At 45.6% G+C, this 72089-nt stretch overlaps 2 long non-coding RNA genes across 2 annotated transcripts; one reads left to right on the forward strand and one right to left on the reverse strand.

Annotated features, from left to right (window-relative positions):
* Positions 1-32686: 32686 nt before the first annotated feature.
* Positions 32687-33372, forward strand: LOC311118917. Its single transcript, XR_014611887.1, has 3 exons — positions 32687-32759; positions 32954-33104; positions 33325-33372. It is a non-coding gene; the product is annotated as an uncharacterized lncRNA (long non-coding RNA).
* An 8585-nt stretch (positions 33373-41957) lies between these two features.
* On the reverse strand, positions 41958-46355 carry LOC311118916. The gene is made up of 3 exons (XR_014611886.1): positions 46279-46355; positions 44070-44152; positions 41958-41987 (listed from the first exon to the last, which is right to left on the reverse strand). It is a non-coding gene; the product is annotated as an uncharacterized lncRNA (long non-coding RNA).
* Between the last annotated feature and the right edge of the window lie 25734 nt (positions 46356-72089).

Here is a 72089-nt window from a genome sequence, read left to right on the forward strand (position 1 = left end):
CCAGGAGTTTGATCTCTGACTTCTATTTAGGACTGGGATCCCTCTGTGGGCCGGGCTTTTCAGAATATCTCTCGATTCTCTTTTAAACATGCTAGAAACATAAAGAACAGCCTAGTAAGAGCAGATGAATATGTTCCCCCTCAGCATTTCCCATCCACCCTCCCCTCAAATCATTGTGAGAACTGTAATGTGATGACCAAGGGGGATTTCTTTCTTCACCCTCATACTGGAAATAAAATGTATGTCCTGGGTAGAATTTCCTGTAAAATAAAATGTGTGGTATATTTCCTGATGTGCCCATGTGGCTATTATTATGTTGGAAAGTCTAAGATAAATTTGAAAGTTGAAAGAGCAACTCCCCTGCAGGGTTGCCAACTAATTTTCAGGGGAAGTTGTTAGAGGCAGGTCGATTTGTTGCTAAAAGTTGCTAAATGACGTTGTGATGTCATTACGTGATGACATCATTACATTTTAGTCATTTAGCAGATGCTCTTATCCAGACCGACTTACAGTTAGTGAGTGCATACATTTTTCGTTATAACATAAAATTGCGTCATTACATAGAATACACAATAACGTTATTCAAATTGACTGGCCATCTTGCCTACAAATATTATTTGACATTTGTTAGTTTAGATTTGTTTGTTTATTATCACATATTTTTATTTGTAAAAGTAATTTGAAACGCAACACATTTATATGATCAGATATTTTTATTTTTAATCACAACACATTGAATTATTGAACAATTACATTTTATTTATTTTCTTATTAACTAGTAAACTTACACATTCTGAACAATTGTCACACTCTGGCTCCGGGACTTGTAGTTGAGCCAGGGTGTATTCGTTTTGTTGGGGTTTTGTTTTGGTTAGGTTGGGTTTAGGGTGTGTTCGTTTCGTTGTGTTCTGTTTGATTGGGTGTATTCTATGTTTGCATGTCTGTGGGTTGTGTTTCTAGGTTGGTTAATGACTCCCAATCGGAGGTAACGAGTGTCAGCTGTCGGCTCGTTATCTCTGATTGGGAGCCATATTTAAGCTGTAGGTTTTCTTGTGTTAGTTGTGGGTTTTTGTTCCAGTGTTCTATGTTTCAGTCGTTTGTACTGTTGGACTTCACTTTCGTCTTTTGTTTTGTAGTTACGTGCTTTCTTTATTAAAGTCATGTTCACTCAACGCGCTGCGCTTTGGTCCATTCCTTTTGAAGACGATCGTGACAGAAAAACCCACCATAAAAGGACCAAGCAGCGTGTCAAGCGGCAACAGGACCTACCTACACAGGATTTATGGACGCCTATCAAGGATTCTTGGACATGGGAGGAGATTTTGAATGGAAAGGGTCCTTGGGCACAACCGGGAGAATATCGCCGCCCTCGGGAAGAGCTGGAGGCAGCTGCAGCCGAGAGGAGGTGGTATGAGGAGGCAGCGCGGAGTCGAGGCTGGAAGCCCGTGGGTACTACCCAAGAATTTCTTGGGGGGGGGCTAAAAGGGAGTGTGGCGAAGTCAGGTAGGAGACCTGCGCCTACTCCCTGGACTTACCGTGGAGAGCGAGAGTACGGGCAGACACCATGTTACGCAGTAGAGCGCATGGTGTCTCCTGTACGCAGGCATAGCCCGGTGCGGTACATTCCAGCTCCTCGTATCGGCCGGGCTAGATTGAGCATTGAGCCGGATGTCATGAAGCCGGCCCAACGCATCAGGCCACCAGAGCGTCTCCTCGGGCCGGCTTACATGGCACCAGCCTTACGCATGGTGTCCCCGGTTCGCCTACATAGCCCGGTGCGGGTTATTCCTCCTTCCTGTACTGGTCGGGCGACGGGGAGCATACAACCAGGTAAGGTTGGGCAGGCTCAGTGCTCAAGGGAGCCAGTACGCCTGCACGGTCCGGTATTTCCGGCGTCACCTCCCCGTTCCAGCCCAGTACCACCTGTGCCTACACCACGCACCAAGCCTCCTGTGTGTCCCCAGAGTCCTGTGCGTCCTGTTGCTTCTCCCCGCACTAGCCCTGAGATGCGTGTCCTCAGCCCGGTACCTCCAGTTCCGGCACCACGCACCAGGCCTACGGTGCGCCCCAGACGGCCAGAGTCTGCCATCTGCCCAACGGGGCCTGAACTGCCCGTCTGCCCAAAGGCGCTTAAGCCGCCCGTCTGCCATGAGCATTCAGAGCCGTCCGCCAGACCGGAGCCGCTAGAGCCTTCTGCCAGACAGGATCAGCCAGAGCCTTCTGCCAGACAGGATCAGCCAGAGCCTTCTGCCAGACAGGATCAGCCAGAGCCTTCTGCCAGACAGGATCAGCCAGAGCCTTCCGCCAGACAGGATCAGCCAGAGCCTTCCGCCAGACAGGATCAGCCAGAGCCTTCCGCCAGCCATGAGCAGCCAGATCCTTCAGCCAGCCATGAGCAGCCAGATCCGTCAGCCAGCCATGAGCAGCCAGATCCGTCGGCCAGCCATGAGCAGCCAGATCCGTCAGCCAGCCATGAGCAGCCAGATCCGTCAGCCAGCCATGAGCAGCCAGATCCGTCAGCCAGCCATGAGCAGCCAGATCCGTCAGCCAGCCATGAGCAGCCAGATCCGTCAGCCAGCCATGAGCAGCCAGATCCGTCAGCCAGCCATGAGCAGCCAGATCCGTCAGCCAGCCATGGGCAGCCAGATCCGTCAGCCAGCCATGAGCAGCCAGATCCGTCAGCCAGCCATGAGCAGCCAGATCCGTCAGCCAGCCATGAGCAGCCAGATCCGTCAGCCAGCCATGAGCCGTCCAGCCAGGATCCGCCAGAGCCGTCCAGCCAGGATCCGCCAGAGCCGTCCAGCCGGGATCCGCCAGAGCCGTCCAGCCGGGATCCGCCAGAGCCGTCCAACCGGGATCCGCCAGAGCCGTCCAGCCGGGATCCGCCAGAGCCGTCCAGCCGGGATCCGCCAGAGCCGTCCAGCCGGGATCCGCCAGAGCCGTCCAGCCGGGATCCGCCAGAGCCGTCCAGCCGGGATCCGCCAGAGCCGTCCAGCCGGGATCCGCCAGAGCCGACCAGCCGGGATCCGCCAGAGCCGTCCAGCCGGGAGCCGCCAAAGCCGTCCAGCCAGTATCCGCCATTCAGCCTGGTACTGCCCCTTAGTCCGGTACTGCCCCTTAGTCCGGTACTGCCCCTTAGTCCGGTGCTGCCCCTTAGTCCGGTGCCGCCCCTTAACCCAGTGGGGTTTAGTTGGGGGGTGGTCATGTGGAGGAGGCTAGGGAAGCGGGTGGTGACTAAGGTGGGGTGGGGACCACGACCAGGGGCAGAACCGCCACCGTGGACAGACGCCCACCCAGACCCTCCCCTAGACTGTATGCTGGTGCGCCCGGAGTGCGCGCCTTTAGGGGGGGGTACTGTCACACTCTGGCTCCGGGACTTGTAGTTGAGCCAGGGTGTATTCGTTTTGTTGGGGTTTTGTTTTGGTTAGGTTGGGTTTAGGGTGTGTTCGTTTCGTTGTGTTCTGTTTGATTGGTTGTATTCTATGTTTGCATGTCTGTGGGTTGTGTTTCTAGGTTGGTTAATGACTCCCAATCGGAGGTATCGAGTGTCAGCTGTCGGCTCGTTATCTCTGATTGGGAGCCATATTTAAGCTGTAGGTTTTCTTGTGTTAGTTGTGGGTTTTTGTTCCAGTGTTCTATGTTTCAGTCGTTTGTACTGTTGGACTTCACTTTCGTCTTTTGTTTTGTAGTTACGTGCTTTCTTTATTAAAGTCATGTTCACTCAACGCGCTGCGCTTTGGTCCATTCCTTTTGAAGACGATCGTGACAACAATTATAGTTTCAAGCAGTGTATTGGTAGTTAGTTAACATGCTACCTGACTGATCAACAATTATAGGTACAAGCTAATAACAAGGTATACAGTGAGGGGAAAAAAGTATTTGATCCCCTGCTGGTTTTGTACGTTTGCCCACTGACAAAGACATGATCAGTCTATAATTGTAATGGTAGGTTTATTTGAACAGTGAGAGACAGAATAACAACAACAAAATCCAGAAAAACGCATGTCAAAAATGTTATAAATTGATTTGCATTTTAATGAGGGAAATAAGTATTTGACCCCCTCTCAATCAGAAAATATCTGCCCCAAGGGGGGCACTTACCCTGCGACTTGAACAGAATTGCTAAAGTGTAAACTGTAGCAATTTATTTCCCTTTATAGTTTATTAGCCTAAGCATGACCTTCATCCACATAATTCCCCCCCCCCCAAATGTAGCTTATTTTTGTCAGCAATTAGACATTGTTCTTAGGGGGGGCGAGTTACCCCATAGGACCCTACCGCCAGTCTCCTCTAGGTACATAGGATGGCTACTTCCCAACCAGAACCCTGGCCTGATGCGAACGTGAGTAGATTACGTTGAAAACAACGGTCGGCCATCTTGGAGACAGTCTCTACCTCTTATACCTCAGTGGTCAGGCGGGCACCATTCTTCAGATAAAGAAAAAATAGCTAAAACTGTGCTGTCAAGACAATAGCTGTTGTGTCCGTTTCAAATGTATTACTACAGTTATGTAATAGCACGTTTCAACTTTCTAATATAGAAAGAACATTTCATAACATGCTAGGTTACAAATACGTCAAGGTATTATCAAGTTTGGTAAAGGTTTTAGCTACGTCTTATTTTTGTGTCAAACCGAGTGAGTGAAGAACGTGATAAAACCGAGTGAGTGAAGAACGTGATAAAAACTATTTTACAAGTCACATAGCTAACTAGAGACTTTGGGTTTGTCTGCGTGATTGAATGTACATCATTTCGTCAATATAATTTAATAAATAATCGATTTATTTGAGCTTTCTGAGTTCGTTTACATCAACATACTTCACTGCAGACAGTACGGATGCATTAGAGAGAGAGAAGTTGACGGTTGCACTACTATTTTGAAGCTGCCTGAATGTAATGTCCAGCAGTTTTCTACGTGTTGTAATCTAGGGTTGGAACCGGTTCTACCGAAAAAGAACGTCAAAATGAACCGGAAACTAAAGTGTTCTATACTTTTCAGCAATAGCAGTTATTTTAAAAGCATTGAATCCAGGTAATAACCTTATTTTACTTTCCTGGCATTGTTCTCCAGTCCTACAAAAATCGCATCAACCCAGGTAACAAGGAACATAACTGAGACATTTGTAACATTCCTGTTGGTGCTGTCATCTTCAGGACAGGAATACCGGCTTACTTAACGGAGGAATAAACACACATGTTCATCGTTGGTGTTTCAACCAGAACGCGGGAAAATGCCCAGTCTTTATTTTCGCACATGCGCAGTTGTACATCTCTCATATGGCATAACTGTACCAGTGTAAGAACACAATTTATAACATATTAGTCTATATGTTAACACCCCCACTTGCTCTTATACTGTACAAGTTGTATTCAACCTAACTATCAACACATTTAGCTTACAGTTATACATCTCACAAATGTCTGTTTACATTCCAAACATATAACCCAAGAATTTTTCATTTTTGAACTTCGTTACAGGTTTAGTCAAAACATCTGCAACCATGTCTGCCGTTGGACAATATTCAATACTTATTTTGCCATCACTGAGCGCAGATCGAATGAAATGATATCTGATGTCAACATGTTTACATCTCTGACGACATACTGGGTTATTTGACAGAGCAATTGCACCTTGGTTATCTTCAAATATTGTTACTGGTGCATATTGGCACTCACTACAGTTATCTGGCCCAATAACTATACAAGGTACAAACTTTCTTGTGTAGTAGCAGCCAGTGCCATGTACTCTGCTTCACATGTAGATAAAGCTACTGTTGGCTGCTTCTTAGACCTCCATGAAATAACGGGTCCACATTTAGTTAATGTCACGATCATCGTTAATAGATGAGGACCAAGGCGCAGCGTTGAAGGCAAACATACTCGTTTATTAGCGAAACGTGATAAAAACAACAAAAGACGGTAACGTGACAGTTCACGGTTAAACACAACCAACTAGAAACAAGAACCCACAAAACACAAAGGAAAACCGACAGTATAAATATGGCTCCCAATCAGAGACAACCAGCAAACAGCTGACACTCGTTGCCTCTGATTGGGAGTCACTCAGGCCAACCTAGACATAGAACAACTAGACACTCAAACACAGCACATAAACACACGGAATCTACACACCCTGACTCAACATATAAAGTCCCCAGAGCCAGAGTGTGACAGTACCCCCCCCAAAGGCGCGGACTGCGACCGCGCCTCAACAAAACCCACACAGGGGAGGGCTGGGTGGGCATTCCTCCTCGGAGGCGGCTCCGGCTCCGGGCTTGACCACCACCCTTCCATAATTCCCCCGTAGCGCCCCTGGTCCGGTCTGACCCCGCTGGCTGGATCTGGACTGGACATCGACGGAGCGGATTGCTTACGCTCCGTTGTGGAGCAGCTGACCGGTACCTGATCAGGCACCAGACTGACGACGCGCACCCCTGGCTTGGCGCGTGAGGCAGGAACGGACCGGACCTGGCTGACGATGCGCCCCCCTGGCTTGGTGCGTGGAGCAGCAACGGACCGGACCGGGCTGACGATACGCACCCCTGGCTTGGTGCGTGGAGCCGGAACGGGCCTCACCGGACTGACGACTCGCACCCTTGGCTTGGTGCGTGGAGCAGGGACAGGCCGGGCTGGACTGGCGACGCACACCGTAGGCTTGGTGCGTGGAGCAGGGACAGGCCGGGCTGGACTGGCGACGCACACCGTAGGCTTGGTGCGTGGAGCAGGAACAGGCCGGACTGGGCTGTCGACGCACACCGTAGGCTTGGTGCGTGGAGCAGGGACAGGCCGGGCTGGGCTGGCGACGCACACCGTAGGCTTGGTGCGTGGAGCAGGAACAGGCCGGGCTGGGCTGGTGATGCACACCGTAGGCTTGGTGCGTGGAGCAGGAACAGGCCGGACCGTACTGGGGACACACACCACTGGCCCTACACCGGGATCTGGAACGGGCCGGACCGGACTGGCAACACACGCCAGTACCTCTCGCCGTGCCTCTACATCCTTCATCCCCTCTTCGACCAGTGGCCCCCTCAACCTGGCGGCCTCCTCTGGCAACCCGCTGGGCCGCTCTATTGCGGCCTCCTGCTGGTCCGACGTCGTGAGCCCCCCCCTAAAAATTTTCTGGGAGTCTCTCTTCCCCGTGGGCCAGGCCTCGATAATTCTCGCCCAACTCTCGCTCCTCTGCTTCCAATCTCCGTCATTCAGCTCCTCATTCGGCTTGACCCAGTCGAAGCTCTGCCTCCACTGTTGCCAAGTCCACCCACTCTGCTCCTCACTAGGCTGCTTGGTCCAGTTCTGGTGGGTTCTTCTGTCACGATCGTCGTTAATAGATGAGGACCAAGGCGCAGCGTTGCAGGCAAACAAACTCGTTTATTAGCGAAACGTGATGAAAACAACAAAAGACGGTAACGTGACAGTTCACGGTTAAACACAACCAACTAGAAACAAGAACCCACAAAACACAAAGGAAAACCGACAGTATAAATATGGCTCCCAATCAGAGACAACCAGCAAACAGCTGACACTCGTTGCCTCTGATTGGGAGTCACTCAGGCCAACCTAGACATAGAACAACTAGACACTCAAACACAGCACATACAGTGGGGAAAATAAGTATTTAGTCAGCCACCAATTGTGCAAGTTCTCCCACTTAAAAAGATGAGAGAGGCCTGTACTTTTCATCATAGGTACACATCATATATGAAAGACAAAATGAGAAAAAAAAATCCAGAAAATCACATTATAGGATTTTTAATGAATTTATTTGCAAATTATGGTGGAAAATAAGTATTTGGTCAATAACAAAAGTTTCTCAATACTTTGTTATATACCCTTTGTTGGCAATGACACAGGTCAAACATTTTCTGTAAGTCTTCACAAGGTTTTCACACACTGTTGCTGGTATTTTGGCCCATTCCTCCATGCAGATCTCCTCTAGAGCAGTGATGTTTTGGGGCTGTCGCTGGGCAACACAGACTTTCAATTCCCTACAAAGATTTTCTATGGGGTTGAGATCTGGAGACTGGCTAGGCCACTCCAGGACCTTGAAATGCTTCTTACGAAGCCACTCCTTCGTTGCCCGGGCGGTGTGTTTGGGATCATTGTCATGCTGAAAGACCCAGCCACGTTTCATCTTCAATGCCCTTGCTGATGGAAGGAGGTTTTCACTCAAAATCTCATGATACATGGCCCCTTTTATTCTTTCCTTTACGCGGATCAGTCGTCCTGGTCCCTTTGCAGAAAAACAGCCCCAAAGCATGAAGTTTCCACCCCCATGCTTCACAGTAGGTATGATGTTCTTTGGATGCAACTCAGCATTCTTTGTCCTCCAAACTTGACGAGTTGAGTTTTTACCAAAAAGTTATATTTTGGTTTCATCTGACCATTTGACATTCTCCCAATCCTCTTCTGGATCATCCAAATGCACTTTAGCAAACTTCAGATGGGCCTGGACATGTACTGGCTTAAGCAGGGGGACACATCTGGCACTGCAGGATTTGAAACCCTGGCAGCGTAGTGTGTCACTAATGGTAGGCTTTGTTACTTTGGTCCCAGCTCTCTGCAGGTCATTCACTAGGTCCCACCGTGTGGTTCTGGGATTTTTGCTCACCGTTCTTGTGATCATTTTGAACCCACGGGGTGAGATCTTGCGTGGAGCCCCAGATCGAGGGAGATTATCAGTGGTCTTGTATGTCTTCCATTTCCTAAAAATTGCTCCCACAGTTGATTTCTTCAAACCAAGCTGCTTACCTATTGCAGATTCAGTCTTCCCAGCCTGGTGCAGGTCTACAATTTTGTTTCTGGTGTCCTTTGACAGCTCTTTGGTCTTGGCCATAGTGGAGTTTGGAGTGTGACTGTTTGAGGTTGTGGACAGGTGTCTTTTATACTGATAACAAGTTCAAACAGGTGCCATTAATACAGGTAACGAGTGGAGGACAGAGGAGCCTCTTAAAGAAGAAGTTACAGGTCTGTGAGAGCCAGAAATCTTGCTTGTTTGTAGGTGACCAAATACTTATTTTCCACCATCAATTGCAAATAAATTCATTAAAAATCCTACAATGTGATTTCCTGGATTTTTTTTCCTCAATTTGTCTGTCATAGTTGACGTGTACCTATGATGAAAATTACAGGCCTCTCTCATCTTTTTAGGTGGGAGAACTTGCACAATTGGTGGCTGACTAAATACTTATTTTCCCCACTGTAAACACACGGAATCTACACACCCTGACTCAACATATAAAGTCCCCAGAGCCAGAGTGTGACAGTTAAACTAAAACAATACCCTGTTATGCTCCGTCTGTCACTTTGATCTGCTGCCCAGTCAGCATCACTATATGCTACGAGGTTGAGTTTTTTCACCCCCTTTTTGTAACACAACTCCTGATTCATTGTCCCCTTCAAGTACCTCAACACATGTTTAGCTGTTATCCAGTGTTGCTCTTTTGGTTCTGATAGGTATTGTGACAGCTTGCTGACAATCCAACTGATATCCGGTCTTGTACATGCCATAACATATATCAAGCTGCCTATCACTTCACGATACCTTTTTGAATCAATAGGTTCACCATCACCATCAAAGTTTTCTTTTTGTTCACATGGTGTTGACCTTGTTTTACAGTCTGACATACCAAACCTTTCCAGTATCTTGGTTATGTACCTTGTTTGGCTCATCTTTATTTTCCCTTCACTTTGTGTAAAATCAATGCCTAGGAAATGTCCAAGCCTCCCAAGATCTTTCATCTTAAATTTTTCACTTAACATTTCTTTTACACTTGTGAGTGAGTCACTATCACTAGCAGCGATAATTAGATCATCGACCCAAATTATCAAAATGATCCTTTCTGTTGCAGTTTGTTTGTTGTAAACACAGTGATCAGCTGGGTTCTGTGTAAAACCATTTTCACTAAGGTGATCATGCAACATTTTGTTCCAGTTCCTTCCTGACTGTTTCAGGCCGTACAGTGACTTGTTCAGTTTGCAGACTAGTTGCTCACCTGTATCTGACCTGACTTCAAAACCCTCTGGTTGCTCCATGTACACTTCACAGTCAATAGGAGCATGTAGATATGCTGTTTTGACATCCCATCTGATGTAACTCTAAGTCATACTGAACTGCTAGCTGCATCAAACAACGTACTGATGTCATATTTGCAGTTGGAGAAAAAGTCTCCTTATAGTCTATTCCTGCCACTTGACTATATCCCTTTGCAACATATCTTGCCTTGTATGTCTCAGTCTCATCTGAATTGTTTTTGACCGCATAGACCCACCTGCCCCCCACTGCATTTTTACCCTCTGGCAGTGTGGTCAATGTGAATGTATCATTTTCCCTAAGGGAATCCATCTCCTCCTTCATAGCAGTAGCCCAAATCTCTGATTTTGGTGAAATCATTGCTTCTTTGAAGGTTTGTGGTGCATTGCACATTAGTCTGTAGCAGTAGTCAACACTAGGTGGTATCTGGTCATCACACTTCACTTTACACTCATAGTCTTTTAAGTACTGGGGCTTCTTCCTCTCTCTGTCTGGATAGCGTGGACTCTGACTATCTGAAGTCTCGATTTGCACATCTTGTGTCTCTTCGGAATTTTGATCTGCCATCTTGGCTTTTGGCATGGGGGATTGAAATCTCTCCCCATGAAGATCATCACTCATTTCCAAATCTGTCTGAGTTTGGCGTTCGACTACACCTTTTGTAACGAACTTGACTAATCTGTTTTTAAGAACTTTTTCAGTGTCTGGGTAGTAGACTAGGTATGCTGGACTATTTTTATCATACCCGACAAAAATACCCTTTTCACATCTTGAGTCCAACTTTTTCTTGTTCTGTCTGTATGCATAGCAAACAGATCCAAATTCTTTCATCTTTGAAAGATCAGGCTTTCTCCCAGTAAACATGTAGTGTGGAGTCTGTCCTACACGCTTATTGTAACACCTATTGCGAATTACTGCAGCAGTCATTACAGCATATGTCCACAATTTCTTTGCTAGGTTGCTCTCAAGTAGCATGCATCTTGCCTTTTCAAACAGTGTTCTCCAATTTCTCTCAGCGGTCCCATTTTGATGGGGTGAGTAAGGGGCTGAAGTTTCATGTCTTATGGCATTCTTACTGAGCAGTGACTGGAACTCTTTGGCTGTGTACTCTGTGCCATTATCTGACCTGACACACTTTATTTTTCCATAAGGGGCCACATCAGCAATAAACTTCTCAGTAGCTTTTACAGTATCACTTTTTGCTTTTAGGAAATACACAAAAACTGCCCCTGAATAATCATCTGTAAATGCTAGAGTATATCTGAACCCATCTTTCGCCTCTGGCTCAATAGGGCCAGCCAAATCAGTGTGCACAAGCTCAAGAGCTGCTTTTGCCTTTTCATCAGGCTCTCTGTTTCTGCTCTGAACAAATTTTCCCTGTGTGCAGATTTCACAGTTGAGGGTAGATTTGTCAATCTTACCTGTGATTTTCATTCCCTCTTGTCACATTTTCTAACTTTGACACATCCTCAAAATTACAGTGGCCAAGAATTTTGTGCCATGTGTGAATATCATAGCACCCATGACATCCATCATCATTTTCATCACTTACAGTGTTAAGATAGTAAAGTCTATCGTACTCCTCGATGTCAAAAGTGGTACCGTTCTTGTGGATGAGCTTGTTACACCCCTGTCGAAAGTTGACTGAAGCTCCGTTGGCTGTCGCTGCTTTAACAGAGAAAATGTCTTGTGGAAACGACGGCACGTACAGCGCCTTCGTCAGCGTTGTTTTCACCCGACGACCCGTGTTGTCTCTCAGGTAAACCTCCGCTGCACCTCTCCTCTCCGCGACACCATTCTTTCTTGTTCCGTCAGCCAGCTCCACGGAATGTTTTTCCGGTTTGAAAGTCTCGTCAAACTCCTTAAACTTCCCGATGTCCGTGACTATATGTGACGTTGCTCCCGTATCAACCATCAGCCCTTTATGTTTCAGTCCACAAACCTGACAGTCACTTATTTTGAATGCAAATGTGTGGCCTTCAGCATCTGTTGCTTGTTTCACATTGTCTCTTTTTTTTCGTCTGCAATTTGCGTCAGTATGAGTGGAGCGCTTGCAAAAACTACACCACTGTCTCCGTTGTCTGTGCTCTCCAGTAACAGCACATTCCCGGGCCTTGTGCCCTTTCTGGCCACAGTTGAAGCAGGTTATCTCGGTCCCTTTATCTCTTCCTCTTGGCCAGCTAACTTTAATGTTACTTGCCTTCATCACGTTGTCGTCAGTGGAAATGGCGCTAAACTTCTCGGTGCTTTCATAGCTCCTCAACTTGGTTTTGAACTTGCCATAAGTTGTCGGCTCGTCACTCTGCGTTATGTGGATGGCAAATGGCTTAAATGATTTGGGCAAACCTTTCAGAATCATTGCAATCAACAGCCCGTCACTTAAAGTCTATTCAGCATTCCTCAGTGCTGTAATAGCCGTCTCAGCACGAATGATATAATCCGTAACACTTTCGTCACTGGCTTTCTGAAGAGAAGTTAGCTCAGTGTAGAGGCTAATCACACGTGGCTTCCCTTTACCTGCATAATGTTCCCTCAATATCTTCAACGCTTTTCTCCCATCATCTGCTGCTTCTCTCATTATCAGGGAAAGACTTTTATCATCCAAAACCTGTATCAATTCGGCGTAGGCTTCTTCATTTTTCTCTCCGTCTTCTTCATCTTCATCCACGCTCAATATGGTGGCCTTTAGCCCTAGCAAACGCAAGTGTCCCAAAAACTTTGTCTCCCATAACTCGTAGTTTTTTTCATCTCCATCGAAACATAATCTATTCCATTGGCTTCCATGTTCCCTCCTGGGCCCATAACCTGTTGGTGCTGTCATCTTCAGGACAGGAATACCGGTTTACTTAACGGAGGAATAAACACACATGTTCATCGTTGGTGTTTCAACCAGAACGCGGGAAAATGCCCTTTCTTTATTTTCGCACATGCGCAGTTGTACATCTCTCATAGGGCATAACTGTACCAGTGTAAGAACACAATTTATAACATATTAGTCTATATGTTAACACAATATATATATATATATTTTTTTACTGTTATACATATGTTGGTAACCAGTTTATAATAGCAATTAGGCAACTGAGGCATTGCATCGTGCCTAACAGACCTTAGCCATGGTATATTGACCATAACATACCTCCTCGGGCCTTATTACATAAATATACATGAGTTCTATCTTGGAAAAGTATTTATTAGCTTACAATTGTACAATTTCTGCTTCCTGCATATAACCACGAAGACGGCCGGAAAGGCCCTAAAGCAAGATCGTAAATGGTGAGCCTGCTGTAGCCTACAGTCCATGGTAAACTGGTGCGCACCAAGTTGTACTATACGTTTTAGTATTCGATTTGGAGAACCTCAAACCCAACTTTTAGAACAATATTACAGTATTATAAAAATGGATTTATGAGTTTGTAATTTGTGAATGTTTTCTGGGGGTGCTCTAAGTTACTATTATATGTGTTTAAAGCCATGAGAAATAGCTGCTACATGCCCTTTAACAGACTCCAGTGCAGTAGCTCTCTAAATCCCTTCTCCGGATGGAGAGTTTTCAGACATTACATTTGTCCACATGTGTAAACTAATATTCCGATGCTCTGTTTTAACGTTGAGAAACGTCAATAATCATCGCTTTCACAACCGTATGCTAATATGCCCCTTAACTTTCATGTCAGCGAGAACTAATCTTTCAAATAAAGATACACTTACTGTAGCAGTTTAACACAGATCCGTACACTGTGTGTGCCTCCAGCTGACAAACTACACTTCCTCCCCAGTTAGCTTACACACAGGTGTTGGGAGCACGCTAGATAGCTAATTAGCACAGGGCCTATGTCTTCCGTCTGTCTCCCGTAAACAAGTGCTGTAACATGGAGATAGGACCATGTGGGAACACTAACCCTATAAAGGTGTGTAGTAATTTAACCTTTTTGTGTTTTGAAAATTATATTTAGCTGATATGAAAGTTTCCAAAAACGTACCGCAAGCGATGCGTGTTAATGTTGAGGCTCTTAACAAAACTCCCCCAGTCAGAAGATACTATCGTCAAGAGGCACTAAAGCAGTTAGCGTCTATGAATGGGGTAGCAGTGCAGGTGCATTAGAGAGAGACAATTTCATGGTTGTTCTACTGTTTTGAAGCTGAATGTAATGTTTATCAGTTTTCTACATGTGTAGCAATATTCAGACACGTTCAGTAGTTTCTACCTTTATCTATAGTTGTTACTATGGTGTGAACGGGAAATACAGTTGGCAGTGGTGTAAAGTAACTAAGTAGTCCTGTGTGGCTCAGTTAGTAGAGCATGGCGCTTGCAACACCAGGGTTGTGGGTTCGATTCCCACTGGGGACCAGTATGAAAAATGTATGTACTCACTACTGTAAGTCACTCTGGATAAGAGTTTCTGCTAAATGACTGAAATGTCAAAGTAAAAAGGCTTTGAAGTACTACTGAAGTCATTTTGGGGGGATTTGTACTTTACTATTTATATTTTCTGTCAACTTTTACTCCACTACATTCCTAAAGAAAAGTTGTACTTTTTACTCCCATACATTTTCCCTGACACCCAAAAGTACTCGTTACATTTCGAATGCTGAGGCAGGACAGCAATATGGTCCAATTCACTCACCTATCAATACCACGCATTGTCACCCCTACTGCCCCTGATCTGGCAGACTCACTAAACACAAATACTGCATTTGTAAATTATGTCTGAGTGTTGGAGTGTGGCCCTGGCCGTCCGTGAATATTATTATTTTTGAGTGAAAAAATACAGTGAAGATAAGGTTATTAAGGAAAATAGCTCATAGTGCTGCCTAAAACAAACTGTAACCTTGTCCTAAATAGTTTTTGAGTCATTTATTCATTTCTGCAGTTGCTTTGTGTAATTTTTGTGCACTTGTCTAATGTGAATGAATGTTGTTTTGTCATTGTTTAGCTACCTGATCTGTTGAAATTAGGTAATTGAACAAGAAGAAATATAATATATTTTTTGAGGATAAAGAAAGTTCCAGAAATGTCAAGACTGTTGTCTGTTTCTCTTTATTACTACAGGCCGACTAGGATTAAGTCTGAGGCCTATAACATCAACAGTGAGGACAAACCCAGCCTGCCTCTCTCCTTCCACACTGAGTCCAAACCTACAGTCACTGGGTCCTGATTGACAGTCGAGTCCAGTTTGCACCGCAGGTACCAGAGATGGCATCAGTGAAGCTGGAAGACTGCAGTCAAACACTGGAGCTGAATGTCAACATTAAAGATGAAGAAAAGGAGGAGAAGATTGGGAAATCTGTTTCTCATGGTAAGAGCAGGTTCATTCCAACTTTCCACTGTGCATGAAAAGTTGCAGTAGAACTGTTTCATGATTAACTGTTTCAATGGGAAGGTAGATGTTATTTCATGCTACTGAGACTTGCATGGATGACACCAGTATAGTCTGTTTTGGAATGGGTGGCCAGTAATAAAGTGGCCCTGAACATCTAAAACTAAGAGCATTGTATTTGGTACAAATAATTTCCTAAGTTCTAGACCTCAGCTGAATCTGGTAATGAATGGTGTGGCTGTTGAACAAGTTGAGGAGACTAAATTACTTGGCATTACCTTAGATTGTAAACTGTCATGGTCAAAACGTATAGCTTCAATGGTTGTAAAGATGGGGAGAGGTCTGTCCGTAATTGATGCTCTGCTTTTTTGACACCACACTCCAAAAATCGAGTTCTGCAGGCTCTAGATTTGTCTAATCTTGATTATTGTCCAGTCGTGTGGTCGAGTGCTGTAAGGAAATACCTAGTTAAGTTATTAAGTATATAGGTTAAAGGTGAAGAACTTTTGTGAAAGAACACAGTTTGAAAGATATGGCATACAGAAGCAAACCGGATGGACATCATGAAAATGATCGGAGAGGTTGAGGAGTAAAAAAACGTAGGCTACGTTGCCTTTTAAAATGTTTTTATGTAATGTTTCATGTTTTGTGTGGACCCCAGGAAGAGTAGCTGCTGCTTTTGCGACAGCTTATGGGGATCCTAATACAATACCAAATTACCCAAATACCAGTATTGCCAGCATGTGTTTTATTAACTGGGCTGTCTGGAGTGATCAGAGAGTAGACTAAAGAAGTGAAGTAGACAAACTGCCAGTAATTAGAACTTCTATGAAATGAGTCTGTGTAGTAACTAGGCTTGGGTGGTATACTGCATACCATGATATTTGGAAAAAGCCACTGGATGGGTTTTCAATACAGCTGAATCTGTTTTCTTGAAGTTTTCTTGATTCATTTGAATATTTGTAGCTACTTTTTGAGTAAATACCTGCAGTCAACTTGTGCAATACATTATGAGATAAAGAACATTACGTCACATTATTATGTAGCTTACGGTAGTCCCCAGTCAACGAGAAGAGACCGGAGCCTGGTGAGTCACTCTCTGTCGTGCAGCATGCGCCAGGTGATCTAATTACAGTATGGAATTCACAACTAAATATTTGCCAGCTAGATATCTTAACTATTAAGTTAACAGTTTACAATGTGCTAAATGCTCTGCAGTTGTCCATTTGGTTTGCTAATTTAGTAGTTAGTTAGCTGTGTAGCTAAGTGGTTAGCTTCTAATTACAGTATGGAATTCACAACTAAATGGGCCCCCTCCCAGAGGTTTCTACTCACTTCATCTGTTGACATGACCTCGAGCCGGATTCCTTGCTCCTCCCTAGTTCCGCAACTGGCCTGCCTTATCAGGAACTGAAACTAGACTGTTGCCCTTTGCCTCCCTCCTTAAGAACAGAATATTTCTGCACTTCCCCTTGTCTCCCTCAGTAACTTTCTATACACCAAGTTCCTATCCATCCTTCATTGACCCCAACATATACAGTGCCTTCGGAAAGTATTCAGACTCCTTTACTTTTTCCATATTTTGTTGTGTTACAGCCTTATTCTAAAATTGATTGAATTGTTTTTTTCCCCTCATCAATCTACACACAGTACCCCATAATGACAGCAAAAACAGGTTTTTAGACATTTTAGCTAGATAAGAAAAAATTGAAATATCACATTTACATAAGTATTCAGACCCTTTACTCAGTACTTTGTTGAAGCACCTTTGACAGGGATTACATCATTGAATCTTCTTGGGTATGACGCTACAAACTTGGCACATCTGTATTTAGAGAGTTTCTCCCATTCTTCTCTGCAGATCCTCTCAAGCTCTGTCAGGTTGGATGGGGAGCGCTGCTACACAGCTATTTTCAGGTTTCTCCAGAGATGTTCAATTGGGTTCAAGTCCGGGCTCTGGCTGGGCCACTCAAGGACATTCAGAGACTTGTACCGAAGCCACTCCTGCGTTGTCTTGGCTGTGTGCTTAGTGTCGTCCTGTTGGAAGGTGAACCTTCGTCCCAGTCTGAGGTCCTGAGCGCTCGGGAGCAGGTTTTCATCAAGGATCTCTCTCTGTACTATGCTCAGTTAATCTTTGCCTCGATCCTAACTAGTCTACCAGTCCCTAACGCTGAAAAACATCCCCACAGCATGATGCTGCCACCACCATGCTTTACCATAGGGATGGTGCCAGGTTTCCTCCAGACGGGGCGCTTGGCATTCAGGCCAAAGAGTTCAATCTTGGTTTCATCAGACCAGAGAATCTTATTTCTCATGGTCTGAGAGTGTTTAGGTGCCTTTTGGCAAACTCCAAGCGGGCAGTCATGTGTCTTTTTCTGAAGAGTGGCTTCCGTCTGGCCACTCTACCATACAGGCCTGATTGCTGGAGTGCTGCAGAGATTGTTGTCCTTCTGGAAGGTTCTCCCATCTCCAGAGGATCTCCAGAGCTCTGTCAGTGACCATCGTGGTCTTGGCCACCTCCCTGACCAAGGCCCTTCTCCCCCGATTGCTCAATTTGGCCGGGCGGCCAGGTCTAGAAAGAGTCTTGGTAGTTCCAAACTTCTTCCATTTACGAATGATGGAGGCCACTGTGTTCTTGGGGACCTTCAATGCTGCATATGTTTTTTGGTACCCTTTCCCAGATCTGTGCCGTGACACAATCCTGTCTCGGAACTCTATGGACAACTCCTTCGACCTCATGGCTTGGTTCTCTGACATGCACTGTCAACTGTGGGACCTTATATAAACAGGTGTGTGCCTTTCCAAATCATGTCCAATCAATAGAATTTACCACAGATTGACTCCAATCAAGTTGTAGAAACATCTCAAGGTTGATGAATGGAAACAGGTTGCACCTGAGCTCAATTTCGAGTCTCATAGCAAAGGGTCTGAATACTGTAAATAGGGTAGTTCTGTTTTATTTGTAACATAATAGTAACATTTTCTAATAACCTGTTTTCACCTCGTCATTATGGGGTATGGTGTGTAGATTGCTGAGGATTATAAAAATAAAAATAAATCCATTTTAGAAAAAGGCTGCAACGTAACAAAATGTGGAAAAAGTCAAGGGGGTCTGAATACTTTCTGAATGCACTTGTTAGCATTTGATGTTATTCTACAATAACACAGACCCCAAAGCAAATCAGGGGGAGAAAAATATATTTATTAAAAGAGAACCAATCATTGTTATGCTGGAAAGTAGATGGTAGATGTTTATTCTTCCCTGTCCTCAGTGTTTTCTCCACTGAACAAAGAGACAGGATGTAGTTTATACCCAAGCCTTGCCTATGGTTGACCAATTAGAATTCCTTGCAATAACATTGGTCCAATGGCCAAATACCAAGTATCCCATTTCAGACTCAATGTATAGACCATTTAGACCAATGCTAACTTGCCACATGTAGCTATGAGTCCTGGACTGGAACCCCTACATAGATACTAAACAGATGTTGAACTGAAAACGATCCATTGATCGTTAATTCCCTGTGTTGTATATTTATCTTGGAATACTCTTGCACACTGTATATAGGCTACTGTATCAATCATTCATTTGTTCATGTCATCACACAGCATGCAAGCCATTGAAATGCAATCAAGCATTTTTGGTTTTAAAATAACAAAGCAACTCTTGATTCATTAACGTAAACAATAAATAAACAGTTCCATTTAGGAAATTTCATTCACGAATCAATGCAACTGTTTTTAGTCTTAGCTGTAATAAAGGCTTACAACAGACTCTCTGGTACGTGTATCATTTATTTAGTATTTAGTGTGCTTAAACCTGTCAAACAAGCTCAGTGCATATGGTGGATTTCATTACCTGGATTTGCGTATGTATATTCTTCTACTTTTGTATTTGATTTGATTTTTATGCTGTTCACACAGGTGACATTGAGACATTCTCTACATCCAGAGAGCAACATCAGGAAGATCACAGAGCTAAGAGGTCTCACCACTGCCCACATTGTGAGGAGATTTTCCCAATTCTATCAAAGCTAAAAATACACCTACAAATACACACAGGAGAGAATCTGTATTCCTGCACTGACTGTGGAAAATGCTTCACAACAACTGAGCTCAAAGTTAATCAGAGAACAAACACAGGAGAGAAGCCTTACTCCTGCTCTGACTGTGGGAAGAGTTTCTCTCTAGTGGGCCACTTAAAAACACACGAACGTATACATACAAGAGAGAAGCCTTACTCCTGCTCTGACTGTGGGAAGAATTTCACTCGACAGGGCAGCTTAAAATCACACAAACGGATACACACAGGAGAGAAGCCTTACTCCTGCTCTGACTGTGGGAAGAGCTTCACAACATCAGGGGCTCTGACAATTCATCAGAGTGTACACACTAGAGAGAAGCCTTACTTCTGCTCTGACTGTGGGACGAGTTTCTCTCGACTGGGCCACTTAAAAACACACGAACGTATACACACAGGAGAGAAGCCTTACTTCTGCTCTGACTGTGGAAAGAGTTTTTCCCAATTGGATAAGTTAAAATGTCACCAGCGTATACACACAGGAGAGAAGCCTTACTTCTGCTCTGACTGTGGCAAGAGTTTCTCTCTACAGGACAGCTTAAAATCACACCAACAGATACACACAGGAGAGAAGCCTTATTTCTGCTCTGACTGTGGGAAGAATTTCTCTCGACAGGACAGCTTAAAATTACACCAACGGATACACACAGGAGAGAAGCCTTATTTCTGTTCTGACTGTGGGAAGAATTTCTCTCGACAGGACAACTTAAAATCACACCAACGGATGCACACGAGAGAAGCCTTACTCCTGCTCTGACTGTTGCAAGAGGTTCTCCCGATTGGGCCGTTTAATATGACACCAATGTATACATAAAGGAGAAAAGCCTCATCAGTTCTCTCAGACCAGCTAATATTAGTCACTCCATCTCTTAATTCTTATCTCATGAAAAAATTATTGACAACGTTGACTTGGATCCTATTGTTTCTCACTGTTAGAGAACTGTGCAGAGGAAAGGGAGCGTTATAGAATGTTAACCTCTCTTTACTTTACTGATCAGTGTTGCACCTTGTCAGTTTTGGAGTGTTTTGTTATCTTCTACTGTAAAGATATTGAGATGACGTTGTATTTGTCCTTAGGGTTGAATACCCTGCGTGATGGTTGACTGGGTGGTGCTGCTTCCATCTGCACTAAACCTATTATTCTATACGTGCATCCGTGCCACTCCATTTAGTATCATAATAACCTTACCTTATGTTACATTAGGCTAAAAAGGAATAGTGGTCATACAATATGCTATATATGTACACTGAACAAAAATATAAACGCAACATGTAAAGTGTTGTTCCCATGTTTCATGAGCTGAAGTAAAAGATCCCAGAAATTCTTCATACGAACAAAAAGCTTATTTCTCTCAAATTTGGTGCACAAATTTGTTTACATCCGTGTTAGTGAGCATTTTTCCTTTGCCAAGATAATCCATCCACCTGACAGGTGTGGCATATCAAGAAGCTGATTAAACAGCATGATCATTACACAGGTGCACCTTGTTTTGTCACACAACACAATGCCACAGATGTCTCAAGTTTTGAGGGAGCGTGCAATTGGCATGCTGAATGCAGGAATGTCCACCAGAGCTGTTGCCAGAGAATGTGTTAATTTCTTTACCATAAGCCGCCTCCAACATTGTTTTAGAGAATTTGGCAGAACATCCAACCAGCCTCACAACCGCAGGCAGACCACGTGTATGGTGTTGTGTGGGCGAGCGGTTTTCTGATGTTGTTGTTGTGAACAGAGTGCCCCATGGTGTCAGTTGGGTTATGGGATGGGCAGGCATAAGCTACAGTCAATGAACACAATTGTCGTGCCATTCATCAGCTGCATCACCTCATGTTTCTGCATGATAATGCAGCGTTGTGAGGCTCATTTGAACTTGTAGAATTTCTGGGATCTTTTATTTCAGCTCATGAAACATGGGACCAACACTTTACATGTTGTGTTTATTTTTGGCATTGATGATTAATGTATTTGGATAACTGCAATGCACTTAATTGATCTGCTAATTAAAAATAAATGTTCCACATGAATTTGTGCTGGACAAACTTTGTTTTTTGGGGTATCTATACAGTAAATATGCTTTTGTTTAATTCATGGCGTTCAAAATATACCTTGGAATTGTCCTTAGTGTTGAATTCCCTGTGTAGTGGTTGACTGGGTGGTACTGCTTCCATCTGCAGTTTTCTGTGGTAATGAACTATTAGACACAACATGTATCAGATAGAGATGGTGTGATGATCAGTTTTCACCATTAGTTTGGGTATATTATTTTTGCTATGTTACAACTTTGTTTAATGATAAACAGACTTTGAAACAACTACATGTGTTTATTAAATGTTATTTTAAAACAAGAATTGTTATTGTAGTCATTGATATTGAATGTTTGGATATTTGCACTCAAGCCAATTTAGTTCATCTGCCATTAATTTATGGCATTCAAAATGTATATTTCTCAATTATAATAATATATTACTCAAAACATGTCACTACACCTCTACACACACCAAATTGAAACACTTAGATACCTTTTTTTTTTAAACAAGGTTGATTTTGTCCAGCTAATTAAACTCACTGTTTTATTCTACATGCAGGAGTTAGTCCGTAGCAGGTGTCGGGTTGTGGGTAGGAAAATATGGCAGAAGTGCTGTTCGATTCTGATGGCGCGCGGTAGAGTGAAGTTGGTAAGAATGAATGGAACACAGTGACAATGAAAAATGGAGCAAAGAGCGAAAGTCATCAACACCTGCTTTGCTTTATCTTGGCCAGGTCGCAGTTGTAAATGAGAACTTGTTCTCAACTGGCTTACCTGGTTAAATAAAGGTTAAATAAAAACACCAAAGTCATTTATACCAAGGTGGTATAAAAGGTGTTAAATCTGGAGTTTCCTCGAACATTGAGGTTCATCATCTTAAGCGGAAGATTCCTGGAGTGGTTGGAGCACTAAACCGTGTAATAGATGGAAAGAAGGAGGAATGTCAATCAGTTTTACTGATGTTTGAAGAAGAGTATCTGTCTACTCATGTGAAGCTTGGATACATAAGATATGCAGTAAGAGCTGTTGTGAATAAGCCGCTGCACTGACAAACTCGATAAGATAATGGCCATGTATCAAGTGTGTGCTGACGGAATCTTTTTGGTATTTATTAGGATCCTCATTAGCCGCTGAAAAAGCATCAGAATCGTTCACTTCTCTCATTGACTTCTCAAACCCCAATCCCCGCCTTGGTCGAACAATATGGGTGTCAGTTCTGATGGTATGGAGCGGGAGGATGAGGGTCAAGGGCCGGAATGGTTGGTAGTTGAAAGACATAGGAAGAAGAGAGATCATGATATAGAAAGACACAGGAAGAAGAGAGATCATGATACAGAAAGACACAGGAAGAAGAGGGATCATGATACAGAAAGACACAGGAAGAAGAGAGATCATGATACAGAAAGACACAGGAAGAAGAGGGATCATGATACAGAAAGACACAGGAAGAAGAGGGATCATGATACAGAAAGACACAGGAAGAAGAGAGATCATGATACAGAAATAAACAGGAAGAAGAGAGATCATGATACAGGAAGAAGAGAGATCATGATACAGAAAGACACAGGAAGAAGAGAGATCATGATACAGAAAGACACAGGAAGAAGAGGGATCATGATACAGAAAGACACAGGAAGAAGAGGGATCATGATACAGAAAGACACAGGAAGAAGAGAGATCATGATACAGAAAGACACAGGAAGAAGAGAGATCATGATACAGAAAGACACAGGAAGAAGAGGGATCATGATGCAGAAAGACACAGGAAGAAGAGAGATCATGATACAGAAAGAAACAGGAAGAAGAGAGATCATGATACAGAAAGACACAGGAAGAAGAGGGATCATGATGCAGAAAGACACAGGAAGAAGAGAGATCATGATACAGAAAGAAACAGGAAGAAGAGAGATCATGATACAGAAAGACACAGGAAGAAGAGGGATCATGATACAGAAAGACACAGGAAGAAGAGAGATCATGATACAGAAAGAAACAGGAAGAAGAGAGATCATGATACAGGAAGAAGAGAGATCATGATACAGAAAGAAACAGGAAGAAGAGAAATCATGATACAGAAAGACACAGGAAGAAGAGGGATCATGATACAGAAAGACACAGGAAGAAGAGAGATCATGATACAGAAAGACACAGGAAGAAGAGGGATCATGATACAGGAAGAAGAGAGATCATGATACAGAAAGACACAGGAAGAAGAGGGATCATGATACAGGAAGAAGAGAGATCATGATACAGAAAGACACAGGAAGAAGAGGGATCATGATAAAGAAAGACACAGGAAGAAGAGAGATCATGATACAGAAAGAAACAGGAAGAAGAGAGATCATGATACAGGAAGAACAGAGATCATGATACAGAAAGACACAGGAAGAAGAGAGATCATGATAGAAAGACACAGGAAGAAGAGGGATCATGATACAGAAAGACACAGGAAGAAGAGAGATCATGATACAGAAAGAAACAGGAAGAAGAGAGATCATGATACAGGAAGAAGAGAGATCATGATACAGAAAGACACAGGAAGAAGAGAGATCATGATACAGAAAGACACAGGAAGAAGAGGGATCATGATACAGAAAGACACAGGAAGAAGAGAGATCATGATACAGAAAGACACAGGAAGAAGAGAGATCATGATACAGAAAGACACAGGAAGAAGAGAGATAATGATACAGAAAGACATAGGAAGAAGAGAGATCATGATACAGGAAGAAGAGAGATCATGATACAGAAAGCAGTGGATTGTCTAGTAAAGAAAGCATAGGGCCAAGGTAGGGAGCAAGAGTAGTGATGAGTTGGAGTGGAAAGTGGTGATAGTGTTTGATGAGACCACAGGGCCTCACTTACACCCTCTCCGACTAACTAATGCCATAGAGAGAGAGGTAGGTGAAGGGAAATTAGCTGGGTTCATTGGAAATAGTAGATGGTTAATATTGTGTGGTAGCCAGGCTCAGCAAGGGAAGATTTAGAAAATGGAAAAACTTAATGGGATGAAGATTAAAAGCCATGTCCCTGGTGCTGATGCAGGTTACAGATGATATTAAAGACAATGTGAAGGGAGGCAGAGTGATTGAGGCCTAAAGGTTGATCAGTAGGAAAGAGGGTCAAAGAAGTGAAAGCTCATCAGTGATGCTGAGGTTTGAGAAAGTCTTGCCGGGAAAAGTACAGATAGGATTCCTTAGTTTCAATGTTAGAGAATTTGTCCATATATGCACTGCAGTGTTTCAAATGCCAAAGAATGGGACGTGTAGCTCCTTTAGTGTAAAGGAAATAAAAGATGTGCCAAGTGTGGAGGAGCACAAGATTACGGTGAATGTGGAAGCAATGTGAAGGTTAAGTGCTGTAATTGTGGGGGAGAACACAGTGCAGCGTTTGGTGGATTCCAGGTACAGAGAGAGGCTCAGAGATATAGGATCAGTCATGCTGTATCGTATGCAGAGGCCATAAAACAGATTAGTAGAACTACTGTGTGGACTGATGGAGCTTACATGGATGTACCTGTAGTAAGTGGACCTACTGTCGGGGCTGGTGCTTCTGATGGTCCTAGCATGGTTTCAAGGCCTGTTCAGAAATCTTGTGCTCATAAATGTGAATAAAGTTGACTCCATAGATTTCATTGGTAAGGTTGTCGACACGACTCGGGTTATGGAAAGCAGAAATGCAAGGTTGAAGGTTACTGTGGAGACGGCAAAAGAGATATTGGGGCTAACAGATGTTACTGTTGAAATGGTTGTTGACATGCTGAACAATTCTAAGGGTGGAGTGTTTCCGCATGATATAGATAAAGTTTAATGGGGAGGGTGTGGTTGAAGTTAGGGATTTATTTGGTTTAGAATTGTATTTTCATGGTAGGACAGAATTGGCCAGATCATGATTCAACGTACATTCCAGCACAGTAGGTGGCGGCATGCACTTAAACGGTTGTTTGCGGACCGCCATGATATCAACGAAGAAGAAGAAGAAGAAGAAGAAGTCTTGCGTTGTTGCGTCTATGGATTTAGGAACTGTGGCGGTGTGGAACAGGAAGTTCCTGGCAGGTGCGCATCGGTCTTCAGAATAAAGAAAGCGCCATAATTGTGCAGTCGACACGATAACTTTTGTTATATTACTACAGGTATGTAATAGCGCGTTTAAACGTTCTGATGTCGAAATAACATGTCATAACACAGAGCTGACAACTCTAACGCTTTCGCCGTGTGACACACGTTTTTGCCTGTTTTCACACGCACTCACGCCACACATCCAATTTCTCACGCAAAAAAAATTGCCCGAGACTCGTTCGTTCCTTTTTTCAAACTCCCCGACGGTAGATGGCGCTGATGAGCGCCACTGAACCATATGCGCTGCACCCCGAAGTTAGCGACAGAAGAAGAGATACCATTGCCGCGAAAGACAACAGGAGAAGAAACGGTCACTACCTCAAGACGTCTGATAAGAAGCTGAGCTGAGACTAGGTATTGTCACGATCGTCAAAAGGAGGAGACCAAAGCGCAGCGTGTTGAGCGAACATCGTAGACTTTATTTATAAAGAAACCACGATAAAAACAACAAACCAAAAATGACGAAAGTGAAGTCCAATACTGACACTGACTAAACAGGAACTTGGAAACAAAAACCCACAAAACCCAGGTGAAACCACACAGTATAAATATGGCTCCCAATCAGAGATAACGAGCCGACAGCTGACACTCGTTACCTCCGATTGGGAGTCATATGACTAATAAAGAACAATTAACCCAAACATAGAAATGCACAACCAGAAATCCCCAACATAGAAATACACCCAAACAATGAAAATGAACAACCCTGGCTCAAATATCAAGGTCCGTGGAGCCAGAGTGTCACAGTACCCCCCCCTAAAGGTGCGACCTCCGGGCGCACCAGCATACAGTCTAGGGGAGGGTCTGGGTGGGCGTCTGTCCATGGTGGCGGCTCTGGCCCAGGTCGTGGTCCCCACCCCACCTTAGTCACTATCCGCTTCCGTATCCCCCTCCACATGACCACCCCCCAACTAAACCCCACTGGATTAAGGGGTGGCACCGGACTAAGGGGCAGCACCGGACTAAGGGGCAGCCCTGGACAAAGGGGCCGCACCGGGCTAAGGGACAGTACCTGACTAGCTGGCTCTGGCGGATCCTGGCTGGACGGCTCTGGCGGATCCTGGCTGGACGGCTCTGGCGGATCCTGGCTGGCGGAAGGCTCTGGCTGATCCTGTCTGGCAGAAGGCTCTGGCTGATCCTGTCTGGCAGAAGGCTCTGGCTGATCCTGTCTGGCGGAAGGCTCTGGCTGATCCTGTCTGGCGGAAGGCTCTGGCTGCTCCTGTCTGGCGGAAGGCTCTGGCTGATCCTGTCTGGCGGAAGGCTCTGGCTGCTCCTGTCTGGCGGAGAGCTCTAGCGGCTCCGGTCTGGCGGACGGCTCTGAAGGCTCATGGCAGACGGGCGGCTTTGCAGACTCAGTACCGACGGGCAGCTCCTGCGGCGCTTGGCAGACGGACAGTTCAGACGGCGTTGGGCAGACGGGCAGTTCAGGCGCCGTTGGGCAGACGGGCAGTTCAGACGCCGTTGGGCAGACGGACAGTTCAGACGGCGTTGGGCAGACGGGCAGTTCAGGCGCCGTTGGGCAGACGGGCAGTTCAGACGCCGTTGGGCAGACGGGCAGTTCAGACGGCGTTGGGCAGACGGACAGTTCAGGCCCCGTTGGGCAGACGGCAGACTCTGGCCGTCTGAGGCGCATCGTAGGCCTGGTGCGTGGTGCCGGAACAGGAGGTACCGGGCTGAGGACACGCATCTCAGGGCTAGTGCGGGGAGAAGCAACAGGGCATGCTGGACCCTGGGGACGCACCGTAGGCCTGATGCGTGGTGCAGGAACTGGAGGTACCGGGCTGAGGACACGCATCTCAGGGCTAGTGCGGGAAGCAGCAACAGGGCATGCTTGGCCCTGGGGACGCACCGTAGGCCTGATGCGTGGTGCCGGAACTGGAGGTACCGGGCTGAGGACACGCATCTCAGGGCTAGTGCGGGGAGAAGCAACAGGGCATGCTGGACCCTGGGAACGCACATAAGGGCTAGTGCGGAGAGCCGGAACAGGGCATGCTGGACCCTGGGGACTCACATTAAGCCTAGTGCGGAGAGCAGCAACAGGCCGGGCTGGGCTGGCGACGCGCACCGTATCCCTGGTGCGAGTGGCCGGAACAGGCCGGGCCGGGCTGGCGAAGCGCACCGTATCCCTGGTGCGTGGAGTAGGAACAGGCCGGGCTGGGCTGGCGACGCGCACCGTAACCCTGGTGCGAGTGGCCGGAACAGGCCGGGCCGGGCTGGCGTAGCACACCGTGGACCTGGTGCTTGGAGTAGGAACAGGCCGGTCCGTACCGGGAACACACACCACTGGCCTCAACCGAGGATCAGGAACGGGCCGGACCGGACTGGCAACACACATCAGTCTTTCACGCCGTGCCACAAACACTTCCCTTCCTCTACTCGCCAATGGCTCCCGTACTCCGTTAGCCTTCTCTCCTTTTCTCCCTGTGACAGCCTCCTGCTGCCCAGCCGCCCAAGCCATGTGCCCCCCCCAAAAAATTTCTTGGGGTTGCCTCTCGTCCCTCCGACGAAAAACCTGCTGCCGCCGATGCTCCTCTCTCGCCAGGGCCTTGATCTTCCCCCAAGGTCCCTTGCCCCCGAGCATGTCCTCCCAGGACCACGATTTGCCCACCTGGGCCATCGCCAGCCTCTCGATCTCCTTACCCGGCGCCTCCACCCATGTCCAGTCTCTTTGCTCCTGGACACGCTGCTTGGTCTTCTTATGGTGGGTTTTTCTGTCACGATCGTCAAAAGGAGGAGACCAAAGCGCAGCGTGTTGAGCGAACATCGTAGACTTTATTTATAAAGAAACCACGATAAAAACAACAAACCAAAAATGACGAAAGTGAAGTCCAATACTGAGGAAACAAAAACCCACAAAACCCAGGTGAAACCACACAGTATAAATATGGCTCCCAATCAGAGATAACGAGCCGACAGCTGACACTCGTTACCTCCGATTGGGAGTCATATGACTAATAAAGAACAATTAACCCAAACATAGAAATGCACAACCAGAAATCCCCAACATAGAAATACACCCAAACAATGAAAATGAACAACCCTGGCTCAAATATCAAGGTCCGTGGAGCCAGAGTGTCACAGGTATGTAACAATGAAATGTCGTCCAATTGAGTACTCACTCTCTTAAACTTTAAATCTTGAAAGAAATTATTTGTTTGTGCGTGTGAACATGATTTAGTGTGGTGAATGTAAACTCAGCTGATTTCGAACAGGTAAGATGTATTCCAAAGAATTGAACATAAATACAGGAAATGTGTGCAATAGAAGTAGGTATGTTTTTGTAACTGAGAGTAGAGTTATTAAACCAACATGACCATTTTAATTGTTTAAGGTTTCAAAGATGTCCCGTAAGAGACCTTTGCCAGGACAAAAGCGAAAACCTTTTATTTTAGTTAAAGAACCAGCCAAGTGAGAAAAGACAGACAAACACACTGACAGAACAGCCAGAACGATTGATAGAAACGACAGGACAACAGACAGAGGAGCAACACAAAGGACAGAGAGAGCAGGAGACAGGACAGACTGACAAACAAGCAGAGGAGCAACAGACAGGACAGATTGACGCCCATGCAGAGGAGCAACAGACAGGACAAATAGAACAACCAACAGGGCAGATGGAAGGAGACACAGAGGGACAGACAGAAGAGACCCCCCCCCAATCCAACAGCAGGGCCAGAAGAGTCGTGCTCTGGCTGGAGCAGCAACATATAGATCCATTTTCAAAAATGAGTGGACCTCTTCATGGCCATTTATTACCAGAGGGAGCCTCAACAGGCACTACTGGTGTGCAGTCTGCCGTATTGAAAACTCATGTTGCCACCAGGGTGTGACAGATGTAGTGCGCCATATAAAAAGCAAAGGCCACCAAGATAAGCAACGAGCTCTCCAGTCCACAGCCACAATATCCCAATATGCAATGGCCGTTCCATCTGTTGGGGGTATGTCTGCACAAGAGGTTAAGGTATGATATGTGTAATGATTCTGTCAAGGTTCAGTCATGAGTTTTGTGTTCTAGTTGATCACGGTAAAGTCATGGTTGATAGTTTTGACTAATTTGTGGTTTGTATTTCAGTGTAGTACAGTCCAGTTTTTTTTAATTTGAGATCTTAGTTGCTGAATGTGTTTTTTACCTGTGCCCTATTATCGCAGGCGTCTATTTTAAATAAACTATGGTCTTTTGGGAGGATTAATAATTGTTTATTTCTTACAGACAAGAAGGGCTGAGGTCAAAATGACAGCTGGGTTGGTAGTTCACAACGTCCCCCTAGCCTTTGCGGACCACCTGGGGCCTCTCCTAAAATAATGTTTTGGAGATTGGAAGACAGCGCAGGAGTACAGGTGTGCCAGGACTAAGTCATCCTGCATTACCAATGAAGCACTCGCACCATATTTCACACAGGAGCTTGTGAAGGAGATTAAAAAAGCCCCGTATACCCTTGTTACGGATGGGTCGAATGTAGGGGTGTAACGATTCGTTTTAACAACGATTCGATTTGTATCACGATTCGTGGTTGTCGATACGATTCAAGGACGATATTGGTTCATTTAGAACGATACGATCCGAAACGATTCAGTGACTTGAAATCGATTCAGTAACCTTTTAGCCAAAAATTCAACCAGTGTGACTGAAATAAATACCTGGATACTGGACAGTGCAGGTGAAGTTTCCTAGATTCCTGTTTCTTGTAAGGACCGCAATGGTGGCTTGATAATTTCTTGCTCGTCGGCTTCTCCTCTTTCGTCCGCCATGCTATGTTTTGTTGTCTTTGCGCCTTTGCGCTGCTGTTGGCGCGATGACGTCACGGATAGGCAGACTGAATCGAGTAATGTTTAAAGCCTTTATCATTAAAAGTGCTAAGAAAAAACATCCATATAAAGTCTGACGTGCTTAAATCCAATGGGTTATTTCCTAGTATCGATACAATCGATTTATTACATTTTAAAACGATGTTAGATCGATATATGTTGTCCAAAAGGCCAACTCGCCGAGCACAGATCGATGTGGTTGGATCATAGGAATATAAATCGATACATCGATGTAGTAGATGGATCGTTACACCCCTAGTCGAATGACACTGGTATTTCACAAACTATTTGAGATTTTCCTCCTCTGCAAAGCATCTGCTTTGTGTATTTTTAAACATCTAATAACATGAACATCTGTATGATTCTAACTTGTCATTATAGGAGTGGAAAAGATTAACCTGCTTACTGTCCGGGTCTTCATGGGCAGCAAAGTTGTTCACCAGTTTTTAAATATGTGCACAACAACTGGGACGAGATGTGGGACAGCAAGTGAGATCTTCACCAAAATGACCTCCACCATAGAGGAGCATGGCATCCCTTGGGAGAACTGCATTGGTCTCTCAGTTTACAATGCAGCTGTGAACATTGGACCACGTAATTCCATTGCCTCTAGGGTGCTCCAGAATCTCCAGAAGCATCCCAATACCTATATTCATGGTTGTTGTCAGAAGGTGTGCTGTGAAGGTGTGGTGCAGGAATCAAGCGCAGGACGCAGGAACTTAGTCCAATAGACTTTAGTGAACCAAAACTGAAAACGAGTCAAAAGAGCTTGGATACGAGCGATTACGCACACAGGCGTAAAATCTAACAAAATAACAATAACGCACAAAACACGTGCGAGAACTTCTCCAACACAGAGGAGAGAACGAAGCACAGACATACACGACATCAAGTTCAATCACACACAACACATGACAAACACAACGAGAACTTATAGGACAATAATGAACGCTAAACGATAACAGGTGTACAACATCAAGACAAAACCAAACGAACATCGAAACATACAACGGTGGCAGCTAGTACTCCGGAGACGACGACCGCCGAAGCCTGCCCGAGCAAGGAAGAGAGGCAGCCTCGGCCAAAACCGTGACAGTTGTCCTTGTCATGTGGCACATAACACCGCCAAAGCTGCAGGAGTGGGATTTTTTAAAGTGAGTTAAGGCCTGATTTATCTTTACATGTAACTTTTTATTTGTATCCTAATTACATGCATTGACTGAATGTGTTATGATTGATTTATGCATTGCAGGTGTCCGGTTTTGATTTGGAGGATATGGTAGTGGACATCGGTTACTGGTTCAAGGGTAGCACAAATCGGAAAGGATACCTGTCAGGTATGCATGTTTGATACTATTAAGTGTAATACTGAAATGCTGAGCTGTAGAAAATATATGATATGGATTTCATGTCTAAAACAGAGTTTTGTGAGCTCCATGAAGCGGAGTACATGGAGGTCCTCCTGCGTATCTCGGTCCGTTGGCTAAGCCTTGAACGTTGTGTGACCAGGATCCTGAGGCTGTATGAACCTCTGGCCAGCTACTACAAATCTGCTAGTATGGTCATCCATTTTCAATTTCATTATGCAGCAACTACATGGATTGTTAGTCACATACTTGTATTAATGACAACCTCTTGTTTTGTGTTATTTATTGATTGATTCAAGATGAAAATCAGGCCAGGTTCAAGAGACTTGTGCAGACATTCACTGACCCCATGACAAAAGTGTACCTGCTGTTCTTCCAAGCCACCGTACCAACTTTCACTTCTTTCAACTTGCTGCTTCAGAGAGAGCAGTCATCAATATTTTTGTTACATGATGAGGTGGGATTGGATTTTGCAGTTTTTTTCCATTCTGTGTATCTTGCTGATATCTGCTGGGATCCTCTGAAACAGATTTCACCAACTATTTTTGTAAATGTCTGTTATAGATGGTGAAATTCGTACGCAAGCTATGTTCCAAGTTTATGGTTCCAGCAGCTCTGCAGTGCCATGAGGAGCCTTGTGAAATTGCCTTTGAAGAAAAGGCAAACCATTTACCAGGTTAGTATTTGACTATTATTATGATCAAACACTGTGATATGTGATATTTAGCCTTGTATCTTATACCGATATGCTGTATCTGTGACAGGAAGAAAGTTGAACATTGGGTTCACAACCAGGGCTAAACTTAACAGATTACTCGACGAGGGTGACATCACACCACAGCAGGTGGATTCATTCCATGAAGCTGTGTTGTGTTTCCTGACAAGTGCTGTGGACTATGCACTTAAGAAGCTGCCACTGGAAGAGCCACTGATCAAGCACGCACAATTTGTAGATGTACGGCAGAGGGCTGAAAGTGACATCGAAGATGTCCTGTACTTTGTTGAAAGGTTATTTTTTTTCTCTAATTATTGTCTATCATCTTAGCTAAAATACCCTGTGTTTTATGATGAGGAGTGTTCACTCCTAAACTGCACATGAGATATTATTATGTGGCTTCTCCTCAAAGATGTGTATGAACTGCTGCTGGTTGATGACTATATACCTAAAACGTAACAACTTGTAACTCTACTTTCATAAATAGGTTTCCCCATCTCCTCCCATACCATTGGCCAGAGGAGCATGACCTTCTGGGTGAGGAGTTTCTAAATTATCAGACCATGCCAATGATATCCCTGCAGGACTAAACTGAAATGGAAAGCTTCTGGGCTGAAATGGCAACCCGGAAGCATAAGGTAATTTTTTTTTCCTTTTTTGTCTTTCCTTTTGGCAGGTGTGGCTTGGCTACATCTGTTGCTTAAAATTGTTGCATGCATATATGTGTCATGCATGTTTCAAATTATGCATGTTTTTATCTGAACTTTGTTAATGGATCAACCTACAGTATACTCACAGTATTAATCAATCAAAAATCAAGGTATGTTTTTCCATTGTGTTTTGGTGCATTTTCCATAGGTGACAGGAGCCAAAGAATTCGAGAGGCTTGCTGCCGTCGCCAAGCTTGTCCTGGTGTTGCCCCATGCAAACGCAGATGCTGACAGGGTGTTTTCAGTTGTGGGACTGAACAAAACCAAGAGAAGAAACAGCCTAGCATTGGATGGCACCCTGTCCTCAATAATGACCATAAAGATGGCCAATCTGGAGCCCTGCTTCAAATGGGAGCCCCCCTCCGATATCATCAAGGCCTCCAAGAAGGCCACAGGCCAGTATAACCATGCCGACAGATCATAGACAAGAGGCCCATTTGAGATGAGCCAGGTCTGCGCAGAATCGATCACCAGCGATCACCGCCCAATGCATGCTGGTTAGATTTGTGTCCGACTTGATCCCGACTTTCTCTGACGTCATGCACACGCGGGCAACGATAACCTCATGAGATCAAGGCGGCCGCAGTTCTGAGATGCAGGCAGTGCAATTGCTTTTCACCGACTGCAGGACCCAGGCGGACCCAGGACAAAAACTCACTATGTTAACATATGCTATTCCACATAAACATCTAAATGTTTTTCTACAACAATATTAATAGTTAGCTATACCAGTGCAATGACCTTTGGCACACTTTCACAACTCGTAGTGCTACATTCTCACTGCCAAGGACATGATCAGCGACTAATATATTCTTAGCAACACGGTTACACAGTATAACACTGTTTTATATAAATTGCACACACTTCACCTGAGCTTTTAGTGCCTCTGCAATGAGCTGAGCCCCAGTCACATCTTCCATTATTATTGTCGAGAAATCTGTTCAAAGTGCAAACGCGGTTAGCAATGATTTCTTGGACTTGTTGTTCAGTAGCTTATAAATCGTGTTTAGATCTCTTGCAAATCATTAGTTTTTGTCTGCTTTCCAGCATGCATTACATGAGTAGCTTTTTCTTCTTCAGTGAGGTTTATAGGCAGTTGGCATCCAACGTTATGGTGCATTACTGCCCCCTATTGTACAGAAGTGTGGACATGAGCCGTGCAATAGCAGTCATGAATATTTAATAAACTAGTAGCATTTTTCTTTTTTTATTGCAAGAAATACATAATAAGCCCTCATTATGTGTTTATAACTGCACTTTACTTAACACTTAACTCAATTAAGTCATTATGAGTGTATGACAGTATGAAAAAAATCAAAAATGTATGCACTCACTAACTGGATCTACTTTAGTCTACTAAATGACTAAAATGTAAAATGTAAATGACTTGAGTGTATGCATTATAGATATAGGCTTCATAGAAAGTGTTACAAATGTTCTCCTGTCATCTTATAGGAGATCCATTCATGGATTTAGTTATGGCTTGAGAATGTGACTGGTCTACGGAGTTCTCCTTTATGTCTGTCTTTATATGTGACAACAACTTTTCTGTATTATGTGTATTTCCACAATCAATAATCATAAACGGTACTTCACTATGAATACTTTTGACTATGTGGTTTGAAGTACTTTACCGTTATCTTGCACATACATGAAGACTACTATAGACAGAAATCAATGCAGTAATGTTTTATTAAATAAAGGCTCTGATTAAAATATCATATTAATAAAATCAGGCATTTGGCTAATTCTTCTTCCCAGAAGCTCCTCTGAATGGTTTGGAGATGGCTCTGGAGAGAGCGTGTAACACCCTGACTATGAGTGGGCGTTTACGGGACTGGGACTCCTGGGGAGCAGGGGCCGGTGTGGTTGTCAGGTCCTCCTTGGGAGGGGGAGTGGATGGAACCCCTGGAACCTCACACTCAGCATCTGTCATAAGAACATTTCATAATCAGAAAATGAATGTGTGTGTTTGTGTCTGTCCGTCTGCCTGCCTGCCTGTCCGTCTGCCTGCATGTCCGTCTGCCTGCCTGCCTGCCTGTCTGTCTGTCTGTCTGTCTGTCTGTCTGTCTGCCTGCCCGTCCGTCTGCCTGTCCGTCTGCCTGTCCGTCTGTCTGTCTGTCTGTCTGTCTGTCTGTCCGTCCGTCTGCCTGTCTGCCTGCCTGCCTGTCTGTCTGTCTGTCTGTCTGTCTGTCTGTCTGTCTGTCTGTCGGTCTGCCTGTATCTGTTGTCACTGTTTTAACAAGCTTGTCATAGGGTGATACATCAATATGACATTATCGATGCTTATCACTTACCCTGTGAAATATGAGTCTCTCTGAGACGTTTGGTAGGCAGTGCATCCTGTTTAGGGTGGCTCTTCGGTTCCCCTTTTGTCTTGAACAGCTGTTGACAAAACACATCAGGACAACTGAGCCTGTGTAAAATACAGAGTGTGCATCCCAAAAGGCACCCTATTCGCTACGTAAGGCACAACTTTTGAAAAGGGCCCATAGAGCGCTGGTAAAAAGTAGTGCACTATATAGGGAATAGGGTGCCATTAGGGACATAGCCATTGACTCTCTCCCATGTGTATTAGGATTGCATTACAGCGTCCTCACTCAACCTCCTAAAGACAATGACAACAGTTTTGTTCTAATGCTGAGAGACAATAGGGGTGTAGTGAATCTGTAGGGTAAATTTCAGCCCTGCCTTACAGATGTAATCTCAAAACACAGAGCACCCTACCTTAATCATGATCTTTGGAAACTTATGCATTTTCGGTAGGAAACGCCACTTCCTGTTCTTCTTAGTCTCTTCCCCTCTGGCAGAGGGAAGGCGGGCCATGCCGTCAGCCTTTACATCAGCCGGGCTAAGGCTCCTGGCAGGGAATTCCTCAGTAGCATTAAGGTCAGCTACAACACCATGAGTGATGTCACTTGTAGCATTGCTGGTGTCTGAGTGAGAAGAGCACGCTAGTGTGACCGACCTGTGTACAATAACTGGGAGAAGAGGACGCAGCCATTGAAGTCAGTCACTGCATCCCAAATGGCATTCTCTTCACTTTATAGTGCACTACTTTTGACCAGGACCCATAGGGTCTGGTCAAAAGTAGTGCACTAAATATGGAAGAAGGTGCCATTTTGGACACACCCAGTGAATTTTACATCATAAAACGCAATGTATTGAGCATGTTACAATTAAGCCCTATGCAGATGAAAAGAGGTACTTTCACTTACCATCCTCCATTGTAGACTTGGACACATAAGTCAGGCTGTCCATCACCACGTCTGTCATCAACTTGATGACCTGATCCAAAACCATTTCAGCCGATGGTGGCATAGGCCTTCCCATACACTGCCCCAGGAGTCTCCTAACTGAAGTCTGGGCAAAGTTGTAAATGAGCTCTGAGGCATCGTCCTTTGACAGCTTCCTCAGGGCTGGTTTAGGCAGCGCTGGTTGAGAGAGGCTTCTGTGGCCAACCATGGATTGAAGCTGGCGGTTTATGGTTATCTCCTGAATGAGACCATGGACCTTTGTGATCAGGTTGCCAGATGCACCTTGAAGGGCTTCAACTGACAGGAGCCTATCCAGATGTTCTTCTGCTGAAGTCATCTCTGGGTCGTCCGTCTTCAATGTGTCCATTATAGTTTTCACTATGATATTGGTGTCAGATATGTTTATTTCTTGTTGGCTCACAAGCGTTGACCGTGAACCTGTCTCGTCCATTGCGATAGAGGTATGGGATTCTGTCCTTGTGATCTCATCGGCAGCGCTCATGTCAGGCAACTGGTCAAGGCTCTCCAGTACAGAGTCTAACATGTTAGTGGCTATCAGACACTCCTCACTTGCAATCTGCCCAACAGATGAACTCTCAGAGTTGGCCACTCTACACTTGATCACATTTAGGATCAAGCTGAGCGTCTTCTTTGCAGTTTTGCTAAAGCCTTCTTGGCTGACTGCCACTGTTACGTCTTTTAGAGCCACAAGAGGTTTGCAACTTTCACTCAATCCACTGCCGTGGAGAGGAGAGGCTCTCTTCAAACTGTTGTTGCTCACAACTGACATACTCCTGGTGGGCAGAGTGACATCCTCACTGCATGTGTCAATTACATGGTGGTCTGTTGAAGAGCCACTCGAAGACAGAAGGGTTTTAGACCTTTTAGCCAAACAGACTTTTGACAAAGGCTTCTCACTTCTCACAGACGGAGGGCGGCTCCTGTCCTCAACAAGAGCAGTGTCAGCGGACTTAGAACGTCTGAGTGTCTCCACAGGGGTGGAGTCCAGCACATATTTGGCTGTGGTGACTGACACTGGTGGAAAAGAGAAAAATATGTTCAGTCTATCCTTTACTCTGTGGTACATGGTTTGAGCAGCATCCAATAAGTTGTCAAAGACAACTCTGGGTTTGAGCTGGAACTCCAGCTTTTTCTCTCCTAGTGGGAAGGAGTCTGCGTCGTCCACAGTGTACTGGGATACACTTTCAAGGTCTTGCATGATAATATTTACTATATCTTCGGCTGTAGAAACCGCATGGTGTGAGAAGGTGGTGCTAGGCATGCTCTGTAGCAAAGAATGGCTGGCTTTGCTAGCAGCTCTGAGAATGGTCTCACTCACAATGTGTTTGGCCTTAGCTCGGAACTCAGCACTGTGAAAGCTCTGGATGGAAATGTTAGAGGTTCTGCTGGCTGCACTAAGAGATCGTGTGAGTGTGGCAATCTCGGCTGACTTCACATCACTCGAAATGGTGAGGTCCTCCAATTTCGAAATTATCGAGTCCAACTTCTGGTTGAAGTCGAAGGATGATTTTGACGTGCTCTCCCCAACGGAAGCGGAGCAGTCTTCCTTTGAAGTGTCCACCCTCAGCACAGAGATCACCTGTTTGATTACCCCTTTAGTGCAGGTGTCGAGGGTGAGCTGGTAGGCTGAGGCTGAGGACTTAGAAGGGGTCTTACTGTCTGTCTTCTGTACAGGAGACACTGCCAAAGTGGCCTCAGTTACAGGAGATTCCTGCACAGTGGCCTCAGTTACAAGTAGTCCAGTTGCAGAAAGCTCGATTTGCACAGGAGTATTTTTTCCCTCAGTGCGATGGTGAGGGTGAACAGCTTCCTTAGTTTGTCCAGGGTTTTGGTATAAATCTTCTGGGAACCTGAACTCACTTCCACCCAGAACATTTTGTGACCTGATTTCGTACGCATGGAGGCCTTATTGACCTCAGATACCTCATGCAGGTCGGAAATAATTCCACCAAAGAGATCAGAGGATGCCTCCTCAATATTCTCTGAGGAAACATGGACAGATAGGATTTCCGACAGTTTCCCACAAGTGTTGGTTTTATCCAGCGCAGCAGTATATGTCACAGCTCCATCCTGAATGACCTGAATGATGCATTGCTCAGCTTTGACAATATACTCCTCCACTGGTTGACCATGGAGTTTGTCAACTTCATCAGCAGGGAGCTCCTTCTGAATACTCACATTCTCCTCTGATGGGCATGGGTTGTTGAAGATAATGCTCTCAGTGACCATCTTAGAGGAGGCGAGAGATGAGTCGAGAAGCAGAGATCTGTATATTGTCGAGGTGGACATCTCTGGGTGCTTTATCACAGCAGCCTCCTCCAAAATGGCCGACGGGCCCTGGAGGATGTCAGAGATATCCATGTCCTCAATGGTCTCTACCAGAGACGATAGTAGGTCTCTGGCTGCCAGGTTGGTAGGTCTCTGGTTCTCGAGCTCTGTTTTGATTGCTTGACAGGCAGTTGCCAGAGCAACAACAGAGCGAGAACACAACTGCTTCAAGGTGGAGTCAGAAAAAGATGATGACAGATCTGTCATGGACATGGTGGAGAGTTGACTCTCAGAGACAAATGGGCTGAGTTTGACAGACACCTGTCTGACCAAGTCCTCAGCAAGAGCTCTCATATCTATTGCTCCACTAGCTGAGTTGTGGGAGCAGGCACTCTGTGGACTTGACGGGTTCCTGTTATCCAAAAATCCTGTTATCCAAAAAACCTCAAGTACAAGATCCACAACATCGGATGACACTTCTGTCACTCTGTTGTCGGACAGAAATGTACTTGGATGAATGGTGCCTGCATTCACAGTCCAGTCGCAAATGGAGTTGTTGGACTGACTCTGGACTAGTGGAACTAGACAGGTTTCACTTGGACCTTGGCCAAAGAGCTCTGCCATTTTGAGCATAACTGATCTTAAGACCTTTGACTTGGAAATGTTCAGCAGTGGGTCGTTGTTGGACAGTCTGGTGGATGGTCTGCTAGCCGATCTGTGAACCACTAGGCTTTGTATTTCTGCCGAAATGGCAGTTAGAAAATAGGTCAAGGGGCTGGACGCTCTCCCCTCATTTCCTCCGTTGGCTTTAGCCTTGATGATGCTATCTATGATGATGACTATGACCTGTCCAGCCAGAGGACCCAAGGTGGCCTCAAGCTCCCTCTCTAACTCAAGGGGAGACTTGTGGCTGAGCGCAATATGCTCTATGGCATGGGAATACATCTTAGAAGTCGCCCTGCTTAGCATCTCTTGGGCAAACTGTTGACTTGCTGAGATACTTCCAGTCAGCAGAACTAGAGTTCCCTGACTGACACTTCGCATTAGCTCAGCCAATCTGGAGTTGAGAAGGTTTATAACCAACTCGACGATACCCATCATAAACTTGCCATCCGTTGACATTTTGTTAGGTCTGTATTTCTCCTGTCTACTCCGTTTGGGCGGCGGTACGATGTCACACTGCGACTGGCCGCTCTGGACCATGTCGAAGACAGAGTCCTCAGAGATGCCAAACACAGATCTCAGTGGTGCTGAGTGTGGTCTGTGTCTCATCTCTCTATCGCCACCCTCAGGTGAGGAGACATATCGCTCTTCGTTCTCACTTAGCAAAGAGGTCATGGACCTGCAGAATGCACAACAGAAATGAATAGTATATGGTAACAAAATAAAAAATATGATCCAAGAATTTGGGACACAAACTCAACCTTGTTATTGTTATTCAAAGGAAGCATTGTGAACCATCTCAAACCACACTCAGACCAAACATTAACATTCAGAGTAAACGTTTTAGAGTGGTTGTGTAGTATCTAAGTAGTATTTCTCACTAAGTGGATCTGGAATGGATATTTGTACCTATAACAGGAAATACCTGCAAAAAGAGGAGGGGATAGAGTTAGGTATCTGTGAGAGGAGGAGATAGGGCTAGATACCTGTGAGAGGAGGGGATAGGGCTAGGTACCTGTGAGAGGAGGGGATAGGGATAGGTACCTGTGAGAGGAGGGGATAGGGCTAGGTACCTGTGAGAGGCGTGGATAGGGGTAGGTACCTGTGAGAGGAGGGGATAGGGCTAGGTACCTGTGAAAGGAGGGGATAGGGCTAGGTACTTTTGAGAGGCGTGGATAGGGGTAGGTACCTGTGAGAGGAGGGGATAGGGCTAGGTACCTTTGAGAGGCGTGGATAGGGGTAGGTACCTGTGAGAGGAGGGGATAGGGGTAGGTACCTGTGAGAGGAGAGGATAGGGCTAGGTACCTTTGAGAGGAGGGGATAGGGCTAGGTACCTGTGAGAGGAGAGGATAGGGCTAGGTACCTTTGAGAGGAGGGGATAGGGCTAGGTACCTGTGAGAGGCATGGATAGGGCTAGGTACCTGTTAGAGGCATGGATAGGGCTAGGTACATGTGAGAGGAGGTGATAGGGCTAGGTACCTGTTAGAGTTTAGACTACGTTATGGATGGACCTCTATGGAACTAGGCCACACCCAGACATCCCTGATTGGTTATTTGGTCCGTTGAGTCCTTTGTATTGGCCCGAGACTATGGGAGACTCTCAATCTCCTCGCCTCCTTCTCAAAACCCATTGGATGAGAAGTTCAGAAGGGCGGGACCTCTGGCTTTCTCATCCAATGGGTTTTGAGAAGAGAGGACACGAGGAGTATGCAATTGAGATAGGGAACATATCTAGGGGATGCATGGGGAAGCCAAAGAGCAACTTACTCGTCCTTCATGTCCTGCACAAAGGTGTGTAGGTCTGGGTAGCTTCTCTTTCCCCTGCTGAGGTTGAGGCTGGTCTGGGAAGTTTCATCCTTGTGGGTCACGGTAGTGAATGTCACCACTGCATCCTGATTGCGACAACAGAAAGCAGAGTTAGGCTGGAATTCAATTTTGCGTAATTAAAACACAAAATATCTCAATGAAATGTCATACATGTAATAGAAAAATACATCATACCTCCTGCGACTGAGATGGGATGGCAACAGCCTCGTCCAACTCACTCATTCCTTCAACCTCCTGCGACTGAGATGGGATGGCCACAGCCTCGTCCAACTCACTCTCTCCTTCAACCTCCTGTGACTGAGATGGGATGGCAACAGCCTCGTCCAACTCACTCATTCCTTCAACCTCCTGCGACTGAGATGGGATGGCCACAGCCTCGTCCAACTCACTCTCTCCTTCAACCTCCTGTGACTGAGATGGGATGGCAACAGCCTCGTCCAACTCACTCTCTCCTTCAACCTCCTGCGACTGAGATGGGATGGCAACAGCCTCGTCCAACTCACTATCTCCTTCAACCTCCTGCGACTGAGATGGGATGGCAACAGCCTCGTCCAACTCACTCTCTCCTTCAACCTCCTGCGACTGAGATGGGATGGCAACAGCCTCGTCCAACTCACTATCTCCTTCATCCTCCTGCGACTCAGATGGGATGGCAACAGCCTCGTCCAACTCACTCTCTCCTTCAACATCCTGCAACTGAGTTGGGGTATCTGTCTCTAGAACAGCCTCGTCCAACTTGGTTAGTCTCTCAGCCTCTCTGTGATCTTTATGGGATCTAGATAGAGAAAAGGGAATCTCTCTTAGGTCACTGCTATAATGTGAGTGTGAGGATGTGTTCCAATTATAGAATTAGTATCATAGAATTAGAATCATTCTAGAATTAGAATAGAATCACTCAAATTCTATGGCTCCAATACTCTTGAGATGACTCGGCCTATCCAGAGCCAAATATTTAGAGAATTCTGCCAACTTTTAAAAGGACTCAATGTTAGCGCCTTAGAGCCTTTCATTTATCCTTTCATTATAAGTAAAATCTAATTATAGATGTTCAGTTACATAGCATTGTTTAAAATGTCAACATTGCCCATGGGGAGCCAGATGTCATATGGATATCTACTGTGTCATGTAATGTATACATAAACTCAGCAAAAAAAGAAAACGTCCCCTTTTCAGGATCTTTCAAAGATAATTCGTAAAAATTCAAATAACTTCACAGATCTTCATTGTAAAGGGTTTAAACACTGTTTCCCATGCTAGTCCCCTGTAGCTCAGTTGGTAGAGCATGGCGCTTGCAACGCCAGGGTTGTGGGTTTGTTTCCCACGAGGGGCCAGTATGAAAATGTATGCACTCACTAACTGTAAGTCGCTCTGGATAAGAGTGTCTGCTAAATGACTAAAATGTAAAATGTTGTTCAATGCATTGAACCATAAACAATTAATGAACATGCACCTGTGGAACGGTCATTAAGACACTAACAGCTTACAGACGGTAGTTATGAAAACTTAGGACCCTAAAGAGGCCTTTCTACTGACTCTGAAAAACACCAAAAGAAAAATGCCCAGGGTCCCTGCTCATCTGCGTGAACGTGCCTTAGGCATGCTGCAAGGAGGCATGAGGACTGCAGATGTGGCCAGGGCAATAAATTGCAATGTCCGTACTGTGAGACGCCTAAGACAGCGCTATAGGGAGACAAGACGGACAGCTGATCGTCCTCGCAGTGGCAGACCACGTGTAACAACACCTGCACAGGATCGGAACATCCGAACATCACACCTGCGGGACAGGTACAGGATGGCAACAACAACTGCCCGAGTTACACCAGGAACGCACAATCCCTCCATCAGTGCTCAGACTGTCCGTAATAGGCTGAGAGAGGCTGGACTGAGGGCTTGTAGGCCTGTTGTAAGGCAAGTCCTCACCAGACATCACCGGCAACAACGTCGCCTATGGGCACAAACACACCGTCGCTGGACCAGACAGGACTGGCTAAAAAAGTGCTCTTCACTGACGAGTCGCGGTTTTGTCTCACCAGGGGTGATGGTCGGATTCGTGTTTATCGTCGAAGGAATGAGCGATACACCGAGGCCTGTACTCTGGAGCGGGATCGATTTGGAGGTGGATCTTGGGCGGTGTGTCACAGCATCATCGGACTGAGCTTGTTGTCATTGCAGGAAATCTCAACGCTGTGCGTTACAGGGAAGACATCCTCCTCCCTCATGTGGTACCCTTCCTGCAGGCTCATCCTGACATGACCCTCCAGCATGACAATGCCACCAGCCATACTGCTCGTTCTGTGCGTGATTTCCTGCAAGACAGGAATGTCAGTGTTCTGCCATGAAGAGCCTGGATCTGTTGGATCGGAGGGTGAGGGCTAGGATTTAGCCATTCCCCCCAGAAATGTCTGGGAACTTGCAGGTGCCTTGGTGGAAGAGTGGGGTAACATCTCACAGCAAGAACTGGCAAATCTGGTGCAGTCCATGAGGAGGAGATGCACTGCAGTACTTAATGCAGCTGGTGGCCACACCAGATACTGTTACTTTTGATTTTGACCCCCCCCCCCCCCCTTTGTTCTGTTGGTCACACGTCTGTGGAACTTGTTCAGTTTATGTCTCAGTTGTTGAATCTTGTTATGTTCATACAAATATTTACACGTTAAGTTTGCTGAAAATAAACGCAGTTGACAGTGAGAGGACGTTTCTTTTTTTGCTGAGTTTATATCTCAATGTCCCAACTCTCTAAATACATGGCTCTGGGCCTACCTCTCCATAGGCGGTGACCTTTGACCTACTACTGAATCTGTAGGCCTATGTGATCCTGTAACCAGTCACAGATGTGTCATTAGTGTAAATCACTTACCTGACTTCCTTCATAACATCAGCTTCATTGATGGGGTCATCCAGGTCTATGAGGGTGAGGTCATTCCCACTGACCTCTGACCTCTGAAAGACAGCACAAAGTCATGTTTAGATGTCACCTACTGTGTCGCCTTTTGCGTGTTCAAAACAACTGGGAAATCTCTGACTTCCGACTTCAGTGCGTTCAAGACAACTGGGAAATAGGGAAAAAAAACAAGCTCCGACTGGGAAAAATCGTTTTGAAAAAGTAATCCAACTCGGAATTCCAAGTCGGAAGCAGCGCGGCTTGGCGGGTCATGTTTTGGAGGACGCCTGACTCGACCTTCACCTCTCCCGAGCCTGCTGGGGAGTTGCAGCGATGAGACAAGATCGTAACAAGATCGTAACTACCAATTGGATATCACGAAAAATTGGGGAGAAAAAGGGGTAAAATTACCACCACAAAATGTAAAAAGGAAATCCAAGTCGGAAACTCTGGCATCTTTCTAGAGCTCCGACTTTCCGACCTGAAGATCACGGACATGATTTGACCTAGTTATTTTTTTCGAGTTCCCAGTTGCCTTGAGAGCACCATTAACCCAACTCTCATTGTCACATCATAATGCATCATATTCAGAGAAATAGAATCACCAGAACATCATATCAGGTGTACAGTTCAGTTTACCAGTCAAATTGCCAAGGTCAGAGGCTCTATCCTTTCTAGTGATTCTATTTCTATGGTCACTTAATAATGCATCATATCTATGCTTGTGTCCGAAATAGCACCCTAGTTCCAATATAGTGCACTTCTTTTGGCTGGAGCCCTATAGAGTCCCACAGTATGAGTCATAATACCCATAAAACCTAGTGGTCAAACAGGGAAATGGTTCCAATCGTTTTTCCACCATTCATTTTTCCCATTGGGGATTTTAGAAACACTTAAAATAAGGTCTGTGTTTCGTGTAGGCTTACCCTGGTGTGACATTTTGATAACCGTGTAAATCTCTCTAGGACAAGGTGACTTATCAATATATTCGCCTGTATTTACCTCCCAAAAATGTAATTCTTATTAGCTGCTAATGTTGCTATCATAAAAAACTACAAATGCCATGATGATCATGCTGATCGAGGCAAAGGTAAGAATCTCTGGATTAACTATCTAATGTTAGCTAAATGTAGTAATGAATAAATTGGCTGCATTTCTTTAAATGGACAATTCTGTGAACTGTCTAGTGCAAGTCTTAAATTGACACAATACCCGTTAGCAAAGGTGTCAGCTAGAGATGACATGCAGGAGCTTGCAGGGATTTGTAGTTTTGCATGATGTCTACTTTGATGCTAATTAGCATTTTCGAATCTGAGAGTAAATAGAGCCGAATATACTGATAAAAGTCAACTTGTCCGAGAGAGATTTACAGGGTAAGCCTACACGAAATACAGCCCTTATTTTATGTTTCTAAAATCGCCTATGGGAAAAATGAATGGTGGAAAAACGATTGGAACCATTTCCCTGTTTGACCGCTAGGTTTTATGGGTATTATCACACCTCAACTGTAACACTCTATAGAGGGGTTGGTTGTTTAGCAACAAAACTGGCATGCAACTATGGGGCAAAATAGACAGGGTTTGACTTAGACAACATGTAAACTATATTTAGTCTCTAAATGTTTAATGCAAACATAAATACATTTGAACAATGAACTCATATCAAATACATTGTTACAGTTGTTGTTGGTTAGCTAGGTAGCGAATTTTAGCCATTGCATAGACATGATATCAGTCAAAACACCTAAAAACAAGACTTGGTATCAATAACACCATACAACGAGCTGAAACATGCCACAGAGCTACGATTCCCCACATGGCAGCTTGTTGTTAGCTGAGGTTCAGAATCATAACAAGATACACGACTTCCGGCCATCGATGCGCGAGCATCATTTTCGTCAGCCAACCCTTCTATGGCTCCTGGTCAAAAGTAGTACACTAGCCTACATAGGGAATAGGGTGCCATTTTGGACGAATTTATGAAGGTGCTGTCATAACCTTTGACCCCCATTTGACCCACAGCAGATTCTACTTACTGTACCTTTAGCCAACTCTCATGACTCCCCGGCCATAGACTTTCTAGTTTGATATTACAGCATGAATAGCACACTATCTCATTTGTTAAACAATATTTAATCCACAGTAATTAATATAATTGAATATTTAAAAATAAATAACATGCCTACCTTGAACTCTTTATTCTCCATCTCCTTGCAAAATCAGCACATTTCCTTGCCAAAATGAACGCGCATCCAGAGCGAAAACAAACGCAATCCTCCAGCACTAGGGAGGATTAGACTGAACTGCTCCAGCGGTTTCTGATCAGTTTAAACGTTTATCAGTGATGACGTAACAATGACCTGTACAGATTTGACGCACTTTCGATCTCGTGCTGATGCAACTCTCTGTGTTGTTGAAAGCTCACGTATGGAAATCCTGCGAGTTGTAAACAAATGTAGGCTATTGTTGCCCTTAAAACTGTAATGTTGAGGACGCCATGAAAAATAAAATACATAACCCACACCGTTAGGCCAAGGTACATGCAATATTATAATAATATATATCTCACTGGTCATTCCCAAAGCCAACACCTCCTTTGGCCGCCATTCCTTCCAGTTCTCTGCTGCCAATGACTGGAACGAATTGCAAAAATCTCTGAAGCTGGAGACTCTTATCTCCCTCACTAACTTTAAGCATCAGTTGTCAGAGCACCTTACCGATCAATGCACCTGTACACAGCCCATCTGAAATTAGCCCACCCAACTACTTCATCCCTATATTGTTATTTATTTTGCTCTTTTGCACCCCAGTATCTCTATTTGCACATAATCTCTTGCACATCTAGCATTCCAGTGTTAATACTATTGTAATTATTTTGCACTATAGCCTATTTATTGCCTTACCTCCATAACTTGCTACATTTGCACACACTGTATATATATTTTTTGTTGTATTTTTGACTTTATGTTTTTTACCCCATATGTAACTCTGTGTTGTTTTTATTGCACTGCTTTGCTTTATCTTGGCCAGGTCGCAGTTGTAAATGAGAACCTGTTCTCAGCTGGCTTACCTGGTTAAATAAAGGTGAAATAAAATAAATATAAATAAATAAATAAAAAATATTCATCACTTTGCCAATAGACTTCTTGTTCCTTGTTGTATGTAGCCTTTCTTTTGGGATTAGCACCACTGTCACCTAGAAATTGATACTGCGGTTGTCACATAAAACAGATAACCCATAGTTCATTATTAAATAACATAACTAATTTCTTTATTTTATTACTCATAAAATATACAGCAATCTTCAGATACTGAAAGAATTCATGGGAGTTTCGAATTCAGTCACCATTTCATATGTACATGCTAGTTTCATCCTTTTAAAGAAAAAAAAGGACACAAAAAAACCTGTGAACCTCCTGATCCTGATTTGACGAACATAGCATATGTATTGTACATATTTCCAGTTAAAATGATTTTCAAAAAGAGACAAAAACGGGGGTTTGAACAAGCAATCACATAAAAGGATTGAGTGGTTTAATTTTTTTGAAGAAGTTAAAGCAAGCAAAACCTGTCAAAATACATTGATTATAAGACCAAGACAAATAATATATATATATTTTTTTCAACAGAAGAAAATCTAAATGCTGCTGTCCTACCATTGGTTTACAGTGTTTCTCCTCTCCAAGGGAGGCATGTTTTCTGCCTCGGAATAGTATCAGTGCTTTTCACAAACGTTGTAGTACTTAGTGTGCATCATTGTTTTCGCTCATACAGCTGCCCCTACTCTCCTAACCTCCCCTCAGTAACTAAAGAAGGCACAAAATGATGACATAAATATCACAAGAAAGTAAATTATTCATTCATGTATTCTTTCTAAAATATTTTCTAGAGGGCAAAGGACAGGTAGGTTTAATAACACAAATGTAAATAGTCCTGTCATACAAATGCAAAACTTTACGTCCTAAATGGCACCCTATTCTTTATAGAGTACACTACTTTTGACCAGATCCCTATGGGCCCTGGTCTTAAGTAGTGTACTATAAAGGGAATAGGGTGCCATTGGGGATGGAAATTCTTTGAAATTACTCATGAGAGCAAATACTACGATTTTTTGGTTCCCACAGAGGGTCAGGAGCTTAAGACATGAATGATTTTATTTAAATGTTTGTTCATAAAAAATAAATGATTTCCCCTCCTCCCACATGGATTACAGCCAAGAGGCTAGGTGCGTTCTGTCTGTCTTAGTGTGCGGATAAACATGACCATCACTCTCATAAAACATAAATGAAACATCACTCCTTATGTTTTTTCTCAGCCCAAAACGCTCAATCCCATTTCTACTGTCAAAACAGGTTTTGAAAAGGCTTCTTCCACATCTTTTGGTCCATGTCTGTTTTTCACTCAGTGAAGTGCTACTATCCCCTTGGACTACAGGTTATTGCCGTCATAAGGTGTCCGTCTGTCTGTTGGCTGGACAGTTTCTACCGTTTAGGACCTTTGTGGGTAAAGGTAAAGGTGGGGTATAGCAGCAGCAGTTCCTCTGAAGTCCAGTATCTGCTGGAAGGACACCTGGTGGTACGAGAGGATGAGTGTGGCCAGCCAGCCTGTTGTGCCTCCCCCTCTCCCTCCCTCCCTCCCTCCATTTCTCTCTCTCCAACTGCGGGACTCTTAAGGCTCCTGTGCGGACTGTCTCGGCTCGTGCCCTCCCAAAGCTGGCTGTGGTGATTTAAGACACGGTGTGTATGTGTGTATTTGTTTGTGGCCTCTGCCCCACTTCACTGTCCATCCGCCTGCCCTTGGCTCCGCTCCTGAGCAGCGGACCACCACCACCCTCAGTACGTCTCTGAGTCTGAGTCGTTGAGTTCCTCATCCTTGTAGAAGCCTCCATCGTGTTCGCGGTGGCCGATGTTGTTGAAGCTGCAGTAGGAGCTGTGCTCGCTGCGCAGCACGGGCAGGCTGTCGAAGGTCACACTCTTGGAGGGGCTGGTGGTGTAGTGGTTAATGGCACTGAAGGACAGGCTGGGCGCCGGGTTGCAGGGGGACACGGGCATCATGGTGGCCAGGATCAGCGCCAGGCTGTCCGCCACGTCTTTGTTGGGGGCGCAGGCCAAGGCAGGCGTGTAACCTGAGGGGTTCAAACAGAACAGCAGAGGGTCACTTCAGGAGCATCACCGTTTACTACAACACTTTTGGTGAAAAACATGAAATAACAGCAGGCTAGGAGATACAAAGTTAAGACAATAACCAAGCAGTGGACTAGAGAGAAACATTTGTGGACACATTGAGAAGAGAAGTACAGAAGAAAACGGTGTTAGCGTTATGGATCTTACCATTCTCATCGACTGCTAGCACGCTAGCACCCTTCACTAGTAGCTCCTGAACCACCACTGTCAGACCATTTCTGGCTGCAACGTGTAACGGCCTGAGGAGAAAGTACCGTTAGATTAGCCAGAAGCAAATGAAGATACCTCCTAAATGCCAGACTATTCACTATATAGTGCACTTCTTCCAATTATAATAATAATAATAATATGCCATTTAGCAGACGCTTTTATCCAAAGCGACTTACAGTCATGCGTGCATACATTTTTTTGTGTATGGGTGGTCCCGGGGATCGAACCCACTACCTTGGCGTTACAAGCGCCATGCTCTACCAGCTGAGCTACAGAGGACCAATTCTTCTGGCCCAATTAATACAGCTGAACCATACGTACGTCTGTAAGGCTGCGTTAGTCGAGTTGATGAGGTTCCTGTCTGTAATCTTCTCCAATATCAACAAAGCACTGGTTTCATGCCCCTTTAAAAACCAGAGTCAAACATGTCAGACCAAAATTTTAACCAGAGAGAGCCAACTGTTCAGATGAACGTCATCTTCATGTGGGGATGCTCACCTTACTGCTCACCTTACTGCACCTTACTGCAGTCAAGAGCAGTGTTCTTGACTGCATCCTGCAGGGTGAGCTCTGCTTTGGCACTGCTCACCAACAGCTCTGACACAGACAGAGAAACATAAAGAAACTCAATTAGGAAATGAAGCGACTTATTAAAATGTAAAACAGACATGTTGAACTTAAGCCGGCTGGGCGAGGCAAAGCGGAGGAGAGGGGGCTGCGTACCGACAGCGTTGGTTTGTCCGTTCTCAGCAGCCATCATGAGGGAGGTCTTCCCGGAGGCATCGGGGGAGTTGACCTGGGCGTTGTGGCCTAGCAGCAGCTGAAGACACTCCACGTGGTCCGTGAAAGCCGCCGCATGCAGGGGGGTCTTGGAGAGAGAGGAAACGTATTTCAACGATATCATGTAGGACTGTTATAAACAAGTTTGTTCAATTAACCCTGTTTATACCATAGAAATATAAAATCACTAATAGATGTATTAAAAGTAATCTACAATCCCTCATCCAACCCCAGAGGTCATTTTATTCCCAAGACAACATTATTCTCCAGAAGAAAAGGACTTTGTCATGTGCTGTAGTTACCGGTTCTTGGTGTCAGTGGCGTTGACAATGGCCGGCCCCAGAGTGTCAATCAGCATCTCTGCAGCCCCCTCGTTGTCATTGATCACAGCTCAGTGGAGGGGGATGAACGAGTTGCCCTCGGTCTTGTGGAAAACCTCCTGTTCCAGCAGCACCTCTACACACGTGTCATGGCCTAGTGGAAGATTGATTCATACAGGAAAAAGATGACGTCGCTGCAGACCACAACAATACTCTCAGAGAAAGCTACACATCTGACAATGGTGAAGTCACAAAAGATGTTTTAGCTACAACATATGCTATGTCAATCCCTGACAAAGTCCTGTTTCAGTGTAAGGTCCTCCACTGAGAGTCATAACCCCTAATTCTGTTGTAGTCTTGTTCATTCCCCCACATGGCTCCGTCCACACCAATCGAATGCTTTTCAAGCCACAAGAGGGAGTGAATGAGTGTACACTTCATGGAGGAGAGAACAGAGCTACAGTCCAGTTAGTCAGTACGTACCGTTGTATGGCCTGCCTAATTCAGGGACATGTTCACGGTGCTGAAGAGAGAAAATCAGAAAATATCTAGTGTTCCGTTAGTCCAGTACGTACCGTTGTAGCAGGCCCAGTGTAGTGGCGTGTAGCCCTGGTTGTCTGTGATGACGGGGAGGATCTCCACTGACTGGACGGCATGTAGGAGCCCCCCCAGCACCCCGATGTGTCCGGATGCCGCTGCCAGGTGGACAGGGGTCCGCCCCTTACAGTCCCGAACCAGGAAGCTGGCGCTGTGCTGCAGCAGGGCCTCCACACACTCCTCATGACCCGTCACCGCCTGGGAGGAAGGGCGGGGAGATAAGAATGGATTTGAATAACTAATAATCAATGATATAATAATGAATCATCAATTATTACAAATGATGTCTGGAGACAGGTCCCCCTACAGGTCTGTGAATGCAGGGCGTCTAGTCCCCTGTGGTTCTGACTCACCAGCTCCAGACAGAGGCGGTGTCCGTACGCAGACGCGTAATGGACTGCGTTGTAGCCCTGATTGTCCCTGATCCCTGGGTTAGCGTCGTTTCGCAGCAAATATTCCAGACACCTAGAGGTCAGAGGTCAAGAGTTCACTAATCATTATACCAACATCAAGACAGACAGATAAGCAAGCAGAGACACTTTCCCAAAGGAGACATGGCCAAGCTTTCATACTGCAGATTTAACACTAGTATGTATTCAAACACGGCCAACAACATACTCTAGACTACAGTGAAATGTGAAAGGTCATGGCACCACAACATACTCTCCAGACTACAGTGAAATGTGAAAGGTCATGGCACCACAACATACTCTCCAGACTACAGTGAAATGTGAAAGGTCATGGCACCACAACATACTCTCCAGACTACAGTGAAATGTGAAAGGTCATGGCACCACAACATACTCTCCAGACTACAGTGAAATGTGAAAGGTCATGGCACCACAACATACTCTCCAGACTACAGTGAAATGTGAAAGGTCATGGCACCACAACATACTCTCCAGACTACAGTGAAATGTGAAAGGTCATGGCACCACAACATACTCTCCAGACTACAGTGAAATGTGAAAGGTCATGGCACCACAACATACTCTCCAGACTACAGTGAAATGTGAAAGGTCATGGCACCACAACATACTCTCCAGACTACAGTGAAATGTGAAAGGTCATGGCACCACAACATACTCTCCAGACTACAGTGAAATGTGAAAGGTCATGGCACCACAACATACTCTCCAGACTACAGTGAAATGTGAAAGGTCATGGCACCACAATATACTCTCCAGACTACAGTGAAATGTGAAAGGTCATGGCACCACAACATACTCTCCAGACTACAGTGAAATGTGAAAGGTCATGGCACCACAACATACTCTCCAGACTACAGTGAAATGTGAAAGGTCATGGCACCACAACATACTCTCCAGACTACAGTGAAATGTGAAAGGTTATGGCACCACAACATACTCTCCAGACTACAGTGAAATGTGAAAGGTCATGGCACCACAACATACTCTCCAGACTACAGTGAAATGTGAAAGGTCATGGCACCACAACATACTCTCCAGACTACAGTGAAATGTGAAAGGTCATGGCACCACAACATACTCTCCAGACTACAGTGAAATGTGAAAGGTCATGGCACCACAACATACTCTCCAGACTACAGTGAAATGTGAAAGGTCATGGCACCACAACACACACAACAGTAAGAGAGGTGTGAGACGTACTTCCCCATGCATCCCCTAGATATGTTCCCTATCTCAATTGCATACTCCTCGTGTCCTCTCTTCTCAAAACCCATTGGATGAGAAAGCCAGAGGTCCCGCCCTTCTGAACTTCTCATCCAATGGGTTTTGAGAAGGAGGCGAGGAGATTGAGAGTCTCCCATAGTCTCGGGCCAATACAAAGGACTCAACGGACCAAATAACCAATCAGGGATGTCTGGGTGTGGCCTAGTTCCATAGAGGTCCATCCATAACGAAGTCTAAGATAATAGAGGTAATGTCAATCCCATTTCTACTGTCAAAACAGGTTTTGAAAAGGCTTCTTCCACATCTTTTGGTCCATGTCTGTTTTTCACTCAGTGAAGTGCTACTATCCCCTTGGACTACAGGTTATTGCCGTCATAAGGTGTCCGTCTGTCTGTTGGCTGGACAGTTTCTACCGTTTAGGACCTTTGTGGGTAAAGGTAAAGGTGGGGTATAGCAGCAGCAGTTCCTCTGAAGTCCAGTATCTGCTGGAAGGACACCTGGTGGTACGAGAGGATGAGTGTGGCCAGCCAGCCTGTTGTGCCTCCCCCTCTCCCTCCCTCCCTCCATTTCTCTCTCTCCAACTGCGGGACTCTTAAGGCTCCTGTGCGGACTGTCTCGGCTCGTGCCCTCCCAAAGCAGGCTGTGGTGATTTAAGACACGGTGTGTATGTGTGTATTTGTTTGTGGCCTCTGCCCCACTTCACTGTCCATCCGCCTGCCCTTGGCTCCGCTCCTGGGCAGCGGACCACCACCCCCCTCAGTATGTCTCTGAGTCTGAGTCGTTGAGTTCCTCATCCTTGTAGAAGCCTCCATCGTGTTCGCGGTGGCCGATGTTGTTGAAGCTGCAGTAGGAGCTGTGCTCGCTGCGCAGCACGGGCAGGCTGTCGAAGGTCACACTCTTGGAGGGGCTGGTGGTGTAGTGGTTAATGGCACTGAAGGACAGGCTGGGCGCCGGGTTGCAGGGGGACACGGGCATCATGGTGGCCAGGATCAGCGCCAGGCAGTCCGCCACGTCTTTGTTGGGGGCGCAGGCCAAGGCAGGCGTGTAACCTGAGGGGTTCAAACAGAACAGCAGAGGGTCACTTCAGGAGCATCACCGTTTACTATAACACTTTTGGTGAAAAACATGAAATAACAGCAGGCTAGGAGATACAAAGTTAAGACAATAACCAAGCAGTGGACTAGAGAGAAACATTTGTGGACACATTGAGAAGAGAAGTACAGAAGAAAACGGTGTTAGCGTTATGGATCTTACCATTCTCATCGACTGCTAGCACGCTAGCACCCTTCACTAGTAGCTCCTGAACCACCACTGTCAGACCATTTCTCGCTGCAACGTGTAACGGCCTGAGGAGAAAGTACCGTTAGATTAGCCAGCAGCAAATGAAGATACCTCCCAAATGCCAGACTATTCACTATATAGTGCACTTCTTCCAATTATAATAATAATAATATGCCATTTAGCAGACGCTTTTATCCAAAGCGACTTACAGTCATGCGTGCATAAAGTTTTTTGTGTATGGGTGGTCCCGGGGATCGAACCCACTACCTTGGCGTTACAAGCACCGTGCTCTACCAGCTGAGCTACAGAGGACCAATTCTTCTGGCCCAATTAATACAGCTGAACCATACGTACGTCTGTAAGGCTGCGTTAGTCGAGTTGATGAGGTTCCTGTCTGTAATCTTCTCCAATATCAACAAAGCACTGGTTTCATGCCCCTTTAAAAACCAGAGTCAAACATGTCAGACCAAAATTTTAACCAGAGAGAGCCAACTGTTCAGATGAACGTCATCTTCATGTGGGGATGCTCACCTTACTGCAGGCCAGATGAAGAGCAGTGTTCTTGACTGCATCCTGCAGGGTGAGCTCTGCTTTGGCACTGCTCACCAACAGCTCTGACACAGACAGAGAAACATAAAGAAACTCAATTAGGAAATGAAGCGACTTATTAAAATGTAAAACAGACATGTTGAACTTAAGCCGGCTGGGCGAGGCAAAGCGGAGGAGAGGGGGCTGCGTACCGACAGCGTTGGTTTGTCCGTTCTCAGCAGCCATCATGAGGGAGGTCTTCCCGGAGGCATCGGGGGAGTTGACCTGGGCGTTGTGGCCTAGCAGCAGCTGAAGACACTCCACATGGTCCGTGAAAGCCGCCGCATGCAGGGGGGTCTTGGAGAGAGAGGAAACGTATTTCACCGATATCATGTAGGACTGTTATAAACAAGTTTGTTCAATTAACCCTGTTTATACCATATAAATATAAAATCACTAATAGATGTATTAAAAGTAATCTACAATCCCTCATCCAACCCCAGAGGTCATTTTATTCCCAAGACAACATTATTCTACAGAAGAAAAGGACTTTGTCATGTGCTGTAGTTACCGGTTCTTGGTGTCAGTGGCGTTGACAATGGCCGGCCCCAGAGTGTCAATCAGCATCTCTGCAGCCCCCTCGTTGTCATTGATCACAGCTCAGTGGAGGGGGCTGAACGAGTTGCCCTCGGTCTTGTGGAAAACCTCCTGTTCCAGCAGCACCTCTACACACGTGTCATGGCCTAGTGGAAGATTGATTCATACAGGAAAAAGATGACGTCGCTGCAGACCACAACAATACTCTCAGAGAAAGCTACACATCTGACAATGGTGAAGTCACAAAAGATGTTTTAGCTACAACATATGCTATGTCAATCCCTGACAAAGTCCTGTTTCAGTGTAAGGTCCTCCACTGAGAGTCATAACCCCTAATTCTGTTGTAGTCTTGTTCATTCCCCCACATGGCTCCGTCCACACCAATCGAATGCTTTTCAAGCCACAAGAGGGAGTGAATGAGTGTACACTTCATGGAGGAGAGAACAGAGCTACAGTCCAGTTAGTCAGTACGTACCGTTGTATGGCCTGCCTAATTCAGGGACATGTTTACGGGGCTGAAGAGAGAAAATCAGAAAAGATCTAGTGTTCTGTTAGTCCAGTACGTACCGTTGTAGCAGGCCCAGTGTAGTGGCGTGTAGCCCTGGTTGTCTGTGATAACGGGGAGGGCCTCCACTGACTGGGCGGCGTGTAGGAGCCCCCCCAGCACCCCGATGTGTCCGGATGCCGCTGCCAGGTGGACAGGGGTTCGCCCCTTACAGTCCCGAACCAGGAAGCTGGCGCTGTGCTGCAGCAGGGCCTCCACACACTCCTCATGACCCGTCACCGCCTGGGAGGAAGGGCGGGGAGATAAGAATGGATTTGAATAACTAATAATCAATGATATAATAATGAATCATCAATTATTACAAATGATGTCTGGAGACAGGTCCCCCTACAGGTCTGTGAATGCAGGGCGTCTAGTCCCCTGTGGTTCTGACTCACCAGCTCCAGACAGAGGCGGTGTCCGTACGCAGACGCGTAATGGACTGCGTTGTAGCCCTGATTGTCCCTGATCCCTGGGTTAGCGTCGTTTCGCAGCAAATATTCCAGACACCTAGAGGTCAGAGGTCAAGAGTTCACTAATCATTATACCAACATCAAGACAGACAGATAAGCAAGCAGAGACACTTTCCCAAAGGAGACATGGCCAAGCTTTCACACTGCAGATTTAACACTAGTATGTATTCAAACACGGCCAACAACATACTCTAGACTACAGTGAAATGTGAAAGGTCATGGCACCACAACATACTCTCCAGACTACAGTGAAATGTGAAAGGTCATGGCACCACAACATACTCTCCAGACTACAGTGAAATGTGAAAGGTCATGGCACCACAACATACTCTCCAGACTACAGTGAAATGTGAAAGGTCATGGCACCACAACATACTCTCCAGACTACAGTGAAATGTGAAAGGTCATGGCACCACAACATACTCTCCAGACTACAGTGAAATGTGAAAGGTCATGGCACCACAACATACTCTCCAGACTACAGTGAAATGTGAAAGGTCATGGCACCACAACATACTCTCCAGACTACAGTGAAATGTGAAAGGTCATGGCACCACAACATACTCTCCAGACTACAGTGAAATGTGAAAGGTCATGGCACCACAACATACTCTCCAGACTACAGTGAAATGTGAAAGGTCATGGCACCACAATATACTCTCCAGACTACAGTGAAATGTGAAAGGTCATGGCACCACAACATACTCTCCAGACTACAGTGAAATGTGAAAGGTCATGGCACCACAACATACTCTCCAGACTACAGTGAAATGTGAAAGGTCATGGCACCACAACATACTCTCCAGACTACAGTGAAATGTGAAAGGTCATGGCACCACAACATACTCTCCAGACTACAGTGAAATGTGAAAGGTCATGGCACCACAACATACTCTCCAGACTACAGTGAAATGTGAAAGGTCATGGCACCACAACATACTCTCCAGACTACAGTGAAATGTGAAAGGTCATGGCACCACAACATACTCTCCAGACTACAGTGAAATGTGAAAGGTCATGGCACCACAACATACTCTCCAGACTACAGTGAAATGTGAAAGGTCATGGCACCACAACACACACAACAGTAAGAGAGGTGTGAGACGTACTTCCCCATGCATCCCCTAGATATGTTCCCTATCTCAATTGCATACTCCTCGTGTCCTCTCTTCTCAAAACCCATTGGATGAGAAAGCCAGAGGTCCCGCCCTTCTGAACTTCTCATCCAATGGGTTTTGAGAAGGAGGCGAGGAGATTGAGAGTCTCCCATAGTCTCGGGCCAATACAAAGGACTCAACGGACCAAATAACCAATCAGGGATGTCTGGGTGTGGCCTAGTTCCATAGAGGTCCATCCATAACGAAGTCTAAGATAATAGAGGTAATGTCAATCCCATTTCTACTGTCAAAACAGGTTTTGAAAAGGCTTCTTCCACATCTTTTGGTCCATGTCTGTTTTTCACTCAGTGAAGTGCTACTATCCCCTTGGACTACAGGTTATTGCCGTCATAAGGTGTCCGTCTGTCTGTTGGCTGGACAGTTTCTACCGTTTAGGACCTTTGTGGGTAAAGGTAAAGGTGGGGTATAGCAGCAGCAGTTCCTCTGAAGTCCAGTATCTGCTGGAAGGACACCTGGTGGTACGAGAGGATGAGTGTGGCCAGCCAGCCTGTTGTGCCTCCCCCTCTCCCTCCCTCCCTCCATTTCTCTCTCTCCAACTGCGGGACTCTTAAGGCTCCTGTGCGGACTGTCTCGGCTCGTGCCCTCCCAAAGCAGGCTGTGGTGATTTAAGACACGGTGTGTATGTGTGTATTTGTTTGTGGCCTCTGCCCCACTTCACTGTCCATCCGCCTGCCCTTGGCTCCGCTCCTGGGCAGCGGACCACCACCCCCCTCAGTATGTCTCTGAGTCTGAGTCGTTGAGTTCCTCATCCTTGTAGAAGCCTCCATCGTGTTCGCGGTGGCCGATGTTGTTGAAGCTGCAGTAGGAGCTGTGCTCGCTGCGCAGCACGGGCAGGCTGTCGAAGGTCACACTCTTGGAGGGGCTGGTGGTGTAGTGGTTAATGGCACTGAAGGACAGGCTGGGCGCCGGGTTGCAGGGGGACACGGGCATCATGGTGGCCAGGATCAGCGCCAGGCAGTCCGCCACGTCTTTGTTGGGGGCGCAGGCCAAGGCAGGCGTGTAACCTGAGGGGTTCAAACAGAACAGCAGAGGGTCACTTCAGGAGCATCACCGTTTACTATAACACTTTTGGTGAAAAACATGAAATAACAGCAGGCTAGGAGATACAAAGTTAAGACAATAACCAAGCAGTGGACTAGAGAGAAACATTTGTGGACACATTGAGAAGAGAAGTACAGAAGAAAACGGTGTTAGCGTTATGGATCTTACCATTCTCATCGACTGCTAGCACGCTAGCACCCTTCACTAGTAGCTCCTGAACCACCACTGTCAGACCATTTCTCGCTGCAACGTGTAACGGCCTGAGGAGAAAGTACCGTTAGATTAGCCAGCAGCAAATGAAGATACCTCCCAAATGCCAGACTATTCACTATATAGTGCACTTCTTCCAATTATAATAATAATAATATGCCATTTAGCAGACGCTTTTATCCAAAGCGACTTACAGTCATGCGTGCATAAAGTTTTTTGTGTATGGGTGGTCCCGGGGATCGAACCCACTACCTTGGCGTTACAAGCACCGTGCTCTACCAGCTGAGCTACAGAGGACCAATTCTTCTGGCCCAATTAATACAGCTGAACCATACGTACGTCTGTAAGGCTGCGTTAGTCGAGTTGATGAGGTTCCTGTCTGTAATCTTCTCCAATATCAACAAAGCACTGGTTTCATGCCCCTTTAAAAACCAGAGTCAAACATGTCAGACCAAAATTTTAACCAGAGAGAGCCAACTGTTCAGATGAACGTCATCTTCATGTGGGGATGCTCACCTTACTGCAGGCCAGATGAAGAGCAGTGTTCTTGACTGCATCCTGCAGGGTGAGCTCTGCTTTGGCACTGCTCACCAACAGCTCTGACACAGACAGAGAAACATAAAGAAACTCAATTAGGAAATGAAGCGACTTATTAAAATGTAAAACAGACATGTTGAACTTAAGCCGGCTGGGCGAGGCAAAGCGGAGGAGAGGGGGCTGCGTACCGACAGCGTTGGTTTGTCCGTTCTCAGCAGCCATCATGAGGGAGGTCTTCCCGGAGGCATCGGGGGAGTTGACCTGGGCGTTGTGGCCTAGCAGCAGCTGAAGACACTCCACATGGTCCGTGAAAGCCGCCGCATGCAGGGGGGTCTTGGAGAGAGAGGAAACGTATTTCACCGATATCATGTAGGACTGTTATAAACAAGTTTGTTCAATTAACCCTGTTTATACCATATAAATATAAAATCACTAATAGATGTATTAAAAGTAATCTACAATCCCTCATCCAACCCCAGAGGTCATTTTATTCCCAAGACAACATTATTCTACAGAAGAAAAGGACTTTGTCATGTGCTGTAGTTACCGGTTCTTGGTGTCAGTGGCGTTGACAATGGCCGGCCCCAGAGTGTCAATCAGCATCTCTGCAGCCCCCTCGTTGTCATTGATCACAGCTCAGTGGAGGGGGCTGAACGAGTTGCCCTCGGTCTTGTGGAAAACCTCCTGTTCCAGCAGCACCTCTACACACGTGTCATGGCCTAGTGGAAGATTGATTCATACAGGAAAAAGATGACGTCGCTGCAGACCACAACAATACTCTCAGAGAAAGCTACACATCTGACAATGGTGAAGTCACAAAAGATGTTTTAGCTACAACATATGCTATGTCAATCCCTGACAAAGTCCTGTTTCAGTGTAAGGTCCTCCACTGAGAGTCATAACCCCTAATTCTGTTGTAGTCTTGTTCATTCCCCCACATGGCTCCGTCCACACCAATCGAATGCTTTTCAAGCCACAAGAGGGAGTGAATGAGTGTACACTTCATGGAGGAGAGAACAGAGCTACAGTCCAGTTAGTCAGTACGTACCGTTGTATGGCCTGCCTAATTCAGGGACATGTTTACGGGGCTGAAGAGAGAAAATCAGAAAAGATCTAGTGTTCTGTTAGTCCAGTACGTACCGTTGTAGCAGGCCCAGTGTAGTGGCGTGTAGCCCTGGTTGTCTGTGATAACGGGGAGGGCCTCCACTGACTGGGCGGCGTGTAGGAGCCCCCCCAGCACCCCGATGTGTCCGGATGCCGCTGCCAGGTGGACAGGGGTTCGCCCCTTACAGTCCCGAACCAGGAAGCTGGCGCTGTGCTGCAGCAGGGCCTCCACACACTCCTCATGACCCGTCACCGCCTGGGAGGAAGGGCGGGGAGATAAGAATGGATTTGAATAACTAATAATCAATGATATAATAATGAATCATCAATTATTACAAATGATGTCTGGAGACAGGTCCCCCTACAGGTCTGTGAATGCAGGGCGTCTAGTCCCCTGTGGTTCTGACTCACCAGCTCCAGACAGAGGCGGTGTCCGTACGCAGACGCGTAATGGACTGCGTTGTAGCCCTGATTGTCCCTGATCCCTGGGTTAGCGTCGTTTCGCAGCAAATATTCCAGACACCTAGAGGTCAGAGGTCAAGAGTTCACTAATCATTATACCAACATCAAGACAGACAGATAAGCAAGCAGAGACACTTTCCCAAAGGAGACATGGCCAAGCTTTCACACTGCAGATTTAACACTAGTATGTATTCAAACACGGCCAACAACATACTCTAGACTACAGTGAAATGTGAAAGGTCATGGCACCACAACATACTCTCCAGACTACAGTGAAATGTGAAAGGTCATGGCACCACAACATACTCTCCAGACTACAGTGAAATGTGAAAGGTCATGGCACCACAACATACTCTCCAGACTACAGTGAAATGTGAAAGGTCATGGCACCACAACATACTCTCCAGACTACAGTGAAATGTGAAAGGTCATGGCACCACAACATACTCTCCAGACTACAGTGAAATGTGAAAGGTCATGGCACCACAACATACTCTCCAGACTACAGTGAAATGTGAAAGGTCATGGCACCACAACATACTCTCCAGACTACAGTGAAATGTGAAAGGTCATGGCACCACAACATACTCTCCAGACTACAGTGAAATGTGAAAGGTCATGGCACCACAACATACTCTCCAGACTACAGTGAAATGTGAAAGGTCATGGCACTACAACATACTCTCCAGACTACAGTGAAATGTGAAAGGTCATGGCACCACAACATACTCTCCAGACTACAGTGAAATGTGAAAGGTCATGGCACCACAACATACTCTCCAGACTACAGTGAAATGTGAAAGGTCATGGCACCACAACATACTCTCCAGACTACAGTGAAATGTGAAAGGTCATGGCACCACAACATACTCTCCAGACTACAGTGAAATGTGAAAGGTCATGGCACCACAACACACACAACAGTAAGAGAGGTGTGAGACGTACTTTCCGTCTGTGTCGGAGGCAGCAGCGTAGTGGAGCGGGGTGCAACCCCTTTTATACAGATCGTTCACACTGGCCCCAGACCCCACCAAGGCAAACAGACACTGGTAGTTACAATTGGCTGCCGCATAATGCAGAGTACTCCTAGAAGAACGCACAGAAACCATTCAACATCAACAACAGAAACAGCTTATTGGAGCTGTAAAACATTTACATTTTACATTTACGTCATTTAGCAGACACTCTTATCCAGTGTGACTTACAGGAGCAATTAGGGTTAAGTGCCTTGCTGCAGTGCACATAGACACATTTTTCACCTAGTCAGCTAGGGGATTTGAACCAGCAACCTTTCGGTTACTGACCCAACGCTCTTAACCGCTAGGCTACCTGCCGCCCAATATTTCCCATAATAATTCCTATATGCCCCTATACTATATTCCCCATTATCATAAAGATCACATATGAAAGTTATTTGATGCCACAGACAGACCTTCCGAAGCTGTCCTTTCTGTTGAAGTCTGCCCCTGTTTTGAGCAGCAGATTCAGACAGTCCAGGTTCCTGGTAACAAGATATCAAGTTCAGAAAGGCCCTTTCACATCTGAGCTATCAGGTGGATGGTAACAAGATATCAAGTTCAGAAAGGCCCTCGTACATCTGAGCTATCAGGTGGATGGTAACAAGATATCAAGTTCAGAAAGGCCCTCGTACATCTGAGCTATCAGGTGGATGGTAACAAGATATCAAGTTCAGAAAGGCCCTCGTACATCTGAGCTATCAGGTGGATGGTAACAAGATATCAAGTTCAGAAAGGCCCTCGTACATCTGAGCTATCAGGTGAATGGTAACAAGATATCAAGTTCAGAAAGGCCCTCGTACATCTGAGCTATCAGGTGGATGGTAACAAGATATCAAGTTCAGAAAGGCCCTCGTACATCTGAGCTATCAGGTGAATGGTAACAAGATATCAAGTTCAGAAAGGCTCTCGTACATCTGAGCTATCAGGTGGATGGTAACAAGATATCAAGTTCAGAAAGGCTCTCGTACATCTGAGCTATCAGGTGGATGGTAACAATGAGAACCTTAAAGAAAAGAGAAACCCGTACACTGCTCTTGCTAGTATCACTGTTTTTATAATGCTAATAAAAGCAATAATAAAAAGTGATACTAGCAAGAGCAGTTTGCAGGTTTCTCTTCTCTTTCAAGAAGATATAAAGACAATTTAGACCAGAGCGCAAGTCAATACCACCATGGCATGGAACCACATTATACAGAAATGATACCGCACTAATGATCTATAGGATTTTTTAATACTGCTAAACAATGTGAAATGTAAGAGTGTGAATATGTGTTTGTTCTTTCTGGTGGCTTTCCAGTTCATGAACTAAATATTCCTTGGTGTAAAGCCTGGACCAGTCCACTCACCCAACAGCTGCTGCAGCATGTAAACAGGTCCTTCCAAAGTCGTCAAGGGTGTCTATATCAAAGCCTGATGAGAGGAGCTTCCGACAGCAGTCAGAGAACCCACTGAGAGCAGACAGGTGGAGGGGGAACATCCCATGGATGCCTCGCCTGCAACACATTTTTACAGTTTAGACTTTAAGCAGACACTCTTATCCAGAGCGACTTACAGTTGATTCAGCTAAGATTGGAAACAGCACCACATCACAGTCCTCATTAAACCCCACAGCAGATCAACACATCAGCATGCTGCAATGCCCTGTCTATCAACCCCCCACACACCACAATGTGTTGAGCATAGTCTCCAAGCGGGAATTCGGTCAATGACAGAATTGCAGATGCATGTTGCATTTTTGCTGGAAACTGTGTGTGTTCTCACTTGGCTGTGTCAGCTGCGTTCGTGATGAGTGTATTGATGAGTAACTCATGGCCGTAGCGAGCAGAGATGTGCAGAGGTGTGTTTCCATTCTTTTCTTCACAGTCGATCTCAGCACCTACAGAACACACACACACAGACACACACAGACACACACACAGGCACACACACAGACACACACAGACACACACAGACACACACAGACACACACACAGACACACACACATACACACACACAGACACAGACACACACAGACACACACAGACACACACACAGACACACACACAGACACACACACAGACACACACAGACACACACAGACACACACACAGACACACACAGACACACACAGACACACACAGACACACACACAGACACACAGACACACACAGACACACACAAACACACACAGACACACACAGACACACACACAGACACACACACAGACACACACACAGACACACACAGACACACACATACACACACAGACACACACACAGACACACACACAGACACACACATAGACACACACAGACACACACAGACACACACACAGACACACACACAGACAGACACACACAGACACACACAGACACACACACAGACACACACACAGACACACACACAGACACACACACACACACACATACACACACACAGACACACACACACGTCAACCACTTGACCCTAGAGGCCTCATGAAGCTTCATGTTCAACCACATTGCAAGTAACATTGCTCTGTGCCAGTGAATCATGGTTTGAAGATGAAAGACAATGCTGAAGAGCCTACTGGTTCATATATATTCAGTTGAGAGCATTCACAGCGACTCACCATTCTGGATGATGGCTTGAGATCTGGAGAAGCGTCCGTGGATGGCCGTCATGTGGAGGGGGGTCTTTCCATCTTTACTCTGCAGATAGAAAGACAAAGATGGTTCACACGGCAGTCTGTGCTGCTGACCACAGGCAAAATCAAACACGTATTGGAGGAGCGCTTGATTGCATTTAGTTTGCATTGTTAGGCCTATTCCATTGGTATTTGAATGTAGACCAGGGCCAAATACTAAGCCATGTGCTGCGTCAGTGTGTGCGTCCCAAATGGCACCCTATTTATAAGTACACTACTTTTTGAACCAAAGTAGTGTACTTATAAAGGGAACAGGGTGCCATTTGGGACACAGGCAGTGTCATCACGGCTCCTTGCTCTATGGGCCCCTGGTCAAAAGTAGTGCACTACATAGGGAATAGGGTGTTATTTAGTTCAGACACAGTGTTGGTCATCCGGTCTCCTCACCTTGATGTTGACGAGGGCCCCGTTGCCCACCAGCAGCTCCAGGCAGAGCGCCCCATGGCGCGAGGCGGCCGTGAAGTGGAGTGGGGCGAAACCCTTCTCGTACACCTGGTTCACGTTGGTGCCGCACTCGATCAGCTCATTCACCACCACATCCTGCCCGTTGTAGCATGCCACGTGGAGGGGGGTGTTACCGTACCCATTGGACTAATTTATCTGGAGGGAGCAAGGGAGGGAAAAGAGTGGAGAGAGAGAGAGAGAGGGTTGGGGAGAACAAAACAATACATTCCTGATCAGGTCACTTGGTTCTGAAAACCCCCTGGTCCAACCTCTCTCTCTTCATTACTTGGTTCTGAAAACCCCCTGGTCCAACCTCTCTCTCTTCATTACTTGGTTATGAAAACCCCCTGGTCCAACCTCTCTCTCTTCATTACTTGGATATGAAAACCCCCTGGTCCAACCTCTCTCTCTTCATTACTTGGTTATGAAAACCCCCTGGTCCAACCTCTCTCTCTTCATTACTTGGTTATGAAAACCCCCTGGTCCAACCTCTCTCTCTTCATTACTTGGTTATGAAAACCCCCTGGTCCAACCTCTCTCTCTTCATTACTTGGTTATGAAAACCCCCTGGTCCAACCTCTCTCTCTTCATTATTTGGTTATGAAAACCCCCTGGTCCAACCTCTCTCTCTTCATTACTTGGTTATGAAAAACCCTTGGTCCAACCTCTCTCTCTTCATTACTTGGTTCTGAAAACCCCCTGGTCCAACCTCTCTCTCTTCATTACTTGGTTCTGAAAACCCCCTTGTCCAACCTCTCTCTCTTCATTACTTGGTTATGAAAACCCCCTGGTCCAACCTCTCTCTCTTCATTACTTGGTTATGAAAACCCCCTGGTCCAACCTCTCTCTCTTCATTACTTGGTTCTGAAAACCCCCTGGTCCAACCTCTCTCTCTTCATTACTTGGTTATGAAAACCCCCTGGTCCAACCTCTCTCTCTTCATTACTTGGTTATGAAAAACCCTTGGTCCAACCTCTCACTCTTCATTACTTGGTTATGAAAACCCCCTGGTCCAACCTCTCTCTCTTCATTACTTGGTTCTGAAAACCCCCTTGTCCAACCTCTCTCTCTTCATTACTTGGTTATGAAAACCCCCTGGTCCAACCTCTCTCTCTTCATTACTTGGTTCTGAAAACCCCCTGGTCCAACCTCTCTCTCTTCATTACTTGGTTATGAAAACCCCCTGGTCCAACCTCTCTCTCTTCATTACTTGGTTATGAAAACCCCCTGGTCCAACCTCTCTCTCAACATTACTTGGTTCTGAAAACCCCCTGGTCAAACCTCTCTCTCTTCATTACTTGGTTATGAAAAACCCCTGGTCCAACCTCTCTCTCTTCATTACTTGGTTATGAAAAACCCCTGGTCCAACCTCTCTCTCTTCATTACTTGGTTCTGAAAACCCCCTGGTCCAACCTCTCTCTCTTCATTACTTGGTTCTGAAAACCCCCTGGTCCAACCTCTCTCTCTTCATTACTTGGTTCTGAAAACCCCCTGGTCCAACCTCTCTCTCTTCATTACTTGGTTCTGAAAACCCCCTGGTCCAACCTCTCTCTCTTCATTACTTGGTTATGAAAACCCCCTGGTCCAACCTCTCTCTCTTCATTACTTGGTTATGAAAACCCCCTGGTCCAACCTCTCTCTCAACATTACTTGGTTCTGAAAACCCCCTGGTCCAACCTCTCTCTCTTCATAACTTGGTTCTGAAAACCCCCTGGTCCAACCTCTCTCTCTTCATTACTTGGTTATGAAAACCCCCTGGTCCAACCTCTCTCTCTTCATTACTTGGTTATGAAAACCCCCTGGTCCAACCTCTCTCTCTTCATTACTTGGTTATGAAAAAACCCTGGTCCAACCTCTCTCTCTTCATTACTTGGTTCTGAAAACCCCCTGGTCCAACCTCTCTCTCTTCATTACTTGGTTATGAAAACCCCCTGGTCCAACCTCTCTCTCTTCATTACTTGGTTATGAAAACCCCCTGGTCCAACCTCTCTCTCTTCATTACTTGGTTATGAAAACCCCCTGGTCCAACCTCTCTCTCAACATTACTTGGTTCTGAAAACCCCCTGGTCCAACCTCTCTCTCTTCATTACTTGGTTATGAAAACCCCCTGGTCCAACCTCTCTCTCTTCATTACTTGGTTATGAAAAACCCCTGGTCCAACCTCTCTCTCTTCATTACTTGGTTATGAAAACCCCCTGGTCCAACCTCTCTCTCTTCATTACTTGGTTATGAAAACCCCCTGGTCCAACCTCTCTCTCTTCATTACTTGGTTCTGAAAACCCCCTGGTCCAACCTCTCTCTCTTCATTACTTGGTTATGAAAACCCCCTGGTCCAACCTCTCTCTCTTCATTACTTGGTTATGAAAACCCCCTGGTCCAACCTCTCTCTCTTCATTACTTGGTTATGAAAACCCCCTGGTCCAACCTCTCTCTCTTCATTACTTGGTTATGAAAACCCCCTGGTCCAACCTCTCTCTCTTCATTACTTGGTTATGAAAAACCCTTGGTCCAACCTCTCACTCTTCATTACTTGGTTATGAAAACCCCCTGGTCCAACCTCTCTCTCTTCATTACTTGGTTCTGAAAACCCCCTTGTCCAACCTCTCTCTCTTCATTACTTGGTTATGAAAACCCCCTGGTCCAACCTCTCTCTCTTCATTACTTGGTTATGAAAACCCCCTGGTCCAACCTCTCTCTCTTCATTACTTGGTTATGAAAACCCCCTGGTCCAACCTCTCTCTCTTCATTACTTGGTTATGAAAACCCCCTGGTCCAACCTCTCTCTCAACATTACTTGGTTCTGAAAACCCCCTGGTCAAAACTCTCTCTCTTCATTACTTGGTTATGAAAACCCCCTGGTCCAACCTCTCTCTCTTCATTACTTGGTTATGAAAAACCCCTGGTCCAACCTCTCTCTCTTCATTACTTGGTTATGAAAAACCCCTGGTCCAACCTCTCTCTCTTCATTACTTGGTTCTGAAAACCCCCTGGTCCAACCTCTCTCTCTTCATTACTTGGTTCTGAAAACCCCCTGGTCCAACCTCTCTCTCTTCATTACTTGGTTCTGAAAACCCCCTGGTCCAACCTCTCTCTCTTCATTACTTGGTTATGAAAACCCCCTGGTCCAACCTCTCTCTCTTCATTACTTGGTTATGAAAACCCCCTGGTCCAACCTCTCTCTCTTCATTACTTGGTTATGAAAACCCCCTGGTCCAACCTCTCTCTCTTCATTACTTGGTTATTAAAAACCCCTGGTCCAACCTCTCTCTCTTCATTACTTGGTTCTGAAAACCCCCTGGTCCAACCTCTCTCTCTTCATTACTTGGTTATGAAAACCCCCTGGTCCAACCTCTCTCTCTTCATTACTTGGTTATGAAAACCCCCTGGTCCAACCTCTCTCTCTTCATTACTTGGTTATGAAAACCCCCTGGTCCAACCTCTCTCTCTTCATTACTTGGTTATTAAAAACCCCTGGTCCAACCTCTCTCTCTTCATTACTTGGTTCTGAAAACCCCCTGGTCCAACCTCTCTCTCTTCATTACTTGGTTCTGAAAACCCCCTGGTCCAACCTCTCTCTCTTCATTACTTGGTTCTGAAAACCCCCTGGTCCAACCTCTCTCTCTTCATTACTTGGTTCTGAAAACCCCCTGGTCCAACCTCTCTCTCTTCATTACTTGGTTATGAAAACCCCCTGGTCCAACCTCTCTCTCTTCATTACTTGGTTCTGAAAACCCCCTGGTCCAACCTCTCTCTCTTCATTACTTGGTTATGAAAACCCCCTGGTCCAACCTCTCTCTCTTCATTACTTGGTTCTGAAAACCCCCTGGTCCAACCTCTCTCTCTTCATTACTTGGTTATGAAAACCCCCTGGTCCAACCTCTCTCTCTTCATTACTTGGTTATGAAAACCCCCTGGTCCAACCTCTCTCTCTTCATTACTTGGTTATGAAAACCCCCTGGTCCAACCTCTCTCTCTTCATTACTTGGTTCTGAAAACCCCCTGGTCCAACCTCTCTCTCTTCATTACTTGGTTATGAAAAACCCCTGGTCCAACCTCTCTCTCTTCATTACTTGGTTCTGAAAACCCCCTGGTCCAACCTCTCTCTCTTCATTACTTGGTTATGAAAACCCCCTGGTCCAACCTCTCTCTCTTCATTACTTGGTTATGAAAACCCCCTGGTCCAACCTCTCTCTCTTTATCACTTGGTTATGAAAACCCCCTGGTCCAAATCACTGGCTCTAACCTCTCTCTCTTCATTACTATTATGAAAACCCCCTACACATTTGAATGCGTGTTGACTCACATCCACACCAAGGTCCAGGAGGTACTTGACCACACTGATCATTCCACTGGAGGCTGCAGAGTGGAGAGGGGTGTAGGCCTTCTTGTCTTTACAGGACACCTCTGATCCATGAGAGGCCAGCAGTTTCACCACCTCAATGTGCCCTATGGTAGAGAGAGAGGGGGAGGGATAAAGAGAGAGAGAGAGAGAGAGAGAGAGAGAGAGAGAGAGAGAGAGAGAGAGAGAGAGAGAGAAAGGGGGTTAAGAAAGAAACAGAGACACAAACACAGAGAGAGATAGGCAGAGAGAGGGAGAGATAGATTAGTTTACAGTGGTACACAGCACCATAAGCAACACCTACATCATGTTAGTACAACTGAAAACATCTAATCAACCTACTTAGTACATGATTCTGACATAATTACACACTAGACGTGGCTCATACAGCTGAGCTGTGAGACTAACACACAGTCCATTCATTCATTCATTCATTGGTATAAAGGACATTAGTCAGAATGTAAATGATGTGGTAAACTCATCACCCATGTAAGCAGCCCAGTGGATTGCTCGGCGATCCTTCTTGTCAAAGGCATTAATGTTGGCTCCTCTGGAGAGAAGCAGCCTCACCATCTAACAGGAAGAGGAGAGAGAAACAAAACACAGGTTGAGGAAAACTAAACAGCAAAATCCGCTAAATCTGGCTTCAAAGCCTTCCCTTTAAAATTATTCACAATGAATGAAAGATAACAAGACATGGTACATTTCTCCCCCTTTGACCTCCCCCTCCCCCCAGAATGCCTCCAAACACATATAAAAAGAAAGGGAAAGTAATTGAGTTACATGTCAGAAAACAAAACAAAAGTATACAACAACGTTACTTCAAGCAAAAATGTAATAGCCTAACAATTTCAGGTGATTAAGTGATTTTATTGGCCTATATAGCAGTAATCTCAAGGTGGGGCCAAGAGTACTAATCTGGAGGAAGTGTTTGGAGCTGTTCAAAATAGGATATCATCGGGTCCCAGGAGGAATAAAATGAGTTGGTTGACCCTCGAATGGTAACTTCATTTTTTCTCATTTTAGGAACAGCTTCAGATCTTTGAGCCAAAGAGAGGCTAAGGGAGGATTGATAGATTTCCAATCCAATAAAATCCTTCTGCGGGCTAACAGGGACGCAAAGGCAATGGCATCTAGCTGTCTATTGGTCAGAGAAGGATTGTTGTTTGGTACTCCAAAAATAGCAATTTCTGCACTACATTTACATTTTAGTCATTTAGCAGACGCTCTTATCCAGAGCGACTTACAGTTAGTGAATACATATCTTTTTTATACTGGCCCCCCGTGGGTATCGAACCCACAACCCTGGCGTTGCAAACGCCATGCTCTATCAACTGAGCTACATCCCTGCCGGCCATTCCCTCCCCTACCCTGGACGACGCTGGGCCAATTGCGCGGTCTCCCGGTCACGGCCGGCTACGACAGAGCCTGGATTCGAACCAGGATCTCTAGTGGCACAGCTAGCACTGCGATGCAGTGCCTTAGACCACTGCGCCACTCGGGACTAAGCTACATCCTGCAACTAGGCTACATCCTGCAACTAGACTACATCCTGCAACTAGACTACATCCTGCAACTAGGCTACGTACAGCAACTAGGCTACGTACAGCAACTAGGCTACATACTGCAACTAGGCTACATCCTGCAACTAGGCTACATCCTGCAACTAGGCTACATACTGCAACTAGACTACATCCTGCAACTAGGCTACATCCTGCAACTAGGCTACATACTGTAACTAGGCTACATACTGCAACTAGGCTACGTACAGCAACTAGGCTACATACAGCAACTAGGCTACATACTGCAACTAGGCTACATACTGCAACTAGACTACATCCTGCAACTAGGCTACATCCTGCAACTAGGCTACGTACTGCAACTAGGCTACATACTGCAACTAGGCTACATACTGTAACTAGGCTACATACTGCAACTAGGCTACGTACAGCAACTAGGCTACATACAGCAACTAGGCTACATACTGCAACTAGGCTACATCCTGCAACTAGGCTACATCCTGCAACTAGGCTACATACTGCAACTAGGCTACATACTGTAACTAGGCTACATACTGCAACTAGGCTACATACTGCAACTAGGATACATACTGCAACTAGGATACATACTGCAACTAGGCTACATACTGCAACTAGGCTACGTACAGCAACTAGGCTACATCCTGCAACTAGGCTACATACTGCAACTAGACTACATACTGCAACTAGACTACATCCTGCAACTAGGCTACATCCTGCAACTAGGCTACATACTGCAACTAGGCTACATCCTGCAACTAGGCTACGTACTGCAACTAGGCTACGTACTGCAACTAGGCTACATCCTGCAACTAGGCTACATACTGCAACTAGGCTACGTACAGCAACTAGGCTACATACTGTAACTAGGCTATGTACTGCAACTAGGCTACATCCTGCAACTAGGCTACATCCTGCAACTAGACTACATCCTGCAACTAGGCTACATCCTGCAACTAGGCTACGTACTGCAACTAGGCTACGTACTGCAACTAGGCTACGTACTGCAACTAGGCTACATACTGCAACTAGGCTACATACTGCAACTAGGCTACATCCTGCAACTAGGCTACATCCTGCAACTAGGCTACATCCTGCAACTAGGCTACATACTGCAACTAGGCTACATACTGCAACTAGGCTACATCCTGCAACTAGGCTACGTACTGCAACTAGGCTACATCTTGCAACTAGGCTAAGTACTGCAACTAGGCTACATCCTGCAACTAGGCTACGTACTGCAACTAGGCTACATACTGCAACTAGGCTAAGTACTGCAACTAGGCTACAT

The sequence above is a fragment of the Coregonus lavaretus genome (genome assembly GCF_964263955.1).
Source record: "Coregonus lavaretus genome assembly, contig: HAP1_SCAFFOLD_63, whole genome shotgun sequence".
NCBI classification, from domain to species: domain Eukaryota; kingdom Metazoa; phylum Chordata; class Actinopteri; order Salmoniformes; family Salmonidae; genus Coregonus; species Coregonus lavaretus.